The sequence below is a fragment of the Alosa sapidissima genome, chromosome 8 (genome assembly GCF_018492685.1).
Source record: "Alosa sapidissima isolate fAloSap1 chromosome 8, fAloSap1.pri, whole genome shotgun sequence".
Taxonomy (NCBI): Eukaryota; Metazoa; Chordata; class Actinopteri; order Clupeiformes; family Clupeidae; genus Alosa; species Alosa sapidissima.
The window spans coordinates 8,844,524-8,916,612 of record NC_055964.1 but is presented as its reverse complement, the minus strand read 5'-3'; the positions used below and the strand labels follow the sequence as shown (position 1 = coordinate 8,916,612).

The 72,089-nt window shown below is 42.3% G+C and overlaps 1 protein-coding gene across 1 annotated transcript; it reads left to right on the top strand.

Moving 5' to 3' along the window:
• The first annotated feature begins 26,285 nt into the window (after positions 1 to 26,285).
• On the top strand, positions 26,286 to 59,578 carry rtn4r (reticulon 4 receptor). Its single transcript, XM_042101277.1, has 2 exons — positions 26,286 to 26,807; positions 57,506 to 59,578. Exons 1-2 carry the CDS (start codon positions 26,789 to 26,791, stop codon positions 58,918 to 58,920), a joined length of 1,434 nt encoding a protein of 477 aa, XP_041957211.1. The 5' UTR covers positions 26,286 to 26,788; the 3' UTR covers positions 58,921 to 59,578.
• The last annotated feature ends 12,511 nt before the right edge of the window (positions 59,579 to 72,089 follow it).

Below are 72,089 nucleotides of genomic sequence, written 5' to 3'. Positions count from 1 at the left end.
GGTGAATGACAGTAAAATTCCTCCTCAGTACTGGAATCTGTTTATCACAATTATGGAAGGAATGAATAGGTATGCGAATCACAGGTAAGGCTGTTATACTTAACGCACCATATAACCGCACGCTTCACACACACACACACATACACACATACATACACATACACACACACACACACACACACACACACACACACACACACACACACACACACACACACAGCGAAAGAGAGGCACACACATACACTCACAGAATCATTACTGCTGGAACATGCTGAGGCCAAATTATCACTGGGTATCAGAAGATCCATCTGACAGACGATCAATAACGCGGCTGTATAAAAGACAGGGAGCCAGCCCTTTGTTATTTCTCTTTGTGTGGGTTGACCTTGTGCGCCATGCACACACACACACACACACACACACACACACACACACACACACACACACACACACACAGAGGATGTGAATCACCACCAACACCTTATTACTTTAATTGGCTTCTGGCAATGAAATGGGGAAACATCACTGGATCCCTATCCTCAGACGGTGGAAAGCCATGGCGATATGAGATCTCCGATCACACTGTTTGATTAGATGAGCTGGAATGGGATGTGTAAGTAAGCGGTGCAGGATGTCCGCACCCTGGCACACACATCTCATGGTAGGGGAGGTCTGACCTTGAGCGTCGGCGGAGTTTGGCCAAAAAAATCCCATAGAGAAATCGGGGGGGGGGGGGGCTAAATTAATCGAAATAATTGATCCTGCTGCGGACAGGGATTCAACTCCAACACCAGCAACCACCCACCCCACAACCCCCCCCCCCCCCCCCCCCCCCACACACACACACACATCCATACACAGCAGGAAAATGTCTAATTGCACGTCGTTCTGTTAAATGAGGTTGGCAAAAAGGATTGGATTAATTGGCTTTATAGACCTGGCGAAAAAAGCCTCACCCTAGGGCTTTTCACCCGTAGAAATCTGTGACTTCAATGGTCTTGAGAAATTAAAAGCTCGACTTTAGCACCAGGGGTTAAAACGCACTCTGTGCATCTGGGGTTCCTACAGACCGGCGTCCAGTCCATATCAGTCCAGATCATAAAAAAGAGGAGGAGGTGGAAAGGAGCTATAGCTGAATGTCAGATGCTCAGTGGGGACGTAGAGGAATGTATTTTTATTAGGGGTGTCACGATTCTCCAAATCCTCGATTCGATGTTAAAGTCACGATTCGATTCGAATTTTTATCTTTTTTAAATATTACTTAGTTAGTAGTAAGGTTAGTGTTCATGGAATATGTACTTATAAATGTGCATTTTAAGCCTTAAAGTAACTTTGGACTGTAATTAGACCATCTTTTCACTTGCTAAGTTGAGTAGGCTAAGTTAGTTTTAATTGACGTGAAGGAACGAATACGTCCACACCGGTGATTTCAAAGTAGCAAGAGGGGCTTTCGGTAGGTTGATGTGTAGGCCTATATTTTAACTGGCTGCAGCCTAAAATTAGAGGAGTGTTGACGCTGCAGTTCAGCACGTGCATGTGTGTTTGTGCGTCTTGGCATACATGCTGGACGTGACATTGGGGGTGTGGCTGCATCGTCGATTCTACTTTTAAGTTCAAAGTTCGAGATTGAGATGTAATTTCGATCGATTTCGAAATAAAATCGAAATCGTGACACCCTTAATTTTTATGTGACGTCTGGATCTATGTGTGGCTCCTGAGCCTGATGGGGTTAATGTGTTTTAACCATGCAGCTTTCAAATACATCAATGTTGGTATTCAACATGGAAGACATGGTGTCCTAGGGTATGCCATCTTGTAGGAATAAGGATGTGAGACCTCAGTGCCGAGATGTAATTGCATATTAGCAGACTTGATATGTGCGAGCCCTAAGCAAGGGTCATTTGAATGTTAACCAGAATCTGTGTCAGACACACTGTGTTACATTAGACTCCTCGCATTTCTGTGGGGCAAAAAGGAAGAAGAAATAGCCTACACCCACAAGTCCCCTCCAGTTCTCACTGTAATCATGTGTTTCAGAATTCTTTTGTTGCATAGTTTATGCTGTTCCCTCAGATGGCCGATTTTTAAATGTTTGGAGCTTGAGGGGACCCTTTAATATAATGAACCAACACTGGTTATAAATAGGAATGCATTAACATTAATTGAAATAGTAGGCAAGGATTGCTCTTGCTGATGGAACTGTTACAGGTATGGGTTCGTCTGCGATGGATAATTTCATTTCTTTGTCAGTGATCAAAGCAAACAGATTAGCCAGTATAATATTTTAATTAATGGGGTCTAATTTCAATATGTAGGGACATAATAGATAACTGTGATCTTGCTGATACATTGGGGCAATAATTATAGTTTTATAATTGCAGAGGGTTCAATGTGTAATGTTATTAATACTTGGATGGATCTCAGATATATCAGGTCTGCAGTGTGTGACTGCTGAATGATCTATTGAATTTATAACTCATTCAATTATGAATTCATCATTCATTCATTCATTCATTCATACGAATGTTGCTAACTTAAATCAAGCTTGATACAGATTTTCAAGACATAAATACAAAACTACTCTAATCAAGGTAGCATGTTGGTATGTGTTGCCCTCCACAACATTATTTGCCAGGGAAGAGAGAGTCAGAAATAGTGTATTGTCTAGACATGGTCTGGATATATTTTCTATCTGCAGTTTCTCTGTATCCATTCCTACAAGGTGCACGAAGCTTGTTGTGAAAGAAGCCTACATATTTGCGGTGGCAGTACCTAGCTATTCTGGGGTTCGGCAGAGCATCAGCAGGAAGAGGATTTTGTCTCTGTCCATTTTTTTGCAAGGCTAAAAGCCAAATTATCCGTAAAAGAAGAGGCAAAGAAGCTCCGTTGGTTGTTTCATTCTTGCAGTGTGCGTGATGACCTCCCCCTGCACTGGTCTCCAAGGACAGTCTTCAGAGCCTGCAGTATTAATCTAATGGTTAAACAAACTACATGCCCTCCAGTTTGCACAAAAGGGTGCACTGAGAAAGGGGAAAAACACATTTCTCATCTAGTAACAGTTCAGAACTTAGTGGTGCATTATCAGGGAGGCATACAACATCTCTGAATCAGAACCACATTTCATTGGCCAGTGTCCAGTCGGAAGAACAACTTAGTTCAGGGGGACTTCTACTCTGTAAGCATACTTGGAGAGTAGTATTCCCCAAACAAGCTAGCAGATGACAACATGATTTATAAAGTAATAATGTACTCGTGCAAATAAACACAAATAAAAACACAAACATAACAAGATTAATATGATGTAACCATAATAACAATTAATAAATAAGATCATTGGAATAATTTAGTTAAATATGAAAAGTACATGATGAACATACAGTATGGCTATATGAATGGCAAGAAGTGGAGCTGAAGTGGTGACAGGTGTTAGTTTGGCTAAATCAGCAGGTGATTTAGAATGACCAAGGACTGGCCTCAATAGACCCGCCTTAATTCAGAGAGTGCAAGTTGTTGTTGGTGCTAGTAAATTCGATGACCATTAGCTGATGAGTTATGAGTTCAACTCCTCAGTTCTCTACAGAAACACGTACATGTCTCCAGAAGAATGGCAGAGGGAGAGTGGTGGAGACAGGAGCTAGGGAAGTATGTACAGTACTAAAAGATGGAACAGAGAGCACCCCAATGATCTAAATTTCACTTGGAAACGTGTCAAATGGAAATGCTGATGCCTATATTGATCCACATTAACAGTAATGCCCTCAAAGTTACTATACTATAATGCAGTCTTTGGGGTGGCTGTGGCTACATAGAATGGAATATCTACATCTAAATAATAATAATAAAAACACAATATTAGCTACAATTGTACATACTTGCAGATGTGCAGTGTAAACATCTCTGTGGTGTTTTTTTTTTAAGTAGATAAAAAAAATAGTGTATTAGGGAAAAAATGTAGAAAGCACATTCTCTGTGTATGGCATGTGGCAGGAGAAATGAATCCTACCACCCTTCGGATTATGGGGGACAAGGCTGCATGGAGCTGCTTGTGGTGCGATGTGGCGCCACAAAAGCTAATCTGGGCATGCCAGCTATCCTTTAGGATGAGAGTCTTTCCCTCTCAGAGCCATTTGTGCAGAACCTGAGCCGCCTGCATACTGAGCCCAGCACAGGCAAAAGTGACAATGGATCGATGGCTGTGATTAATTAACTTCTAATGAGTTCATTTGAGCGTCAAGACCTGAAAAGTTGGACATGTCCTACGTTCTCATCTGACCTAACCTACTGACGGTCTTTTTGTTTCAGTGCTCTCTACCGCATTGATTACTCTTCAAGGGCTACCAAATAGAATCGCTCCTCTGATTTCTGTGGCCATTCATCCATACTCTGATGCCAAAAATGAGGGTTTTGGTTACTGTCTCTACTACCTGTCAGAGACTGAAAACCTATTATGTGAGAAATACCTCTTTAGCTGTGTAATATTCTTTAATAGTATTTGCTTCAAGAAAGTATTTTTTCTACTTAAGTCAATAAAACTCAATTTTAAGAGAGAAGATCTCAATTCAGCTTGTGATACCACTGTCACCTTTCACTTGCTGAAGAAAGACTGGACAGTGAATGAGGGCAGAATGAGATAAAGATGAATGGACCGGAGCATAGAGCAGTTGATTGGGAGCACTGACTCAATTCTGGTGTGCCATTTTTGCCCATCTACCCCCACTGTAAAGAGGAGCACAGTCATTTTTCTTGAGGTGAAATTAGTAAATGCAGCGCCATCCATCATGGATTGACCTGCTATTGATTGCTAGTGCACCCACTCTTTTAAACTGTTAGATGTTTTTTTTTAAGAACATCGAGCACAAGCAGTGTTCTCTAACACTGCATTTACCTTGTACTTTGAAAACCTTGTCTAAACACAGATCCTACATACAACTTTACCTCAGATTTGTTTTGAACTTTGCTATTTAAGTGCATTAAATTCAATCGATCTCAGAAGAATCAAAGCCCTGTCCTCAGGAGTATACAGATAAAATCGACATGTGGTATTTTCATTAGTCAGTTCACCCTACCACTTGATTTCACTGGAATCAGACCATCATATAGATACTCTAAGGTGTACTGTACTGTAGGTGTAAGAAAGAAGGAAAAAGGCTGCACTTTGTTTGTGCACTGTGTTTATTGCGTTTTGGAGTAGTGCCTTCTTCAGTGTAAGAGACAGAGCCAAGCCTGCTTCTTCCACACTCTGGTACTATATGTGTAGTTTATTCTGTAGCATTATGACACCAGTGCAGGTCTACTACCAATTCTAAATTGGAATTTTAGGGAGATTTTCTGCCAATCAGCAACAAAAGGGGATGACGCTATAGATTCGAAACCGAAAGGGGCTATGGTAAACGATAGGAGCAACATCTGCAAACATCAAAAAATTACAAAAAGAATGTGTACATTTATTTACAGCAAAGGTAGGCTCACATAGATTGTTTACTTACTACCAATGCTATTTTATGTCAGTTTGTAAAGTTTAGGCGATGTAGGAAGTAATGTCAGGATTCCCTGATCAATGTGATTGGTTAGGTTGGATCAATGATATCAAAGTTAGAGTTTTGTTTATGTCTGTCACCATGCTAGCATTGTAAATGATTCCCAATTGCTAGTGACCAGACCCTATTCACTTTGTGAATGAGTCCAGACCCAGAGTCTTGCTTGACAGGCTATAAGGGAAAATTGTGTCACATATTGTTGTTTCAGTGTTTCTGCACGGACACCCTGAAAATCCCATTGGGAATGCAGACTAGAGCAGGCAGGCGCTCATCTCTTCTAAGACACAAATAATGAGATCCATGTTCTGATTATGCTATGCTACAGTAATGCAGCAACTACACTACATGTCTCTGTGTCCTGCTCATTTAAATTCAGATGCATGACTGGTGGTGCTGGAATTGTTTTAAAAGACTTGTTTTATAAGGTCTTTTGTAGCACTTTGCCAGACTGCTGATTTAGACTAGTTCACAAGTGACACTTCATAATGTGTAACAACAGTTGACATGTGTAACATCGTGTCAACTTTTACAGATGAATTCTGTTTATTCAGCCGTCATAAAGCCACCATGGAGATGTTACAGTATGTAATTGCATTAACATTGTTGCCCAGGGTTAGTGAACACCCATCTACTCTGATTCCGTACAACTCAACAGAGACTTTCAAAACACCAACAAGATGAAAGAACAATGTTTTTTTGTTCAAATTACACAGTCTAACACTTCATCAGCCAAATTTACTATTGATTATGGCCATTGAAAAAGCACACCCCTCGAAACATGCTGTTTCATTGAACATGCTCCAACTCCACTGAAACCCTACTGTGGGTTGAAAGGATGGCAAAAAAAGAGACAGAAGCAATTACACTTAGATTAAGCAGATTAACACAGGCGTGGTCCTTTCTGACATGTTGCTTTGGACCAAAATCAATGCACCCTCATGTACACTCCGTACAGCATCTGTAGCCCTCTGAAATGGGCCAGAAGGATTACATGAATATCAATTACATAGTTTTACACTCGCTGAGCACTAGGCCTCAGAAGTGAAGCCATAGGCCAGCATTAGAGCGCGCTATTAACTCTCACGCAGATTATCCTGCCGCCTTCCCAATACGTTGGCCACCAAAGGGTTAACGTGTGCCAGTTAATGACAACTCACTGGTTCATTTAAAGATTGCCACTTTTCAGAGGATATGAAGTTTTACATGCAAAAAAAGTCCCCACTTAACGATCACACGTGCGAGAGAGGCAACTGGCCCTGCACTGCATTAAACTATGAAATCCCCTCAGTGAGGCCACAGATTAGCACCAAGACAAAGCCACTGGCCCCTGGCCTCGCCACAGCACATTTGACTGGAAAGGCCAGCCCCATCTTCCCATTTACAGAGCTCTAATCCCCTGGCCAGAAGTGGAACGCTTATTTTAATTCAATGGCATTAGAATCTGCACCAAACTATTTTGTTAATGTCGAAAAGGGGGGAGGTGATCGTTGTGTTCAGACGGCACGCAGCGAGGGTTACAACTCTTTAACCAGGACTACTGTGGTGACTGGGAGAGATTAATGCCCTTTATCTTCTAACTACTGAGTGTTTTTTTAAGAGCAGACGAGAGATTCTGTTTCATATGGGCCCAACGTGCCAAACGATGTTTTCTTCTAACAGCTGTGCTTAAAGAGAGTTTGTTTTTGAACTGCACTGTTCGAAGAGTGGACAACCATCTTGGGTTGTTCTATACATTTACAAGTGAAGGAAACTTTGTATCAGGAGGCACAATCACCTGTTTCCTCAGAGCTCACAGTTGTCAAATTCTTCTAGCTACCCTCAATACAGCCAAGGACAATCAGTCTCTCCCTCAGGCACAGAACGTCTTCACCAGAAAGAGCCATGAGTGTTCTAACAAACAATCAACCTTGTGCTAGAGAAGTGAGCTACCTCCTTGTCATGGCCTTACCTTGACGCAGACACTGAAGGTTTCTTCACTCCAAACAGGGACTGTATTCCTGTCAGTTCTCTGAAAACAGACTGTAGGTATGAACACTATCAGAGACCATGACCGATAGCACACTGGATGTTCAAAGCATCTGGACACAAGCCCATTTATAGTAAACATATGGAGACTTATTATAGATAGTCTGTCAGTACACTGAGGTGTTTCTGTGTTTGCTTGAACTCATCGGCTAGATGTAAATTATGCAACCTAAATAAAGTGACTCATAAAGCCTAAAGGAACAAATGTCCCAGTTTTCCCACTGATGTTTAAAAGCTATATTGCTTTATTAAAGATGTGAGGAAATGAGATGAGTCAGAGGAAGCGCCACACAGTTGGAATAAACAGCTGAGGAGCACTGGCCCTGGAACACAGTACCTGCTCTGGAGCTTGAGGAGGTGCAGAGTCAAACTAAGATATTATTTTTGTTATTTTTTAAGTGAATTGTTCTGAATGTAAGAGTTCTCTTATATTGACAAAAAGACTTCTACCACATATTTGGTCTATTATATTGATCATATATATGATATACATATGCCCCTCTCCTACATGGACTGGACTGCCTGTTATCTACTCATACATCTGTCAACAGTTAGTCATTGATGGATTGATTCTATTCTTTTAAATATAACCAAATGGAGTGCTACTCTACAGCTGTTACGGAGGAGGATAGAAAAGATAAATGAATCAAAATTCAAATTCAGAATTAATTGCATTTTTGGTTACACAAGGACTATTTGACTTGAGGGTAGTGAAGTAAATCATCCATTAAATTGTAGGGAAAATGGAGCATAGCACTGGATTTCAAAGCCTGTGCTCTATCTTGTCCTTAAAGCCTATGCTCTATCTTGTCCTTAAAGCCTATGCTCTATCTTGTCCTTAAGCTGTAAAAACTGTTTTTCTTTTAGGCACAGGGCAGATCCAGAATGTTGGTTCCTGTTCTACAAACATGCATCCTAGAGAAATGCAAAGAGTTGTTCTTGTTTGGTAAGGGTTTGGTAAAGCTTATTTCTAAATAATATTTGTGAATTCATGAACTCAGTCTCAGGTAATTATTAGGATAACTTTTGTGAGATAATAGGATTGTCTTAAAAAAAGATTTTAATTCAAAGTATCCCCCTAAACATGGCAAAATAGACAAACACAAATCTTCATGGTAATGAGGATAACAGTTTGTGAAATTTGTGTTTCTGTGGGACTGTACGCTATTCCCACAATGTGAAAAACCATCAAAATAACAGTTAGCAATGTATCCTGGCTACTTGCATTCTGTTCCACAAACAGCCACCAGACAAACATAATGTGACACAATTAGTTAATACGGTGCTTCAGTGTGTGTGTGTGTGTGTTTTATGCATTTTTGTAATAGGTGACATTTAAATAATCAAGAATGGAAAGTCATTTACATAAGAATGCTTTCGACAAGGTTGTATTTTGCACTGCTGGCAGGAATAGTTACCTATTGTGGAAAAGAAATCCATTTTCCTGAACCAGTTGCTGATTACCACCTTGCAAACACCCCATGTGGGAACTAGCAGGGAACTCATGTGGCTGTGAGTACTGTGAGTGAGCTTGTACAATAGCAACCTCAATGCAGAGAAGGAAAAAATCTGTTGCTTAATTTAATGCACAGTTGTAGAGAGTTCACACCTGTAATTTATTTCCACTTATACATACAGTACTGTAAAGAGCATGGTGCTGAGAATGAGGCTACGTTTATACGGTGACGATGAAAAGAGAAGACGCAGAAGTGGCGTCTCGCCTTCATTTTTTTATTCGCGTTTAGACGAGCATTCTCAGGGGGAAATCTTTGTTTATATGAAGACGCAAGAGTATGTGATATTCGATTGGATATGCATTCCAGACCGCTGGGTGGTGGTGTGATAGAACCCCGGTACGTCACGCGTAGACTCTAATTTGACAGTTTAGCCAGAGAGGTAATCAAGGATCTTTGGTTTAGCCGTTTAGACGGAGACGCAACCCGGGTCGTCTTCAAAACTCTACACTCTGGAAGGAGTCTTCAGATTTTTGCGTCTTCAAGCCCCGATGGCGGGGTCGCCGTGTAAACGAAAGGCACTTATGATAAAATATTTTGTCGTCTTCCTTTGCAATTGTTCTCGTATAAACAGCCCCTGAGACTGACAATCACGGGGAATAAACCACATTTGGTGTCACGAGTGGCCACCTGTCAGAGATGAGAATAGATATTTGGCAGCGCAGTTAGGAGCCTTGTACGAGCCTCCATGTTTTCGAGATGCTTAATAAAAACGAGTCACGCTTTTGACCTGTCACCACTTCTGCTCTAGTATTGACTTTGACTTTTAAGAAAGCCTTTTAAACCGGCAAGAAAGCCTTCCTTTAGAGAAGGTGTGCCAGAAATCGTTTAGCACAAAAAGCAGAAAACGATGAGAGCCTTGACCGCAAAAATCTTTAGGAAAGAAAAGGAAAAAAAACTTGATGCTCAACGGAAAATGACATCATTAAAACAAATATGAGAGCTCCCATCTAAGGGCAAAAGTTCACATGTCAACATGGCGGGCAGGTGGTATTTCAGCAGAGCACCGAGTGTGTTTTCGTGCCACATGCCTTGGCACTTTAAAAGACGTAAACATCTTAAAGCCACAAGTATCAGAACATTCCTGTCAGTCAGGAGCGGTTAAGACAGCATTTCCTCTGTGTATTCATGAATCTTCCTACTCCCAGGTGGCCTGGGCTAGGCCGCAACTCTACAAATATAGCCAGGCCAGGAGTGCTTCCAAAATGGCGATAGATAATCAAACCATTGACCAGTCAACATATTTCAGGGCTGTGCTACTTTTCATAATTGACAAAAAATATAGAAACCACTTTTAGAGAAATAGTATATAAGTATAGTATACTGTATATACTCTTTTGATCCCTTGAGGGAAATTTGGTCTCTGCATTTATCCCAATCCGTGAATTAGTGAAACACACACAGCACACAGTGTACACACAGTGAGGTGAAGCACACACTAATCCCAGCGCAGTGAGCTGCCTGCATTAACAGCGGCGCTCGGGGAGCAGTGAGGGGTTAGGTGCCTTGCTCAAGGGCACTTCAGCCGTGACTGTAGTATTACTGATCGGGGTTCGAACCTGCAACCCTCCAGTTACAGGTCCGAAGTGCTAACCAGTAGGACACGGCTGCCCATATATACGAGGCATGATGGAATGCAATCCTTGTGGAGCACCTTCCCTGACACCTTCCTTTGGAGATCAAAATGGTGGCACGAAAACTGCACTCTTGCTATGAGAAACTGACTACCAAACAGCTCATTTGTTTTGGTGGTGAATATTCATTTAACCCATGTGATTTCACATTGTGTGGAATGAGTATTGGCTGGAAATCAATTACTATTTTAGGCTATTTTAATTCTGGTCAGAGACCAGCTTAAGTTCTTCAGTGTTTAATAAGGTTCTCAGTCAAAGTAGTGAATTAGCCAAAAGCCAAATGCTTATGTGTTGGCATGAAAAAGCCGTAATGAAGAAAATCATATTTTTGGGAGAAAATCCTGGCACATCAGCTTCAGGAGGAACCCTCAAGGGGATATTTTATTTAACAACCAGCATTTGCAGATTCCAGTTTGTCAGAAAGAGAGCCGCACAGCTGGTGTGACGATATGCCACGCTGAACATCTGTGCGTTTCTGACTGAGCATCATCACTCTAGACCCAGGCAGAGGAATTATAGATTCAACATCAAAACTTGCCAATGAGAGTTACCAAAAAAAATAAATGCAGGTTGTATACACTGCAAAAAAATGCCTTTTCAAAAATAAGAAAAAAACAAACAATCAATTTTGGGAGAAAGTGTCTTATTTCAAGCAAAATGATCTGCCAGTTAAGCAAATTGATAATGATATTAATGTTCTGAATTCACTGCAATTTTGTAGTGTATGGAAGTACAACTGGACAGTCAAGGCCATATTTAGCTGAATTTATTATTCAAAAGGAAAGAGGTCCTCAGTTAGGCTGGTGTAGAATGCAAGGAGAACATGAATACTGGCCGAATATGAAACGCATCAAAACTGTTGTCATGTTATTCCACCCTTCTGGTGATTTTCAAGCACAAGCTCTGCATGAGAGCCAGCAGATATATTATTGACCAAGAGTGTCCCTGGTGCGTGTAAACACATTTTTGAACTGCATGAGGTGCACTGTCGTTGAGGTCAGGCCTCCGACATGTCTCCGCATGCGAACTGTCTGCTCATTGAGAGAGGCATCACGACGAAGAGTATTCGGTCCCACACACTAACCACAAAAAGGACAACATGGGACGCGCTTAAGTGATTCTCTCCTGCCGTGCATCTCTGATAGAAGTGAAGCAGGGTAAAGGCATCAGAGTGCATTGAATGTGCCAATGAGCAGTAGCGGCTCCTGGGTTGACAAATATGCGGGGCAGAGTCTGTTGATCAAGTTTAGAAAAAAAAATTGTCATAGTTCCAGGTCACCGGCAGCTGGACGCACAAGGGCGGTCCACGGAGATTTTGTTCATTTTTACGACTCTTTCTTTCTATGGCTAGGCTATGAGCGAAATCTGGGGAATGGAATTCCATAATATTACCACTTGCGGTCAAAATACCGTTTTGTTCATGCATTATTAACCTATGCTAGCCTACTTAATGTTATTTTATTCATAAGAAGTGAAGTTTAAAATGTTGAGATTCCAGACAAATAAAAGCTACAATGTAGGTACCGGTAATCAGCTCATTAGCTCAGATCAGTGGAGAACTACTCTGGGGGAAAAACTCAGGAGGGAAACAAATAACCGAGACTTCGTTGCGAAATCAAAATTCCACTAGAGCTCCAAGTGTAGGCTTCACGCCGCCTTACACCACTCAGCTCTCATAGTCAAGTTTAAGTTGTTTATTGTCATGTAGGCCTAGCCTACTCATAAAAGAAATTATAAGTAACGAAATTATTGTGTTCAAGAGCCAGCTCAACTTTAAAGAGTAAATTAAAAGTAGGCTAGGCTATTCATTAAAAAGGTAAATATTCTGTGTGTATGAATGAGTGCTTGCGTGTCCACCGTGGTTTGTATAGAAATTAATATTAAGTGACACATACACGTAAAAGGGCAGTTTTTTTCAAGAGCTCCTTTGGGAATGATTTGGAAAATTTGAGGAAGCTTGAACTATCAAATAGGATGGCGGCAGACAAATGGCCAGTGAATGAAAATCTGTCGGTGGCGGTAACTATGATTGTCACACACTTCATAGGCAATTTGCGCAAAGTTACCAGTGGTCCTGCGCTTATCCTGGACACCGGTATGTTTTGCACAAAGGCACGGCAGTGGAGGCAAACTTGTCTGTAACCCTGTGTGCCTCCACTGCATCGATTGCTCTTTTCTGCAGCTGTGCATAGAGCACAATCTACACGGGGCATGATCTTAGAACAGGTCTAAGGAATAAAAACTCGGGATCTGAGAGCATTCGAGAAAACCCTTTAGCCTCTCTAACTGAGATTGTATTAAAATCTCCAGAATCTCCAGTTTCAATTATTTCGAAACACTCCAAAATAAGCTTTTAAATCTTTTCGGAGATCTTGTGAAAAAAGCGGAGAAACTATAAAAATCCGAGAAGAAGACACGCACTGAGGATGCTGCTGACGCAGCCTTTTCCATCACCAGGTTCAATTGATGTGCATAGCAATTAGGGTAGGCTACACGTCTTGCACTTTCTTACGTACTCCACCAGATGCTCCTCCCATGACACTAGCCCCATCAAATGTCTGTGCAATCAGCCTTACTTTATCTGTGTCACTCTCAGGTGAACAAACTCTTACACGATTTCGCACTTACAGTGTAGCCCTCATCGAGTTGTGCTGCAATATTAGCTTTCCCCAGCATGGCTAATTTGCACAACTAAGATGCTAGCCTCATGTTTTTTGCCTTCTCTGAAAAATGTTTCATGTCACACACACCTACACTAGCCTACTCCAAACATCCCCTTGTCCCCCAGAAGATCGGAAAAGCAGGCATGGAAAACAGAACATTTTATTGCGTTCAGGACAACCAGAGCTTCTTATCAGACATATGGCCTACCACGAACGTGAAAATGTCCGATTAAATGACCGACTCTTGTCCTTTGTTTGTTGGTATACGATGTTAATGTCGGGCTGATCAGGTCCTAGGTCTTTGATAGCTAAGTTAACTACAAACTCAAGTCTTTCGAATAAGTTCTTTAAGAGAAACTCCACACTATTGCACACACGCTGTTCACTCGCCATTTTCAACTGTCTGCCTGACCTCACAAACTTCGTGTGGACTAATACAGTAGGCATAGGCTACTACCTACAGTAGGCAGTAAGTTCTGACGTCGTATAGGGAGGGCAGTGGCATGATCTGCCCACCCGACCTTCTACTAACCGCGCTCTAGCTGCAGTTCCATTATCGGTCGACAGATTTACATAGACAAACAACAGGCGCTGTTCAATTTCTTCAGGGATGAAATGTAACGTTACAGTAGACCTACAACAACTACGGATATGATCAACGAGATCTTTGCGAAATTTCTTTGCAAATCATACAAAAATGTAACATGATTGAGTACTCTGCCACTGATTACAATAATAAACAAACAACATTTTATTTAAAAAAAATATTTTGTGGATCTACTTTTCTAGTGGATGAATCTTTAGTAGGGCTCTGCCCCTCCTGCCCAAGTGAACGAGCCGCGTCTGCCAATGAGTCGCCGGAGGGGCCCACGCATGCCGTACGCAGAAGGGAATAGATAAATAAGCACTTTTTGCATAGCAGAGGAGAGGACACTACGGCCGTAACCCTCCATCCAACGCCTCTGGAGCTTATTTTGTGCGGAGCTGCTGAGCTGACAAAGAAAAAGTTTGATTTCCATATACATCAGCCTAAGTGCCTGTCAGCAATCTATATTCATGTAGCCCTGTCCATAAAGGTGTCCTTTAAGTAAACCCCCCAAAAATATTATATAATGGACAGGGAGGCTGCTGTTGAACGCATAAGCCATTAATTTCCCACGAGCATGCTCACACAACGCTTTAGGGACAAGGATGACCTTTTCGCTTGTTCAAGGTAAGCAGAGACCAGCAATACAGACAAATGAGGCACTAGAGGAAGAGAGAGAGGGATAGATAAAGAGAAAAAGAGAGAGAGAGGGAGAGAGACGGATAGGTAGAGAGAAAGAGAGAGCAATGGAGAGAGTATTAAGAAAGACAAGAGCAAGACAGCCAGAGCATGTAAAACACATCCCTGGTGTGTCATCACACAGGAAAAAGATTTAACGCCCCCCCCCCGCCCCCCACCTGCCTAATTGTTGTATTACGCAACACTTGTGGCCATGTGTTGCACCACATCCTGCATAGCCAGACCATCAGATGAGCACTCTGTCATATCTGTGATGCAGTGTTGCATGTCTATTAGTAATTGTTTTGAACAGCAGAGTGCTGATGCAAGATTGATGTGAAATTGTATACCTCTCCAAAACCCCAGTTGCCAAGCCAAGTCATACAAGCCACACACACCCAAATACACACACACACACACACACACACACACACAAATACACACACATGCACACACACAAATATGCACACATAGGCAAACACACACACACACATACACACAGGCAAACACACACACACACTCACTCTCCTCCTGTAAGCCCAGCACAGGTAGAGGTGTGTGCCTGCAGCACACAGGCATGTTAGGTTAACTGTATCAAATGACTCCTAAAAGGCCTCACAATTACTCTACGGGTGGCACACGGAGCCCAGCTTAATTGGGTCTGGATGTATTGACCACTCGCCTTCAGGTCTGCGGTCGATGTGCCCAGTGCACAGCCAAAGGCAGCCGCTTCTTCTCCTCCAAATCCCATCCCCAGTCCCACAGGTCACGCGCCAGCCTGCCTTTCATGTGAGAACGCTCTGACGAGTCGGCAGGCCCCACCACCAGACCACTACCACCACTACATCACCCTCAGGATTACTGCACAGGCTCATCGTGTTAACATGCAGTCAGAAGCTTTTGGATCTGCATATATCCTCTAGATTTTATTTATCCACACCATTTGTTTATTTATTTATAATTTTTTGGTTTTGTAAATTACCCTTAATGATTTTATTTTTTTAAAATAGCAATTTACTCCGATGGACATTAAAATGTTGCTTGTGTTATTATTAGTGTGTTTCACCTCACAGGTATTCTAAATGTTTGTTTAGGATTACTTGTTCTGTAGTCCCTTCTGTATTTCCTGCTCAACAGGTTACTTTTTTATTGGTGCAGTTCATGCAGATTTGTACAATGGCCATGCTGAGAAAATTCAATATATGCCACCTCTTAGTATATGTGTTGTTTATTCAAGATGTTCCCCCAACACCTCTCCAACCATTTTACTGATTTAATACCGTAGCCCCTGCTGAACCACTACCTACATTAATAGAAAATTATCAGATATACCAATAAAATCCTTAAAGACATTCAGGCACCTTGTTATGTTTGTGTCAACAATTTGTTCCTCACCTGATGGTTTCTATAGTCTTATTATAGTGATGTTGACATTATTGTAGCATATAATATGGCAATATTTTCAAACAGAATGAAATACGAATGTCAAATGAAAAGCTCGAGGATGAGCAGAAATACATGACTGCAGACACATGGCATAACGACACACATTACAAGATGCATCGCACCATAAATTACTAGTCGTGCTGCTGTGGAGCAAAACACATGCCTCCACCACTCAGGAATCCCTACGTTAAGCCGCTTCTTACACAACTGCATATATGTTTCCATCCAATTGCAGTGTATGTGCATCAACAGCTTTAGAACAGGATGTCATTTTTACCATCAGTCCTCATCAAGTGTCATCTCATGTTTATATTTAATGCATGCAGAAAGATGTACCATGCATGTGATCTGTCTAACCTTGTCACATCAGATAGACCACTGTGTCTACATCTGTCTAGTTTAGAGCCAACAGCTCCACTATGTGATATACTGTACAGTCAGAAGGCTCAGGGAACATTTTATGGATTGGAATTTATGATAATAGTATGCACAGAATAACTTGTACCAACATATGGTTAATCATTTCCTAGAGAGGATCATGGAAAGGTTCTGCCAACTTAAAGCTTTTTCAGATAAAAGACTGCCTGAAATAAATATCTTGGTATGTAGGAGGAGAGATTACGTGTGGGTGGCCGAGATGCATTTTTCATGAGGCCCACTGGTTCACACTGTGTACCACTGCATTCTACCCTCGGGCTCTTCTTTAAGCAAATTGCAGAAAATCCTCTCATTGTAATGGGAGAATCCTCTCATTGTTATTGATAATTCCATTATATATTGTTTACTGTATTAAAAATGTTCTGCTCAAAGGTTTATTGTGAAATATCAAGAAAGGGTTAATTTATGAACTGGCACTGCAAACTAATATACTCAGTGGAAGAAAACCAAATATAGAACCTTGAGTCTCTCAAAAAGAGGTTTTAGAGGAAGCATGGATTTCAAGACGTTCCGTACAGGGCTGCTAAAATGGTATTCACCATTGGTCTGATTTTAAATTGAAGTGAAATGTTTAAGTGCGGTGATGTGCTAAGCTTCTCCTGACACATGCCAATGTTTAATCACTAGGCTCAGCTATTAGTCAACGTGATTTAAATCGGCTCTCTAAAAGTGATCATGCCTCTAATCTAGATGGCAATCTGGCTGTTGAATTTCACCTACATATACTGTATGCCAAAGCTGCTACCTAGCTGAAGCAGACTATGCTCAGAACTGACATTTACAGATGGCAAATAACATCTCCGTCATTACACACTGCACTGAGACGGATGAGATAAATTTCTATGGGTAGTAGAATTTAGATCCTGGTGTATTTAATGTATTATAATCTTCCTATACAACAAATATAAACAAATATCCTTTTAATTCTAACAAATGTTTTGATGTCTGTTGGAAGTGAAACAGTGAAATGGTAATCTTGATATGGAGCTGATGATGATCATGATGAGCATGATGACTGAGCTCTCAATATAGGAACTGCGGGATCAAGGCTCAGCAATGGCGGCATGTTATTAACATCCTGGACATTTTCCCCAGCTCATCCAAATTGAATGAGTATGCCATCAAATTTGATCATTATTGCTGATAGGAAAAAAAGATGGGAGGAGAAAGGTATCGAGAATTAATTGCAGAGGTGAGAAGTGATTACTGTTTCTGATGAGGGTTGTAAGTCGCGCTAATGCACATTTTCCAAAGATCACATTTCATAGTGAAACGAAATCCATGTTCAGCCCGCGGCTGGCCAAATAGCAATAAAACATGAACTGCGATAATAATCCAATCTGAACCATTCATTTTTATGCATAGCCAAACACAGCTTATCATGCACAAGGCCTAGAAAGGCCTGTTTGTATTCACAGGTGTGAATTTCTAACTTGATTAGGAGGACAAAAGACAAACAGCGGCAAATGGCCATGCGAAAAAGATGGACACCTCCTCAGGGCTCACTTAAGCCATTTTCGGGGTCCATAAAACAGTTTACTTGCTTACTCTTTATATGTCAGTGATATGGACTACGGTGCGTGAATAGACCAGCATTGGATGCTGGAGCGGAGCTTGGCGACGTTTCACTCGTGTGGAACTGAAGGCTGGGGTTAAGCCAATGAAGGAGTGCTGTCTGGTGCAGTGATTAAGTTCCTCCATTGATTCCTGCCCTCCTTCTCCTCCTCCTCTTTCTCCTCTCTCTCTCCTCCTCCTCCTCCTCCTCCTCCTCTCTCTCTATCTTTCTAAATAAATAATGCCGCGCTGCTGAGCCTGTATTAATTGGACCCTTCTTATAAGTCCACTGGGCTCCAGCTGACCTTTCTGGAGGCGTCCTCTCTCCGATGCCTTGACGCCCCACAGACAGACTTACCCCGGGCAATTAACCGGGGAGCCAGTTGACAGGGAGCCCTCGGAGGGGCCTGGAGGGGCTTTCGCCAGGCCACAGATCAGATGGTGGTGGTGGATAAGAAGGCCTTGCCAGTCCACCTACCTCTTTGCGTAAGTAAAGGCTTGGCAGTCGTTTGCAGGGGCATTCTGTAATATAATGTGGGGGCCCTAGCACACGTGTGTTTGTTTGTGTGTGTGTGTCTGTGTGTCTCTCTGTGCGTGTGTGTGTGTGTGTGTGTGTGTGTGTGTGTGTTGTATTGTGTATTTTGTGTGCGTGTGTTGTATTCTATGTGTGTTGGCATGCGTGTTTGTGTGTGTGGAGGTGTAGCCACGTCCATGAAAATGATCTTCACCCAAACTCTAGTGCTACTAGATAGCCAGTCACCACCACATGCACCACATTGAACGTACGTGGCCATGGTCTCTCCACCGTGCTTTTGGGCTACTGCGCCGCTGCGCCACTGCCATGCCTCCCAAGTGCTGCTTCACCTGAGCGCTGACGAATAGCCATTCTTAGCATGCCACACACTTCCAGAGACACTTGGTTCAGGAATGAAATTTATGACGCTGGGCAGCATGAAGGGCACGGCTGTCAGGTATGCGGTGTGTTCATCATTCATTGCCTAGTTACAGACAAATGGAAGCTTCTTAATGGACTCCTTAAAGAGGGCGGCCTCAGCAAGGTCCTTGGTATTTGTCAGGTGCAGCAGCCGATGCCTGCACTGCATACAGAACAACTGTTTACTATAATTACTGGTGTGCTATTATGTAGCTGAAATTAATCCCTGCCGAGCCCTAAGTTTTTAAGATCTCTATCTAAGCCTCATGGTAACTGAAGGGGATATTGCACTCGGATTTGCATGATCGGAGAGGCAGCTTGAGAGCTGACTAGCTTGACGAAAGATGTGGACAGTGAGAGGAAAAAATAATATTTTTGTAACTTTAATGTACTGCTAAACTCCAATATTTCATATGTTATAATCAAAACTTTCTATTTAAGAGATACTGTACATATGATGCTAATTACATGTCAGACCAGAACTATAAATATAGAACTATGACCAGAACTCTTTTTGCATCAATTCTATTTGAAGACATGATAACCATTGTGTGCGTGTGTGTGTGTGTGTTGTTGTGTTCTATGTTGGCATGCATGTTTGTCTGTGTGGAAATTTAGCTACATTCATGAAAAGGATCTTCAGAATCATTGATGTAGTCACATCCATGAGAATGATATTCGCCCAAGCTCACCTACATAGCCAGTCATCACATGCTTTATATTGAAATGTTGAAATTACATTGTGTATTTGAATTTAGAGCTGATCTCTCAAGATGCAGAGCAATGTTTTTCTTCTTGTTTAGTATGAATTTGCCATCTTCTGCCAAGCACTTTTAATGAATGAGACCAAGCATGTTTGTTTTTATTTGAGGTGAAGACAGTAAACATAAGAGGTCCCTTTTGACATTAAGTGGGAGTGTTGACAAGCTAAGCTAAGAAGCCAAGCACACGTGGCACTTCCTCAGAATAAATTATAGTCAGCCATGTCAAATTCTTGGATACATTCCTTGTTTTGCCACAGACGCGTAATCAGAAAAATTCTTAAGCCGCTCCAGTTTGACCTCACATCAACTTCTTATGCAAAAGCAAGCAGTGCAGATGCACCCACTACTGGTTGCAAACATTGGCAGAAGGACTCAGATCAACATTTTCCTGATAATAGGCGTAATTCTTGAAAGCCACGGGGTGTTGTAATATCCAACTGTCTTTCATCCTGAGGTGAAAGAGTATTAGGAACGACTGCAGGAATGCAGTGGATACCGCCCTGCAATTTTGTGCCACAAATCAGATTAAGATTCTCAAATATATATTCATATAGTATTTGAATTAGTCTCTAAGAAGCTTTAGGACCTTTGCAGTGGGGATAGAAAGAATCTCAAGAAAAATGAGCAGTTATGCAACTATTAGCGATTACATCCCCATCATAATTCAAAGGAAGATTTTTTTCTTCTTCTTTTCATTGTCGAGGAAAATACTCTCGCTTAAGCCAGGCACATAAAGTTGGCTAAAGAAAAGACTGTATGATTTAGGACTTAATAATCTTTTCCTTGTGTTAAAGTGCTGAAGCCATGCTTGATTTAGAGAGGTTGACATGGTAACGATGCCCCGCTGTGACATGCCTGCCATTGGGGGAGCAGGGGTCTTGCGCTGGCAATGTTCAAAAGAACGCAAATGTTCCATGGCTGCATCAACACCTCAGTCATGCTGTGCCCATTCCGTGCAGAATGCTTTTCAAAAAGATCATAATTTGGATCACCTGTTGCCACAGGTTAGAAAACAAGCAGCGCGAAACGGAGATCATAGTTGAAGTGTTAAACAAGGCCCCCGCTTCCCCCTCAGGGAATATGCCAGTGAGAAATCAGCACAGACAAAAGCAGTGTGAAATTCTATTACAGATGGCAAGGAAAACAATATGTCATTCCACATTGTCTTTTGCATATTGCTGCAAAACAGCAGCTATGTTTACAGCCAGAACACTGGCTTGTCAGCTAAGGACATCAGAAGAGTCTGAATGGTTGAAAGGCTCTTCCGAGACCATGCCAAACAAATAATATGAAACATAGCTGTGATGGTCTTAATGTTATCATCTCAATGATGATGTGCTTATGAATTTATTTATTTATATTTTCAATTTCATAGGCCATTTTCCTCGGTTACTGAGTGAACTCCTGAAAACCATTTTTGCTCACAGACTTGGTGGGTGTTATATATGAAATATGGACATTAGTTGTGGCTATGAGATTATTCTGACCATACACATAAATGGAGAGACTTGTTCAAAAGCTTATAGCTGCAAAACAAGCCTGTGTAATGATAGAGGGCTGGGACCTCTTATTAATGGTGCTTATAAAATATGAGGGTAACGATCCGTAGGTAGATGCCACCCTTGTGTTTACAGATACTCAGACATACTCAGCACTTCAAAAATGTCAGGGTAGTGTTGATTAGTTTTTTGTATAGGCCTACGCATGTTAAATGGGAAGGGATGATTATATACACGTAACTATTTGACTATTAACATAAACATACTGTACATTATGTGCATTTGAGTGGTCAATATTTATTGAATATTCCATGCATCTTTATTTGTTTATTTAGCACCTTTATTTATTTAAGTGTGTTGTTTTTTATAGATGTCTCTGTAACATGAATTGACATGCTTTATTTATGTAAAGTACATTGAAACTCGCCTTGCTTGACTACTAAGTCATGAACTAACTGAACGCAAACAACAGGCCCTTGCCCTCAAGGCTTTAGTCAGAGGGGTTGTTACTATATTTACATTGAAACTATAAGACTCTGTATAAAATGTACTTTCAGTAAATGTCATACAGATTATATTTATGTTAAACATTGCACATAAAATAAATAAATAAATAATAATATGCATAGCAAGAGCTTCTGTTACATTTTTCATGTGATGTCCATGTAATCAGCCAGATGTGCTAATCCCAAGAATTTAAGTACTGCAAGGACAGACTCCACTATCACTGCCCACAATGCACTCTTCTTAATGCACGCTTAATGCACGCTTAATGGACAGTGATAGCCACGCTACTGTATCGCTCTCTCAGTGTGGACATTTCTCCTGAGGTCAGGTGAGATATCAAGTTTAAAATGCCTCCAAATATCTGTTGTGGAGATTATAATGAATAGGGATAAGGAAAGCCAAATGAACTAATTCTATTCTGATCCTGGGTGTAATCGGCTTTATCTCCTGAGGGAGCAGAAGCGCTTTAGATGAGAAACCCAAATAATCTTGAGTTGCAGGGAGTTGAGGAAATTGAAGGGCGGGAGACTGTCAGTCCTTCCCTCCTTCATTCCTTTATGACATTACGATGATGTCATAGGCAGGGTCATTTTTCTATAACATTTGGTGCTTTGATCTGATCAAAATGTACCTAGTGTCAAAAACCTAATACTGTATTTCACATTGAGGCAGTCAAATTTCAGATTCGGAAATATGTCAGGAAATTTCAGTGGACAGTGTGAAAACCGTCTTCTAATTGAAATTGTTGAACATTATAACTGAAATAAAGTATGCCAAACAAGTATGTCAAAGTCATTATCTTTATATCTTATCTCATATCTTTTTTTTTTCGTCATATCTTTTTTTTCCCATGTCTAGATAAAATATATTTTTATGAATAATTAATTTGAATAAACTATAATGTCTTTCCAGTCATAAAGCTTCAATACCAAATGTAGAGTAAGAGGTGTGCTAATTAGTGATTATGTAGCCCCATGACTAAAGACAAAAACACTCCTCATGAAAACCGCCCATGGCCCAAGGGAACTGGCACAGCATTTTACAGTCAACCTGCATCACGACCACTTAGAATCAGGTCAGACTGTTTATACAGTCGAAGCTGGGCCAAGTATTATCTCACGCATCTCAAGGTCAGCTGGGGATAAGGAGTGGCTTTAAGATGCTGAATAAATACCAGTAGCACGCACATCCACAGGAAATTGGCATTGTAAGGCCTTGGCCATTCACCGGAATGATGGATTGTGTCCTCTTGTTTATCCATATCCTCTCACATACATGCATGTATGCGCGCAAATATTTACTTACTGATTGATTTATTTGTTTAGTCATTCCTTCTCTGATGCAATAATAATGTAGCCAGCTTCTCCTCTTTCAACAGCCAACCTAAGTGCAATGCCCATAAAACCTATGTCTTCACTCACTCATGCATGTGCCAAGCATGCACAGTCGCATTTAGAAATCCAATTACAGGCAGCAAATGGACAAAAAAAACAGGGTGGTTGAAAAGTAAGAGAAACTCTAATTGCATAATGATGTAAACAGGTTTTACCATCATCTTTATTCTAATGAGTTAATGAGTTATGAACAGACTGAAAACAATTCTGTCAAGGATATTGTCTTCCTAGGCCACAGAGGAGAATTAGCTGTCACTGGATCTTAATGGCTAAAGAGTTGGTGGGGAGGAATGGATATCTGACTCCTCTCTTTAATGGAAGAGTGGCCATGCAATGCATTATGCCAGGCGAGTTCTGTTCTGATAAAAGTGATACAGAACAAGGATGAGTGCAGCACAGAGGTATACACGATCGTTAATGGCTTTCGCTTTGCATCATTCCAAGGAAAGGAGAGAGGAGGGGATCCTCTCAAATGTGTTGAGAGAAACACAAAACGTTAATTGAAGGGTTACATTCATTTTTACAGAGAACAGGGATACATTCCTCTTGTGATCCTATACTTTAACATACACAGCATGGTCAAAAAGTGGCCCTCAGCATTTACTTCCACAATCAATGATTTCTAATGACCTGTAATGACAACAGTTTTAATTCAGTCAGAATGATCAGAGTAAATCTTTAACATTTACATCATCAACATGAAAACCCTTGCAATCTAGTGTCCCCATCTTAACTGACACACTTCACTGAGAGCACACACAACACAACACTTTTGAAAGTACTACATCTGCTGCAACAGTAATCTTCAAAAACAACAGTAACAGTAACATTTAAAAGAATCAACAACAAAACACCAGAACGTTCAGCAAAGCACACTGGGTAATGAACACCCAACACCCGTTGCCATGGACTCGTTGCCAAGGACACAACACTAGATAGCTAAAAGGATCCTCAGCTGCTGCAGACCTATACTGTTGACAGGAAGAGGAAATCAGCACAGGGGTCAAGAGAGCTCCACTGACACTAGCAGTGGAACTGTCTGTAATGGCATCTTCAGTTTGGACAGCATCATCATGTGTGACTTTTACCAAAGTTGTTATATTGGAATCAAGCTCAATAAAGAAAGACCAATGATTTGCATCTCTTTTGCATGGGTTTGAGTTCAGCTCTTATACACATCAGTTTAATTATTCTATTTAATTTACTTTTTTTAACTTGTATCTGTTCTTCTTGTTTTATTTATGTAAATCACATTGAATTGCCTCTGCATGAGTTGTACTGCAAATAAACTTCCCTTGTCTTGCCTAATGGTCTACTAAGAGGGCATCCCACAAATGAATAACATTTTGAAGTATCCAATGAAGAGAGAGCTCTCAGAGAGCGAATTATACTTTGGCAAGAAAGGGCATGACCATATTCCACTCAAACGTTTTAAATCTGTTGACCGTGTTACCGTCAGTGATTCCAAAGATGTGGGCACATAGAACAAATAAACTTACCAAGACATGCATCTGCTTGGAATTGCCACGCCCCAGTGTCTTTGCCAGTAGTTTGGGACCTGCTTAATTTAAATACATGCCAGTACATGTCTGCTGTGTTTATGTCAGTTCATCTATGCACTCATTCCTAGAAAAGTAATGGCAAAATTCTCTTCCATCTGATGCAGTCATTTATCTTCAGCTTGTGAGGGCCTTTGCTTCCCACTGAGAGGATTATCCAGCCAGAGTCACTGGCTTTGAAACTTGACAGCTTGACGTCTTTCATTATATTCATTACACAGAGATTTATATCTACCAGCATGCTTTGCCATATGGAGATACCTGCGCCATTCATAAGGACATGCAGTAACACATCAAAAGGTGGAGTACATTCACATTCATACTCTGTGGAACTGGTTATTGTGAAGATACCTTTTGGCCTCATAAGCTATATAATGTGTGTTGATAACACATGATAGGTAGAAAGGGAAATTGGTCGAACAGTCATCAACATTCTATTGAGTGGTCAATGATGCACTGTCCATGGTGCTGATTTGGTTGTGTTATTTATTCGAGTATTTGGCCATTTATACAACCACTTCCCTAAATACTTTACTGTAGGGTATGTTATTTAAACTTGTTATTGCAACATATCGAGTGCCATACACCGTCTTTAAATCAATTCATCTTCGAAGAATGAACTTCGAGTCAGTGAATCATAATTGGTAATAGGCTGTATGCCTGTTCCCCTTTTTACTGACTCTGCGTAAGAACCATGTTTAAAAAAAGACTTGTTTGAGGATCGTTCGGGGGCTGCACGCAGAGTTAATTGCATTTATATTCAAAAGGCCCACACTAAAAGATTTTCATTTCCTTTTCACGAGCTACTCCTGGTGTCGCATTGATACCACTGGGGGGCGTTTTGTCACTAGAAATAGGTTTGTTGTGCTGATTCAATTGCCCAGAGACTGGATAATTTGGTCAAAAAATCCAAATGGGGATTTGCTCATGTTTTCAGTAACCTTTATTTCTACCTTTATTATCACATGTATAATAAAGCAACCTAATTGTAAACGGCTTCCATGTCAAAATAATGCATGGCAGACTGCCGATTTGCCAAGCTGAGGCTTCACAGTAGTTTTCAGATGGAAACGTCTCCTTTTTCTTAAGGTCCACTTGTATTATATGGTTGTCTTTAGATTTTTTTTTTAGGTGGGTTGGTCTTTTAAAAGGCCAGCGCATCCGTACAAGATCTGAAATAATTGTTCACAAGGGTTGGTAGTCTACACATGTGGCCTGATGGACTTCTGTTACAGACTACTAAAAGTCACTCGCTTATTTGCACTTATCGGGCGTCATATTTTTTTCCCCTATGTCTACCCATTTTTAAATACATTTTGTCTGGTAAGCGTGCGTTTGCAAACATTAACCAAATAGACTCCCCATTCGCCAAAGCACCAGAATTCCATCAAACATTAATCGGTGCTCACTCCCTGCTCCAGACCCATAAAACATTAATCTTTGCCTTCTCTCTCTCCTCGCTCTCTCTATGCACGAGAGCCCCTTGCTGCACATTCCCGCCCTTTCCCTCTGTTAGCCTATGCTAAAGCTTACTGTACAGTGCGCAGCAACCAGCCACTCACTCTCCTCAAGCACAGGGTACATGCACACCGGAATACAGCTGCGTTTTGTCCAAACCAGGGAAAGCTGGAAGTATGTCTCGGTTTTGGTGGATTTCTTTCCAAATGTCTGCTTTTCATCTGTAGGACGTTTCTTTTTCTGTTACTTTTTTGGGTTGATGTGATTTCAGCGCCCGCCTGTCTAGTGGACGTACCCGTTGTCTGACTCTTGCCTTCTCTTTGGATTTTCCTGCAGTTTTGTTTCTTTCTCCCAGACTTCCCTCAATGTCTGAAAGCGGCTTTAAGAGGAGACTTAGTTCTCCATCCCGCTCCCTGAAGACCACGTTTGGGTAAAGTTTTTTTTTTTTTTAAATATAAGGGTTGGTTTTGCTTTGTGTTCAACCGTCTTTGGGATTTTGCAATTAATTATTTGCAAGAACCTGGAGAAAAAAAACACTGTCTCCCTCAACGGGGACCTTTTGTTGGAATTATTAATTTACTGGATTAATTGATCCATCATGACCACAGTTCTTGAAGGTGAGTACATTGACAACACATAATTTATTTAATAATTTATTTATGTATCAGGATGAGTTTGTTTGTCTCTCCCGATATAATCGTAGCACAGCCTTTGTCTAGGCTACCTAACGCACCCCTTTAATTTATTAGAAATACCTAACCAGTCTCTAATAAATGTACAAGGAAAACTCATGCATATACGTTGGTGTCGTGTAAAGCTTTTATAGCCTATTGCATATGGTTTTGTAAGTTTACAGGCTATGTAGTTCTAGTCTGGTGTTGAGTATTGGTAGAGTTGTTATTTCTTCGTTTAGACGGGCTAATGCAATGTTTGTTCGTCGTGTTTCGTCCAGTTGGACATCAAAAAGTCAGATGACTTCTGTTGTGTCGGTATCTTCTTAACTAGGCAGTAATGACTCAGAATTATTAAATGTTTTCCTATTTTAGAGGGAATAAGCCGCCTATACGTTGTTATTTGATGTGCCATGTAGGCTTGTAAATAGATGACTGGGATGGGCTGGTGGAAGTGTTGATTAAGTGGTATTTATAGTTCTGATGGTATGGTTAGTGTGTTTCATATGACTAGAATTATGACAACTGAGCATGGACAACAGCCTCAAGAGCACTACAACTCTACCCTTGCACTCTCAAACCCCATAAGCGTTATAGAGTACCTAGGGCTTGTTTCATTAAGAAGGGTATCTTACATAATGTTCAAGTATAATCTGACTCCTCTATTTATGCATCAACAATTCACTGCACACAGAGTCATGTGTCTGCGCGTGTACATTACACACATCTAGTGAAAAATAGATATCTTTGTTGTAAATACATTGTCCTTTATGGGTTGCATTAGCAGTATACTGTATGTCTATATGATTTTTGTTAGACCAGACTGGACGTATATGTCATAAGGCCACAAACAACATAACATTTGTGTCTCCTGTCACTCTTCCCAGAGGATTTTTAGTTGGTATACCACTCAGATTAAAATGATCAGGCATCATAGACCACCATAAATTCACAATGAGCTGTGAGTTTGGGCTCCCTCCACGCTGCTCTGAAAGGGAATCGGAAATGAATGAGTGTTTATCTTTGCCTGCTTCCATCGGTGAGCTAACAAAAGAGTCAGAGAGAGACAGAGAGAGAGAGAGAGAGAGACAGAGAGAAGAGAGACAGAGAACAGAGAGTCATAAACAAATGCAGCACCACCTCAAATTAAGGACCTCCTCCCTCCTTCTGTAAGAGAAAGTCTAAATGCTATTTGTCACAATAAAATATCTAGCCTTTTCACTGGGAAAATGAAGGACGTTGGCAAAGGTGAAACGCCCCAACCGCCAACTCACTGAAAAGCAGCTGAGCTCATTTAAGCCCGTCATAAAGGTGAGAGCATGCAGATCCTCATACACACGCCGTCTGTGCTCGTAGAATCCATTGGGGCTTTTTTTTATATTCACCCAGGCGACACAGGTCAGTGCTTGGTTCGCATTCTGTTGTGAATAGCGCAATCTGTCCGGCTGAGGGGAGCAGATGGGAAAGATGTTTTTCACTTGCGCCAGGTGGGAGTCTGCAGTCTCACAAAAATGGTCACGGGTCCCAATCTAACACAGCCTTCTATAAATACACACACACACGCGCGCACACACGCACACACACCATCATACACACACACACACACACGCAGTATATTTCCACTACAGCCAAAAAGATGATTAGACAAAGAGTCAGCAAACGAGTATGAGAAAGGTGGGGAGGAGGAGTTCTCAGCCGGTTCCATGAAGTCTCCCAGAGGAATCAATAGAGGAAGGATGGGTTTGGGTGCGGTGGGGCAGGGTGGAGTGTGGGTGTAGTGCTGCATGTACTCTCTGTGGACACTCTAATTGAGGCTGCTCTTTGATAAGAGGTCAGGCCTCCGCTGGAGCCCTGATTGGCAGGAGGCCAGTGTTGCTGCGGCAGAGCCCTTTCCCCTCGAGGGGCTTGATAAACCTCCTGAAATGTGTTGCAGTGAACACCTTCTCCCATACAACATGTGTTTACCTGTCTAAGCTGACACCTTGCTCAATTCTTAACTGTGCATACATAAAGCAGATAGTCTGAACTGGATGTAGTCAGCTGGGTTAAAGGGGGAGTGTGATGTCTTCTCACTCTTGCTGTTATCATTTTTTCACCAAGGTACTGTTTGCACTACGTCCGGAAACACCTAAATATGCACACCTGAGGTGGGTTCAAATTCACATTCAAGATAGGCCAGCATTTGTAAACAGCCAAGTATGTAGTTTAGTGACAAACCTGGGTAAGTTAACTCAAAATAAGTGATAAACTTAACAACAAGAGCCCTATGCCATTGTTTTGTTAGGAGAATGAAGCCATGCAGCTCTTCTATTAGGAGGTTTACCGCTTACTCTGAGTTAACCAGGTTTGTCACTTAACCACATACTTGGAATACCCTTGGTTTCTGTTTGCCTTGAGTTTTTGGCGAACGTTTGCAAACACTCGCAAACAGTCTGAGGAGGTAGCTCTCCGTGAACAAACGGTGGAACTGGACGTGGGTTTGGCTAACGTAACAATGCAATTACCGTTACAATGGAATGTTAACACCAAATCGTTCAAATTTAACTGTTTATGGTCTGTGATGGCTGTCTGGATGTTAGAAGTAGTTCTGTCTTTATTGAGAGATTAGTGCCACTGCCAAATATACTGCACCATCTCATAGGGGTGTTCCTGAGACTGTTGACAGAAAATGAATGTTTGTCAAGATGTTGCAAGCATCTGTATGCAATTAACGTTGATTGATCCCAATTATAATATCAATTCTGGCCTTTAGGGAGCTTGTGTGCCTGCATGTTTTATGTTGCTGTAAGGGTGATTATTATTTGCATTTGGGATGGTACGTTATTCAAAATACTTTGTGACCATAAGAATATGACCAGGAAGTATGCATTGGTATGTCCATAAAGGCAATGTGTAAGTTGAGAACGTGGTGGGCACTTGTCATTATTGATTTCTGGGTAATCTTCTAAGCATGGTTAGTGAAGTCTATAATTTCCAATGCAATTTCACACACCGTAAACATAAAATAAGATGGGAGACAAAATTGAGTTGTTTTGCCCATTAGAATAGAATAAAATAGTGTGTAATGGAATAGCAATTGGCTACTTGAGGTTTCCTTGTCAGCATCAAAGACTCATTTCATTATGTGATGGAAGATAGGTTCTGAATGTCGTATTCTCATGCTGGCGCAAAACAAATTGATCTGACAGGTATTCATGACAAAACAGTCGGGTATGAATATCCCACACTGCAAGTACACCAAATTAATCTTCATCCTTTGTGGTTGAAATGAAAGAAACATGCCAAGTGCTTTCTCTGGATCATGGCTCTTCTATTCATGGCCTAGCCAAAGAGAGACAAGTCTGTAGCCATGAGGATATAAAATGTTAATGGTCTGAAATTGCATTGGCATCTATGAAAGAAATTAAAATCTAAGACAATAAAGGAAGAATATGGAATTCACACCAATATGACTTAATCCTCTACGAGAGAGCATTTGACATTTGGACATTTTTCAAGGTGAACATAATGCAAGTATTCCAACAGTGCAACGGTTCAACTTAATGGGAAAATAAATAAAGATGGCCCAACTTTTTTTTTTTCTTCAAGGTAGAGGCCGTATCCCCCGGAGCTTTGGCTGAAATTGTGTTATGTAACATCAGGAGATTTATTTATATACTGCCCAAAATCCCTTCCGCCATAAACCGTATCATAATCCTTTAAAAGAGCACAGTGCCGGCGCGAAGAGGATCATAACCGTGCGTGTGTTTACAGCTGTCCTGATTGGTGGTGCGATGCAGTGTCCCGCCATGGCACAAGGCTCAAGCACACTCTAGTGGTAGGCAGAGAGGGGGGGGCGCAGGAAGGCTCCCACACCCTAGACAAGACACGGTCAGTGGCCTGAGTGATCCCTGGGGAGTGACTATCCGCGACTAATGGGGCAGCTCAAGTGTCACCGCATTCACTCCCCACTTGAAAAAATAAATAAAAAACAGCACTTATAAATCTCCAACCTAACAGCCAGAGCCCACCTCTCTCATTCTTGTACACTTACATCCATTTTGTCCTCATGAAGGCTAATTGATGTTTAAAGCAAGGGAGGGAAAAAGCTTGTGTTCTCTGTCATCCACGCGCTAGCAAGATTTGGCATTGCCATCCATCCATTCAGCTCCAATGCATGTCTCCCATGAAAATTTTATCATTTAATCTGCAGCACACGTGGGAAGGGGGCAAAAGAACGGCTGCAATTGCTGCGCTGATTATAGCACAATGGAAAGGCTGACTGATGGCCTAGTAAATTGTTAATTAGACAGAGGAGAAGCCGCTCTTAAATTAGGTGGATGACTGGAGCCTTTGTCATGCTCATAAGTCAGGGGTTCTTCTCTCTCTTTATCGCCCGCACTGTTGATTTCACAGTCAAATTTTCTGGCAGAAACTTCTGTGCTGGATTTTGGTTTCCAGTCCATTGAGAAACAAACCACAATGAAGCTGTTAATGTTCAATAATCGTTGATTGAATCTCACAAATTCAACAAACATAGGTATCAGGCTGAGAGAAATACTGTACGTGTTCCTGTTCTTGTTTTGTTCTGTATGAGGTGAACCGAGGTTATTGGAGGTCAGTTATCAAATGATGAATGTTCTATCTGGAGAACATCTGAAGACCTGAGCAAATAGAAAATGGGTGATGTCACAAAGCATTGCAAATGTTTGCAAAATGCAGCTGCATTGGTGAGAAAGCGGTAGTTATTGTTTTCCTTGCTGTGATTTCCCATCCTTTTACTCTAATTGTGGGAGATCAAAAGCCATCTGGTGTAAAACTTGCTTAAAATGTGTAATAGATTATTCAAGCAAGACAAATACTGTAGTTGCTGAGTCAGTTTACTGTGCTGCTTAGCTTTGTCAGAGGACTGTTGTGTAATACACAAGGATATCTAAGACACACAGTACACAGAGTAATAAACCCATGGCTGTGCTGTAAATTCAAAAGATGGATCCTTACTACAGGCAGAGATGCAGTAGTTTCCTTTAGGCCAACAAGAGCTTAACCTGACATTTTTCTATAAAAATGTCAGGTTAAGCTCAGTATAAGCAGGCATGTCACACATGTTTGTCAACATTGAGTTTATTGTATCGTCTCTCTGTTGTGCTGATGCAATCAGTATGCTGCTCGGCAGGGTTGCTCAGCACCATTGTGATGAAGGCAAACATGTAGGCACTTCCACTGCTGTACAATTACAGCAATTACTGTTTCTGCTGATATGTTGACTGAATTCAAACAAGCAGGAGCCGATTCCCTGTACCTAGCGTGAGATTTGCGTAGCACAGAAATGACACTGCTAACTTCATGCAGATTTATTGCTATGAATTGCTAGTTTCTTGGTCTTTCAACAACATCAATTCTAATAAAGAGTGAAGCCAGAAAAATCAAACAGCGAGTCGATTGATTCACTCCACAGAGCAATGGATTTAGCACTTCTAGAGAAGCAACCAAGTAAGAATTTCATGTGAAGTAATTTCTCAGTCAATTGCTATATAGCCTTTTTCTCAAACAAACCCGCACTCTGTCTCTCAAGATGTAGAGCAGAGTGATTGGATCAAGCTTAGCAGAGTCACTTTAAACAATTAGGGTGTGAAGTCTGACACACTAAACCATTCCAAGTGGGTGTAATGGCTTGAATGTAGCCTCAGCTAAATTGGTAAAATATACATTTTACGCTTGGGATGCCCCCCCCCCCCCCACACACACACACACACACATACACACACACACACACACACACACACACACACACACACACACACACACACACACACACAGTCATACACACTTCAAAGAACAATGAACAACAAATGAAAACTATGTTACAAAACTTCTTTTGGCAAGTCGAAAAGTTGTCTCAGGATAATTGTCACATTCACAGGCACTGGACCTCAGCGCCCAATGAATTGTGAGGCGGATGCAGGGAATTCTTTTGGGCGGCTGCTTATCACAATGCACGTCTGACAAGAGTGTTCTCCATCCGCGACTGCCTGGAGTCCCTGAGGTACGTGCTGCGATCAGCAGCGAGCGGGCGGCCTGTGGCGTGGGGCCTGATTATCTTGTATAGATATCGGGACATGCCAAATTAAATGTGACTGCCGCCACCCTGCCAGAACGTCTATTATAATGATATCAGTAATCTCCCCGGCACAGAGGGGTGGGAGAGATGAGCAGGGGGTGGGGGGTGGTAGAATATGGATCCCTCTCTGTGGATCTGGCATTATTGCAACAATATGGATTTTCCCAACGTGGCTGAACCCACTTGTACCAGACGGGCACCGACCTAGCTACCAACCAAGGGGTGGTGCAAAAGAGGGTGCCATATTTGTAGCGTTCTCGTCAGAAGAAGTGACCCAGACAGAGGCGCATGACCCTCTTATGAAAACACTGAGATGAGGCATGGTGGCTCGCTTGCGTACTTCAGAATGATGCATGCTTTACTTTATGCTGCGCTCATCATAACCGGCTGGACTGTTTTGTGTGAACAGAACCAATTTAAAAGGTTTATTATGGCCACGTTCAGGCTGCAGGCAAAAGTGGCCCAAATCTGATTTTTTTTGGGGTCAAGTGACCAGGTCAGACTTCTTGTGAACACTCAAATTTTGCCCAGATCTGATTTTTTCAAATTTGATTTAGACCACTTCCATGTGGTCCTGAATCAGACGCAGGTCTGATTTTTTTCAATGCGGCCGCAGTGTGAAATTCCAAGGCAGATTTGATGTGACTTTTATGTCAATCTACGTCGATATTTGTCACAATTATGCGCTGGCGGGAGTTAGCTGATGCCATTGTTATTGTTCTTTTAGACATGCGGTCAGTTCGGAACCGCAAACAGTTCACACTGGAATCTAATATTGGCCACATTTTAAAAGGTAATGTAAACAACCAAACAAAAAATCTGAGCAAAAAATCTGAATTGAGCATTAAGACTTGCGGTGTGAACGTATCTATTGACCCACTGTCACTGGCCCCTTATAGGCCAATGCATGAGATTTGAGCTGGCCCCTTGTATATATTTACTGGTGCAGAAGAGTCACTTTTACACAAAACGGTTAATTTCTTACATTGTAATGAGCTCCTGCTTTACTTTGCTCAATGTGCCCTTTTCGTTGCCCTGGGCCAGCAGGCCACTGCTTATGTTGAGCCCTCTAGTGTCCATAGCCAGACTCATAGTTTGTGTTCCATCCCATCCTTCCAAATTTCAGGCTAGAAATGATAAACAAAATGAAAAGAAATGATCTCAATGGCCACAACTTGGTACTAAAAACAATCTCATGGCTAACAGAAAGATCAAGTACAATTTATTTTCTATGGCATCATATGTGGCAGACCCTCAGACATGTCTCTCTCCATCTCCATCTTATAAACTAAGACATAATAAGAGTATGGCCATGACTCTTTGATTCTGTTTGCTCTATGAGGAGTTTGCAGGACATGTGCTTTGCCACCCATACACCTCCTCTGAAGGTGTGAGCAAGCCGAGTTTCGTACCAAGCTGCTGTGCGATATCGCACCACGCTTTGAAGAAGGCGTTATGGGAATAAGCTGAGATAAACAGAGTGGAAAGTCACAGGAAGTCTTCCTCTCTGACCTCTGTGTTTATTCCTCTCCACACACACACACACACACACACACACACACACAGACACATGCTCACATGTAGTCATCTGTCACCCACCCATCTACTCTCTGACTCACAAATAGGTTTAGAGTGCATAAGATGCAGAAGACATTTTCAAAGGGCGCTGTAAATAACAAAGCCATGATGGCACGGCGTCTTAAGCAATTTCTGAGGAGAGAGAGGAGGAGGAGTTGCAAAGGGAACACCCACCACGGCATGGGGGAGAGATGCTCTTAGTCATCATCCGCTTTCCATTTAAGACTCCTTCAGTGCCCTGCTGCCGGCTCACGCATCTTTGAGCGAACTAGAAAGTAAAGCGGTGGTTTAGCTTCAGCTGGGTCAGTTACCAAGACAGCTAGAGAGATGGAAAGACAGAGGGGTAGACAGACCTCAACTCTTAGGATAAGCATGTATGATTGCCTAATGGAGTGATGAGAGATATTTAAAAAGGTGGAACAATGCAGCAACATCATGCAATCGCAGGTCTCAAGAGTATCACGCTGCTCGCAGCTACAATCAGGAAAGAGTCTGAATTCAAAGCTACCAATTCAAGAAAGGGAGACTTGAAATATGAAATATCAAAACCCCCCTAGTTCTCAGTGCTTATTATAGTGCCCTTTGTAGATGATGCATTGACAACATCCTGCTTTTGCCATTGGCATGGAGGCTCTGTCTCTCTTATCTGACACCTTTTGTTTCCACATGTTATTCATCTACATTTGCAGGGAGTGCTTGGCACATTTCACAAGCTCTGCTGATTACATTGTATCAGAACAGTGGTCAATTAACAGTGGATTGGCATGGTTTATGACTAATTAAAGCAATTACAGAAACCTTGAGCTAATGCGCTTTACGCAGATAACTGAGACTCCGTGGCTCATTTTACTCGCAGGTCAAGAGGAGAGTAATTAACTCACTATTTAATCCACGGCACGGTACATTTAACGGCTCTTCAGACGGATGGGAGAGGCAGATTGAGGTGCTGCGCCATGCACTGATAGTGTCAGGCTGTTGGAGTTTAGGGGCTGACTATTTCTGCTGTAGCACCAGAGACTGTTCCATTGGGAGAAGGGAGGTTCAGCAAAGCCTCTGTGCTGTACTCCGTCTCTATCAGAGATGTAGCAGGAAGTGAAGTAAAGAGGCAAAATGGAGGAAGTCTTTTTTTCATGTAGTTGCTTGATATTAAACAGTGTTGAGGCTGTTTCAAATCCTGCATTGCTGCATGTTAGTTTGAAGTGTTTCAGAGATGCAGAGAACACGAGATCACATACATATCACATGCCAGGTTGGAATGTCTGTCTGATTCCTTATCAGCCCGGATGGTGGAGATTACCATAATAATCGGGTTTGGTGATCTGAGAGGCAATCAGATACTGCAAAATGAATACACTACACTGGAGAGTGTGAAGAGTGGGGCCGAGAGGTGGGGGAGAATTGGTTGTCAGCATTGCTGATCAAAGGGCTTGACAGTTGAATATTCATCATACAAAAATACCGGGTAGTTAAAACACTGTTATTTTCAAGCTGCTAGGGGTTAGATGTATTGGCAAAAAAATCCTCCTCCCACTTACATAGAATATGAGAGTAATTCTTGCTCTTTCAGTAAGGCACACCTTGGCCTCTTTGGTTATTGAGTAGAGGTTGGAATCACAGGGTGGGAACTGACGAATCGATATTGTCATGAAACTTTGCCCACAATAATGATAGTATCACGATTCAGTGGTTCTGCTATACTCACTGCAAAACATGAATCTACGGTCAGGGTATCAGTGAGTTTTAGCTGAGAGCGTCTTAAAAATCTTTTTTTATCTCTTCAAATGGTCAAAAAATATGCCTCTAAAGGAATAACAAATAGATGTCTTTTTAAATGCATATTTCAGTGTTTCTAGACACATCCCAATGAGCATGCTTATGTTTATTCATTAAAGGGACACCAGGCAAGCCTGATGCTTTTTCTCTACGAAACTCCCCCTCGCTCGGTCTGAAGCTCTTTTCCTTTTCTTTGCGTCTTCCGTCAAGGGTTTTCGCTGCTTCTTCGCCGGCTCTGCCATTATACACACGTTTGTGACAATCTCTAGCATTTCGTTAGCCTGCCTCTGTGCTGTAAACTGATCCTGCTTCGGTTGGCGGGTAGGATACACCAAACTTGCAAGTGGGATATTCTTCCTACAGGCAGTAGGGGCGGGACGAGAGAGCCTTCATTCGCCCCGTAATGAGTCATTTAATCATATACCGACTTACGAAGATGATTAATTAACACGAAAACGTTGCCTGGTGTCCCTTTAAGTAATGACTCTGGTAAGGTAAATTGGCAAATGAGTCCATTTACAAAATGTACAATATAATATTTTTGTGAAAATATCAACATTTGGTGGCAGCACATCAATAGCTTGTTGCATAAAGAAATCATGGGATATATTTTGTCCCACCCCTATTTTTGAGAAGCCTCTCATTTGGGCAGATATAACCCTGTGTGCATCAAAGGAACAAGTAGAAGGAAAGAAAACACCCCAGTTTACTGGGCCATGTCATCAACTGAAGAACTCTGAAATAGTTTTCTGATCAAAAGAGACAAGAGGCAGTTGGGAGGGAAGAACACTGCAATTTAGCCTCAGAGTCCTGAGTCCATGTCCAATAACCTTATTTTGCAGTGCTATGTCCGAGTCCCTGCTCCATCATAAATACAAGGGATGTTGGAAAAAGAGTGAAATATAGGGCAAAAGAAAAGGAAATATGTGGGGTTTTTTTATTGGTAGTTATTGGGTTGGTGTGGCACCTCTCCCCCTTATTAAAAACTCCCTTTAGTGGGATTGGGTAGGTCGAGCTGTGTTGAGATTAGATTGATGTCTGGTAATGGGAATTCAGAAACTAATCTGCTGAGGAAAACAAGATGGAGATGTGGACTGTTCTCACTTCTGCCCAACGGTGAGCTGACGCTGCATTCTCACCTCATAGTGTATTCAACACAGGAGGCAAAAAAAGAAAGCCAGGGATTCTATGGCCAATTTGACTCCATCTTCAAAGAGATATTAACATAGCTCTGGATCTCTTTTATCTCCCTGTAATTTCAAGGATGCCAGGCAAAATTAAAATTCAGAGTGAATAAAACAGTCTAAAAATACCAGACTCGCAAAGAGTGAACATCACGGAATGAAGAAGTATAGATGGGGGGGGGGGGGGGGGGGTCAGGGGCAGTAAACGGGTTAAGGACAGAAAACTAGGGGAAGATTAGGTACGGTATACGTGTTAAAGGTGACATAGAATGGAAAATTGTTTTGACTTAGGTTTTGTTGAATAAGGAACGTTTGTTGCATGGCCACAAAGCAACCGTATACTGGAAACACGGTTGTTTCCTCCATCATGTGTGAATCTTTGAAATGTCCACTAAAAAGCGGCACATGAGGGCCTGTGACACAAATACAGTACCGTAATTTCCCAACTATTAGCCGCGGCTTATACATTGATTTTGCAAAATACAGTACACGGGGGCAGTTAATATGGTATTAGTATGGTTTTGTTTCTTTTAACTTGCATAAAACACTGTCATGTGGTTTATACACAATGCAGCTAATACACAGGAAATTACTGTATGTAATGCAAATCATTCCTCTGATTACCGCCCAGCTCCACACGTCACGTTGTTGGAGATTCAGGAAGAAGTTGCTGGAGCCTATTGTGAACGATCTTTGGCTGCAAGGCAGCCAATCAAAGTGAAGCTCAGTAAACTATTCATATGGGTGCCATGAGGAGGCGCTAGATATCTGCTAAAATGGGCCATTTTATTCCCCAGCGTAAATGGGCTTGTAAAATAGCATCTGAACACGTTCTTGACAGACCAAAGTTGGACACCTTCTATGTTAGCATCAGAGAAAAAGGTGAAATACTCTGTTCATCCATTCTATGTCATCTTTTAGACTATGTCTTCACCTTCATTTATGGACCGCTAGTCTGGGTGAGTTAGCCTTAGCTCTTTGTAGGCATAGTTATGGTGTGCACTCAGAACTGCTGTGAGGATAGCCAGACAGAACTGTGAGCATTAGGTCAGGTTTAATCGCAGCGAATGGGCCCTAAGACCTGGGGGAGCCTTGGCTTTTGTGTGAGGAGCAGGCAAAGGGGTCTGCAAATAGGATGGAGAGGCATGACGACGGGAGCGCTTTGTGGAGGGGCTAAGAAACCGCATATCAAATGTAAACACAAACAGCTTCTGTGAACTGGTGCCCGGCCTCCCACATCATCCTGGGAAATAGAGACGGTCTATTTTGGCAAAGCGCGCGCCCCCTCACAGTGAAACACAAGTTCGCTGCAGCTGCTCACAAATGCCTTCTTGTTGGCGGTGGCCATCCATATTTTATAGCTGTGCCATTTCTGTGGGGGGAAAAAAGAGAAGCGTCTCGGCCACCCGTTTTTTTTTTAGTAATTGTCGTCCTCCATCTCTGGCACAAAGTGTGCACATTCAAAACAGCAGATCTGCACTGTCTCATAAAATAACAACTGAATGTTCTCAATCATCCCCCAACAGACACACACACACACATACACACACAACACAAACAAAAGATGGGATGAAATAGACCCTGGGAAGCTACAGGAGAAAGACAGCAGGATGAGATGGCGTGTGTTACACAAGAGAAGGTCCTGAAAGAGACGCTGTGAAGAGGAAAGTCAAAAGCAAGAGTGCACTGAATATTGATGGCCTCCCCTGCACTCTGTCTGCTCTTTTATCTCATGTCTTCACGAGGAGATGGCCTCTCCTCTACAGGAGGAGCTCTCCTATGGATCCCCAGACATATACAGTATATCTCAACTAATTCCACAAAATGTCAATCTGCCAGTTTATTATGATATATGCTGTGGATGAGATTTCCCACTCGTGTAGTAATCCCACAATAGCATTGATCAGAATATTGATTGCAATAACATTCGCACATGCATTTCTTGCCATGATTTATATGTCGGACAGATGCACATAGGAATGTTTTTCACTTTATTCCAACGCTATGCTTTTGGTGTGCTACTGAACTGTACCCAGATGTAGGAGCTGAACAGAAAGGCGAGAGAACATCTTTGGCTGTATATAATTTATATATTAATTATACAAATATAGTTCTGAAATTAGCTTCAAATTAGTGATTGACATAGGACTTATAGTGCTTATGTACATGTACATTACACATGCACATTACAATTGACAGTAAACAGCTTGAATGCTAGAGTGCTAATTAGAGCATCAACACAAAATCAAAACATGTGATGACACCATCCAACCTACAGTCATGTCCTTTTAGAATTGTAGTTGTTGTTGAATGACTATTAAAGAGGTTATGTTGTCCTGTAGTATCATTTGATGAAAATTGTGATGCAATAATTAGTTCTGGCCACATCAGATTGGGAATTAACTCTAACTTCTCTGTTATCTCTCCTGCTAAGCCAGTGTTCTTTAATTCAATAGCAAACAGCATATGCTGACAGGCAAACAATATCTATCTTTTTGTTGACACTGTTGATTTGTGATATAGCAACTTACCACAGGCTTTACTGTTTTCGTTGTTAGTGAATTATATTATTTCACAATAAACACATTCAGTATTAGGTTTCGTTGGTTACATGCAAAATGCAGTAAAGCATAAAGTATTTTTTATACCTCTCAGATACATTGTTATCTCATTTAAGAGAAGAAGCCATGTCTGGGCTCACTGAAGTGACCGTTCCAGTGACTCTACTTTCTTGAGGGCCTTGACAAATTGAGCTGAGCACAATGAAATGTCCAGGCTCATTTGACCATGTCAGGATGTTAGAAGTGAAGGTAACAGCCTTTGGGTGAACTTTTAACTCAACAGTAGTGCCTCACTGTTAGATCAGATTCAGGACTAGAAGTGAAGCAATTGCTTTAGCCATATTGCAGTTTCACCACAGGAAGACCTTGCCTGAATAGGAAATGTTGTTTTCCACAACCAATATTAATTTAATTATGTAACACTGTGTGTAAAAATGTAGATGTTTGTTTTTTTGCATTAGGGTATATTGTCCTTTTTAAGGAATTGTGTGTACATTCACAGTATTACCTTAGCTCAGGGGTGGGCAAACTGCGGCCCGTGGGCCGCATCTGGCCCGCCAAGCACTTTCATCCGGCCCGCCGAGCATTTAATTTGGTTATCAGGCTGCTCGCTATTTTTTTCCCAGCGATAGAGACGACGATGGTTAGCTTTACTGCAAACTGCTTTTCACTCTCCTTAGAGAACGTTTATAATGTCAATGTCAAAACATCATGTTAAATAGAGATGATAGGCCTACTCTTAGTTATCTCCTTTGCAGCAGATCTAACGTGAACGTTATGCGATCCATTTAATTGGGAACGCGTCTGCGCTCACGAGAGGGAGAGAGCGGCAGGTTCCAGCTGGCTTGTCATTGTTGATAATTGATATCTGCTTCTTATAAGAAACTTTTAAAAGAAAATCATTAAGGCAACAGTAGTTCCCACTACTGACCATTTAAAAACTGTGTGAGGGCACAGCCATAGGTACAGCACTAGCCATAGCGGAGCAGGCAGAAGATCATTGAGAAATAAACGTGAATTATGTGAATTTAAAAACATTAAAGCAACAGTGCACAATTTATACATTTGTTCAACAGCATCAAATTAGCAGTATTTTTTAAGCAATTAATATTTTAAAATAAATACTTTTGATACTAAATTATAGGCTACAAAAATATATACTTTTTGTATGTTTGTTGTGTGGCCCGCCGGCCAATTTTCAAAACCCAATGTGGCCCTTGAGCCAAAAAGTTTGCCCACCCCTGCCTTAGCTTAACGGTGAACACACAGTCCATCCAAAAAAATTACTTTGTTCATGTCATTGTAACTTTCCAGCACTGTGGCCAAACATGTCTTCTTAGAAGAAGAATAAAAAAATCTTTACTAGGAAAAGACTTTGTAGTCAAGCCCAAGATGCCTTTTCCTTCTAAATGTTCTTTCAGAAAAAAGGGAAAGAAAATGAGGAAGGCCTTTCATTTGTTCAAAGAGGCCGTTGAGATGTGAGGGGAAAGCTCCCGAACCCCCTCAGCATGAGATCACTTTAATTCCTCCTCCACACACCTCTTGAGGAGCCCTGGCAACTGCCCATCACCTGCTGCCCTGCAGCCTCTCTGGCTGCTATCTATATTGTGGGTACCGCTGATGGAGGCTGTGTTGACTGATGCTGCCTTATCGGTCCGTCACTTTCTCCCCCTTCGATGAAAGCAGGGGTCGAGGGCCAACGTATATCTTATCTGTCCAGGTTGGGGCGAGTCCCCCATCCGCTGTTCAGCTGAAGTGGAGGGGACTGACTGGCAAAAGGGTCTAAAACCTTTTATCTTCAGAGAGCCAATTTGACCACATACCCTCCAAGAATAACAAAGCTTGAGGACATGTGATAAAGATCTTTATCTTTGGGGGGTGGAATAGAGGGTGACTTATCCCATTACAAAGTTGGGATGCTTTAACCTGACACTAATCGGCGGGGGGTAGTTGAAAGTGCAACTGTCTGTACAGAAGTGTTTGCAAGCAGATCTTCTTTAACTTGTCTTCTTTATCTATCTATCTATCTATCTATCTATCTATCTGTCTATAGTATATTATATAGTTCTCTTTCTCTCTCTCTCTCTCTCTCTCCCTCTCACCAGGTTAGCTGAATGTTGGTTTTTGTCTTACGAAGTCCGTATGTCGTCCCAAGTTAAATCCCTTGTCATACATGCTTATGTGAGCATACCTTGACAAAACAAACAAATCTCTTTAGTAGAAAAGCATGCTTGATGGAATATGGCATATAAGCATGGCTTAGCGGGATTTGTGGTCGTGCTCCGTTTGCTCAATAGCAGAGCAGAAGACGGTATAAGGTCAACACTCGCGATACCGAACAGGCTATCCCACTTTATCTAAAAAGGGCAGCCAATCATTGTGTTTGTCTCCACTGTCTGTTTGTGCACTAAGCTGAGCCTGTATGTTGACAGACATGACCTTCATGTCAGGCCCTAATTAACTGGTCATTTCTGGGACAGGGAATGATTTGTTCCTGTTAGATCAATGCTGCTGATGTGATTGTAGAACATAAAAGTCCAGTGGGACAAAAAAATGGCAAGGGTATTAAATTGCACTTTCGGACGAGGAAATATATTACGAGGGTGCTTCTTCCATTTTTACAGCAACCTGTATTGGAATTGCACTTAAGCCGACCAATTTGTTCCACTAGGGAAAGCAGAAATGCTTAGATAATGGGTTTAGGTATCATGGGGTTTGTCAGCATTGTTTGCCATACCTTATTAAATCATAATGAGCAGACAGGGTTTAGGGCAGTCATATATTTGGAAGGGAAGTGAAGGTTGAGTTACTACGCTGTGAGTTTAAAGAGATCAACTCTCTCCAGCGCATCGTATGTCAGCAATATTTGGAGCGTTTTCAGGTGTATGTGTGTGTGTGTGTGGGGGGGGCTTTGCCTCTGGTCTAACCTCTCAGTAGTCCGGGCTTTGGGGCAGTCCCACACTTTGAAGCCGGTTCTCTCTCGTGCTTTAGTTCTCAAGCTCTGTCAAGATTTATCCTCAGTCAGGTGGAGATTGGCTGGAAGGCAATGGCAGGAGGGCAGACTGCTTTCGTGTATCCTCAGTCAGGCGGAGATTGGCTGGAAGGCAATGGCAGGAGGGCAGACTGCTTTCAAAGGCTTGCTGCATATTAAATCTGTCCTTTTCTTCCTATCGTTGCTCTGGGTGGGTCTCAGGTTGGTCTGTGGTTTCCTGCTAGCTGGCCGAACAAAAGCAACTTCAGCAACTGGTTTGTTTTAATTAGGCCAATGTTTAAACTATGCACTTCTCTATTTGCAATGTTGTCAGTCAATACTACTATTGCCACCATTTGCAAATTAAACGGGATAGGCAGTTATCTCAGTCACTGTGATCAATGCTTACAGGTGATCGTCATAAGAAAGGAAAATCGTTGCCTTCGTGTGAAGCAAGCCACGGCTTGAAACTAATTTCCAAAAGCTATCTCTGGGGGATGACATCAAATAGAGGAGATTTGAGGAGAATTTTTCCATCATGGTGGGTTTTTTTTTTCATTCTTTTCACTCCTTGCAGCCACAGTGGCTAACCAAACTGTGAGCTCAACTTCTTCACACTAGGAAAATGGTGTCAGGCTTTGGGCTTGTGAAAGCTGCCGCAATGCAAGGGGAGCTGTTTAAATAATGTCAGGGACGTGCATGTCAGCCAAATTGCATCTGACCCCCGCAGCTAAAAACACTGGACAAATGTGACTGCTCATTTGAATATTGAGCCTTGCCATTGATTTGCGTTCACAGCCATCAATAGCCTTCATCCTGATGGCAAAAGCCGCTGGACAAATATAAATCTCATCAGTATAACAGGCCAACAGCAAAGGGGATTTGTGCTGTCAGAGGTTTAAGAAGGGGTCCTTAACCAACGGCACAGTGCACAGCCGTGCCAGGAAGCGAGCTAGAGGAGAAGGGCTTGTTTTTCTAATCTTGCTAGATTACTGACCCGTGGCCAGAGACTGACGTGTGGACTCACTTCAATAAATACGGAGCACGGCATATATCTCCTCCACATCACCCTCGGTGGCAGTTGATGGCCAGTGGGGATAAGAAAAATCTTTTTAGGGCCGCAGTGAAGATGATGATAAATGCTGTCTGGAGGACATGCCCTCACATAGCGGATGGCTCCGATGTCAACCCCTCCTCGGTCAAATTGAAACCACTCATCACTCAGCAGGATATCAGGAAGTGTCTGTGTTGCCTATGTATTTAAGATGACTTATGAGGCTGGCACTGCTCTTTCCCAGGGACCATCATTTGGTATATTTTGAGAGGCATGTTAGTTCTTTAGTGACTCTGTTAGAGACTGAATAGTTTCCTTAACAGGCATGCTTATGGATTCATTTGGAAACAAAAGCCTTATAGGCATAGCATAGTGTGAAGGCATATATTATGTATATTAGAATGTATACAGTTTATTTATTTTATTTGTTTATTTGTTGTGTTTACTGTACACAACAGTGCTTCTTTTCTGAAGAGAGAAAACAGAAAGCAGATGTTTGGATAAGATGGCAGGAGCCGTCTGCTCTATCAGTGTGTCTCTCTCTATGCAGCGCATGGAGGGAGTGAGCTGCAGCCATGGCTCATTCATTCAGTCCGGTGGGCGCCGCTGCTTTTCAGAGATGTGCTAGTGAATGCAAATGGTGTGGAGTGGCGGGCGGGCGGGCGCAGGCTGGGAGGGAGGATGCCTGCTGGTTTCTCTGGTCTCATTAATGAGCGTTGGCCGTTCTTCACGCCCCACACTGCTCCCCCCCCCCCCCAGAAGAGACTCCCTCCTACCCAACCCAACCCAACCCGCCTTCTCTCTGCCTGCTCTCATTCTGCCCCCTGTAAGGAACAGGAACCACAGATGCATGATTCAACACTGCAGATGCATCTGGTTATTTAAAGTGGCTGTGTGTGTTTTTATTTTAATTTTTATTATTATTTTTAGAAACCTCAGAACAGTGTTAAAAAACGTGTTGCTGCTCTGCGCGGAAAATACCACCAGCCCCAAACTGGCAAGTGTGTTACGTCGAAGCAACTATGTCTGTGGTTGTGTACTCTGCGGGTGACACAGCAGCACCAAGACAGCCTGTTACCGAGGGGCATGGAGAGAGAAAAGGCCATGAGTCTTGCACACATCCAGCTGACTACTTCAGCCTGGGCTAAGTGGTGTAGGCTGTCAGGGCGGCATGCTGAATTAGAAATAAAGCCAAGACTTTTGGGAGTTGCAAGGGGGGGGGGGGGGGAATCATGTAATTATGCCTAGTATGTACAAAGAATGCTATATTTAGGCCTTTTTACTGCAAGAGAAGGAGGTCATGTATATTTGATTACAAGTCATGGGGGTTCATCATGAACACTAGGGGGCAAGCTTGTGCTTTTTTCTATAGTATGCATCATAGCCCTGTAAAGAAGACCTCTAAACTTGCCCTTTTCTTCTAACTCACTCTCTCTCTCCTTTTCTCTTTTCTCATCTCCTCTGGAGGGTTGAAAGTTTCTCACATTAATCTTAATGTATAAGTAATGTTTGGTAGTAACATAGCATTCTGATTGAGGGAAGTCATTTGGACCGTAATCTTTCCATCTGGATTAAAAATGCATTGCTGATGATGCCTGGCACTTGCCATCACAATTCTTTGTGCTTTTGCAGTGACTGCTTCGATTTGCATCAGCCCTCTGCCGGTTATGTCAGTTCAGGCCTCGATCAAATCCTTACGGGGCGACAGTTTCTTTTTATCCCATGCTTAACTCCCTTGTACCTGCGCCACTGTGCTTCCCCCCAGATCCCTCGCTACAGCAGGAGTGGCTTGCTGTGCTCCTGCCTGTCGTTTCCAGCGAAGTACTTAAGGCAGATGGCTCCACGCTATGCTAAAAAAAAGGAATCAATGGTACCGTTGAACACCCGTTGGAATGAATGAAGCCCTTCTTAGTAGAATATTGCTCTGGGTGTGTAATGAGCTTATAATGGTGCCGTGCTTAGACACCTCCGATAGCCAACACCCTTTATTTTGTTCCATATTCCTCCTTTCTCTTGTGCATCATATTGTGCCATTTCCTTGGCAGGGTTCAAAGTCCATGATTTCTTCTACTTATTACTGAAGGAGGACCGGTTAGAAAAGCCAGAACATGTCTGTCTGTTGATCTCAGCAGTGGCAAGAGCTTACACAAGATGCCCTGACAACCCATGAGGTTGAGGACAAAGTGCTAAAGCGGACAAACCTCATTTCACATTCTCCGAGACTCAACCGCTAAACCAAGCAGAAACAATAGTGGAAATGACCCAACTAACACTACCTGGAAAGGGGAACTAAACCTAAAGTCTTTGGCCTTCTGTGTTCTAATAGCATTAAGTTGTGTGGGGAAGGTCACTTGGAATTAATTAAAAAAGGGCATCGTCTGAGCGTGTAACCGCGTCAATAAACACAGGCCGGAGGAGGTTCGACAAAGTGCACTGTGCGAGCGTTTCCTTTGACACAGTAGGCAATTAGCGTGACAGTCCTTGATGATGACACTCACAGCGTAATGGGAAAATGTAGAGGCTCAGCAGAATAACAAAAATGGCTTTTGTCATGTGCTGCTGGGGAAGGCAAAGATGGCCGTCGACTTTGTAAGCAAAATTCATAGCCCCAGTGCTTTGTTTGGGAGGCGAGTTCATTTCCAGTGAGTTCCTGGGACGTCTGCTGCAGTGTGATCTCATACACAAGATGTGATCATAAGTTACACATTGTGTATCATGTTCCTTGCTATTTTGCTGACATACAGTCATACAGAATGGTTGTCTAGAATACTGAATTCTGTTAATCTCTACTGAAATTGCCTGTAAATATAGGCCATTTTGTTTCCCATGGAAAATATATGTTGTGAATCAGGATCAAAAGTATAAGGCGATATTAATCGATTTGCAGTGTACTGCTAGGCCTTAATCCATGCATTAAAACATAGACATGGGTGATCATACTTCACCATCAGCTTATAACCCCACCACAACGAGAGGAGTCATAACATGTTGACAATCCTGAAGCTGAAACGACTAGTATTGGTTCCACTCTGGTAAAGACCAAAAAACGGTTTAATTGGTGTTAATGAGCAAAGCTAATGGCTCACTGAGGACGTGGTGGCGGTTCACATTCACAGTCAGTGGAAGTGACATTTAATTCATAGGAAACAGGATCTTAGACACGCCGCCTGTTTTCTTTTTTTTTCCCTTTAAAGACGGAAAGAAAAAAAAGGCAGATTGTTGCTCTCCTGGGCGGGGTGACTCATTAGCCGGGCAACAAAGCAAGAAAAGTCCCATGTCATTTGGGTCATTACAGCGCACATATTGCATGGACTCATGGGAAAGCAATGGGGAGAGCAAATTACAGCAGACCTGGGGGATGAGAGGAATGACTGCACATTCTTAAGACGGGTTATAAAAGAGTCTGAGACCGACTTGTGCTCCAGAAGAGGCCCATGATGTTTTGGACTGTAATCACATTTTAGTTGTGACAAATGGCTAAATTGCATATCAGGGGTTTTTGTGCACTTCATGTGCCCCTGTGAAAATGCTGGAGGGCAAAGAAACAGTGGCTCCGAGTCCCAGCTCTCTGGTGGGAGGGAGGCAGGCAACTGCTTTTATCTTTCCCTCCTATCAGCATCATGTTGCTGGAGCTCTCTCTCTTTCTCTTTCGCGCTCCTGTGAAGCTGGCTCCTTCACAGGGAGGCCACTGATAGGGAACCCATCCCAACCACGTCGCTTGGCTCCCGCCGTTGTCATGGACACGACTCCACGGATGTATCTTCCATTTATCAGATGGCCACCCCACGACGCAGGTTCCTCAGAACCCCCCCCCCCCCCCCACATGTCATCCTTTAACGCCCCCTATCTGCTGTGCCACTGCTCGTCACCCTCACGTCTTTTTTTCTCCGCCCGCTTGTCATGCAAGATACGAGGACTGGAGAAAAAAACAAAACAGATGGTCTTCGTTGCCTGTGAGCGCAGGCATACTGAATGCAGGCAGCTGATGACCTTTAGGAAGAATTGCAGGGGTGGCTGATCCAGGGAGGGGTTCAATGTAAAGCAGTTTCTTATCATTGAGGCAGACAGAGGCTTAGGAGGTACAGTAGACTGTATGGGGGGGGCACTGGGCCCCTGCTGGCTGGGGGCCGTGTTTGTCTCTCTCTTTTTTTTTCTTTTTTTTTACTGCCGCCCCTTTGCAGCAAATCCATTTTCTGCAGTCAGGAGCTCATCGGCGGATGCCGCAGAGCAGACGCAGGTGGTAAATAATGCACGGGCTTTTCTCTTTATTTCGCTGAAGATGTGCGCGGAGCCCAAGAGATTGTCTGAAGTGCACTTATTAAAGACACTCAGCTTCTGCTTTCTTACTCCCTCCTCCTTTCCTCTTTTTGGGTGGGTGGGGGGGGTGGGGGGGGGGGGGAAACGAAAAACATTGAAAAACAGTCCCACCTCAAAAACTCTCACTCCCCTGGGCAATGGTGGAGCCTTTTTACAAGGGAACAAAAAACACACCATTACACACTCAGCCCCATTCCCCGAATGCCCAAATCCCTGGCCACTCCCTCCCCCCCCCCCCAAAAAAAACCCTAAGATGGCCCCAGCCATGATGGTGATTTTAAAACCCATTGCAGGAGAGTGATGGTCTTGTTCCCACAACATAGTCCAGCCCTGTGCTCTGCCTTGTAATTGCTGGCTTACGCCGTTGACAGCAGCAAACATCAAAAGCCAAACAGATGGCACATCCCTCTCTGGACGGGATTCAGCAGCTAGCTGATTGCCTTCAAGTTTGGGGCTTTAAGCTTGTCTCTCTGTCTGCCATATACCGATGGTGAGAAGAGGATATTTCCACAGCTCTTCTCTCTCTACCCAGTCACCCACCCTCCCCCTGACCTCGCAACATCTCTCCCCTGCCTTACTCACCCGCTCAGTTTTGGGCTCTCAGAGCTGTTTTGCATAAAGAGGTCATCGCTTTATCTGATCCTTCCAATTCATTTTTTACACTCATCTTTGCAGCTGTGAGGCTGCCCAGACAGGGATTTTGATGGAGCTGATTGACTCTGCTCCATCAGTGACGTCGGAGGTTACCAATCCAGCCAGAGAGAGGCGCTTCTTGTGGGGACTAATAGGTGCAGGGAGATTACCATCCAAAGTAAAACAGTCCAAAGTAACACTGACAAATGACGCTGGAGTGTACATATAAAGTGGCACTCTGAGAGTATCTTAAAAGTGCTTCATCACAGTCTAATGTGTATAAGTATGGCATGTTTTTTTTTGTTTAACCCAAGGTAGAAGTCTTGCAAATGCTTGAGCCCATTTATCTTTTCCTGAGAAAAAGCCTAAGCAGGATTTACATGTTGTGAATGCAGAGATGAAAGGAGTGCAGTTTGCTGAGGCTTTTTTTTCTCTTTCCAGGTCAAAACGCCTCAAGGGTGTGTACACATGGAAACTAGATAGATCTCTGAGAGGCTGCACAGAATTAGTTCAGAGTGCGGAGAGGTGGGGTACCTCAGCTCTCCCTGAGCATCAAGAGCCTCTTCTCTCGCCTCCTGTACAGTCTTCCTATAGAGGATTGTGGTATTTCACTGTGATGCTGATGTGAAAGAAAACACTATCTTTTCTCTACATTTTTAATTCTTTTTCATTTTTTGTGAAGTTATTTGTTTTGATTCCAGCATCGTAAAAATAGGCTATTGTTCTTTCTCTGATGATTATGCTTCCTTGTAAACAGTGTGTAGGGGATACTTGTAGCAATGCATTTTGTTTTCTTTCAGTATAATTTGTCCGATTTCAGTTGTATTAATTGATGTAGTACCAATCAGCATTGTTTAAAAGGTGTTATCCTTGCTTATAGTCTATTATAGTCTATTGTTGAATTCATTGTATTCCTAAAGGTTTTCTGTCCAGTGTAGGCTATGTGCTTAAAAAGTCAGCTTATCACTCCTGTGGCTTTACATATGCTGTTTTTTATGCTTGTAATAGCAACATAATGCAGAAACGCGAGTGCTTTGTGTCTTTGTGTGATATCCAATGAAGTTAGCATACAAACCAGCTAATGGCTGGTGCCAGCTGTATTAAATGCAATGCAAGGCAGTGTAAGAGTGCCGCGTGGCTGGGTTCAAGACAACTCAAAGCCTACCAAATCCCACATGACTCCTTTGAATGGGAAGCAATGTGGCATGAACCAAGTTTCACTATTTCAGGCAATCAACACATTGTTTCAGGTGCATGGAATGGATGGGTTTAATTTGCTGTTTTTCTCTAATATCAACCTCTGAGTAGAATCAAAGACTCACACCTTTGAGGCTGTATACAAATGTCAATAACATTAAAGGAACCATACAGTATGTAAGATTGTGACCAAAACTGGTACTGCAATCACTTTCAAATTACTGTAGAGCGGTGTATCCCCTCCCCCTCCCCCCTGACTCGAAGTTGCCAACCCAGATGCCGAAACACTACTGACTTCCTGATTAGTAGATAGGTGGAGGGTGGCGCATCAGGCCAAAACACAACATGACATGACAAAACACAACATCAACATCAGTTGAGGGCTGCAACTTCACTTTTTAAATGACAATATCCTGGCTGGACTACTGTTGTCAGTGATATAAGTATTTGAAATGAACATGATTTCTTAATGTCTAATGACATATCTGGGCCATTTTATGATTAATTGAAATACATTTCTTACATATGGTTCCTTTAAGTGAAAAAGTCTCTTTCAGCAGGAGAAATCCAGTTTCTCCTCCAGCATACTTGTGTTGGCGCCATGATTATACATTTCCTGTATTCAGCCTTGAAGAGCAACATGGATAACTGTATACATACTTCATAAATAATAATGATGAACATTCTGCATTTTATACAGTATTTACTTACTCACCGTGAGGTAATTAAGAGAACATGAAGTCATTCTGCATGACGCTATAATCAGGTGCTTTGAGTGCAGAGACTCATTACTCTACCAACCTCGGGGATGTGTGTTGAATTTTGAAGCGTAGCAACTTTGTGTGTTTACAAACTTGCAGGGCGAAGGAAGTTATGCCCCTCGCTCCCGACATATAGATTAGCTTCCAAGGGCAGAGCCGACTGCTGTACCAAATGCATTAAGCTCCATTTGTCAGAGCATACCTTTTGGGTCCAACCCAATCTCCTTCAACTTGAAGTGATGGCGGACGACACGACACACATTTGCCGCCTGTCAGCATAGTCAGCGTGCTGCACCACTAGAGTGCAAGGTTGCAAAACCTGAGGCGACGCGAGGAGAGCTTACTTGACACATCAACGCAATAAGGAATGTGTCAGTGGTGGTTTACCCCTAAATCAATACAAATTCATATTTCTGCCTCATTGAAATGACTTATAATGTCTACTTGGTGGGCGTTCATAATGGAAATAGGAAGTATGCTGATATATACATCTAACAGCGTATAGCAGGTGACGGTGAAAATAGAAAATCATGAACCAGAAAGATCAATACAGTATTTTTGATGCCGTTGTTATTTACAAACAAGGCTTTTCGGTGGGTTAATTATTTCAATAAACTATCAAGATGGGGGAAGCTTGTTATGCGTTCTGCCAGAACAGTCTGGGGAGCATGTTACGTATCTCGATGTTAGTGAACCTTTCACATTAATGTTACCTTCGAAGCAGGGGGGAAAGAAAAAATCCTTTTAGTTAATGAATGGTTTACATCAGATGTTGGCCCTCTTCACCAGAGACCATCCCCCCTCACACACACACAGCCCCCGCACACAAACACACACACACAATCATCACTCTCAATTCTTCACAAACCACTTCACATGGGATATGATAGCATCGTTGAAAAAGCCTGTGTTGATGATGAAGCTGCACGCCGCTGATGCCACTGTGAATCATTAGGAGCTTATTTCCTTTCATTCTGGGGTAATGCCTTTTTTACCCTCAAAAGGTTGGCAACCCCACAAACTTCCAATTGAATTCTATCGCTAATAAAGGCTTTGAAAACATGCGCTACATTTCAGTCTGGGGCAATGGGAGAACGTTGTTTTTGTAGGCTGGAGATTACATTTTGATGGCTTCATTTGGAACACAATTAATTGCAAAGTCAAAAAAAGGTGGCGTGTTTGTGCTTTGGGCCCCTCCAACCAGCCAGTTGTGTGTGTGTGTGTGTGTTTCTCTGCATCTGGCACACATTAAGGGGAACGCTTTTGCACAAGCTAAAATTAATTAGGCAGCCACCTTCTCTCCTCCCTGTGCTCCCCTTTCAAAAAAAGGAAGGCAAAAAGTATATCTGTCCCACCATGTTGCAGTGGAGCTATGGGCACAGCGCACAAAACTAGGACACTTACATCTTCCCCTCCTCAGCAGGCCCAGGGATATATTTAGATTAGCCATTCATATTTACTCAGCAGATGTCTGTATCTCTAAAGTATTCTTTTTTTCTTTCACTTACTTACTTCACACATTCATCTTTGCCAAGTGAAAGATCACGTGGATGATGCTCTGTTGCTTTCACCAATCTATTCATTGTGTTTTTGAACTATGCTGTGGAGCACTCCAGAACAAATTACTGTAACAGAGGTCTCAGAGAATCTTGCCAACCAAGTTTTAAGAGGACAGGACATCAAAATATTTGGAAGTTTTTTTTTAAGAGTTTTGCATTCACTGTTGCTATGGCTACACCAGAGGTGTGGAGAGTAGGCAGGCTATGGTTCAGATGAAGGGAAACCTTTCTCCCAGCACCTCGTCAAGACAGGAATCACACGCTCATCAACACTGGGCTCTTCATGCCCTTTCACTTAATGTTACCCCAAAACCCCCAGTTCTGCCTTGAGATTCCTCTGGATCTGGCCCACCGCCAGCTCCCCTGTTCTCATCCTCCAAACTTTGATCCTTCTAATGAGACAACTTCTTCAAAAAGTGCGGTCATAATTGGTGGTCGATCTCAAAGTGCCAAATCTTGATCTTGTTCATTCTTTATCTCCCTCCTTTACCCCCCCCCCCCCCCCCCCCCCATTATTCCGGACACCCCCGTACCCCCCCTCCCTTTTCCTTTCCCCCATGTGGCCGATTCCCTGTGTTATGTATGAGCCATCTGCTGGGATGAGTGCGATGTCAGACAGCAGGCCGACAGGTCCTGATCCTCCTTGCCTGCTCTGCTCCACGCGCTAATTGTGTCCTCGTCTGCATTCCGGACCAGCAGCCTTGCAGCATCAGCAGCCATCTCACATGCCGCTCCGCCATTCCTAAAAATAAAAAAACAGGCCTTGGTATATAAAAAAGAAGGTTGGTGCTGGTGGTGGCGGGGGGGTATCTGTCCCTTTACCCCCTCGTGCCGAGGTTGCAACCGAATAATAGACACATGTATATCCAGTAGCGCAGCTGATTTCCGCACAGCAGCAGATACAGTATCCTCTAATGGGGCTGGAGAGATGTTCAGGTCCGCTCTTGTGGTGGCTGGAGGGAGAGGGAGACTGGGGCCCGGGGACTATATATCCATTAGGTGTTGTCTCATGCTAAGAGGGAAAGTGTGGCTCTTAGTGACCTGCACTAAAAGGCGATTTGAAAACCAGAGAAGAGTGCGGTATTTGTTAGTTATTGCATTTAGCTTGTGGCTTGTGTCTGTGTCGTTGTCAGCGCGAGTTGAATAATTGAAGTCTGTTCTCATTTCCTGTTTTTCCCATTCAGCACTTCAGTTTAGCAAACAGAATATTATATAACTTACTGAGATAGCATAACATGTTTTATAATATCTCATTCCATATTCATGTGGGCATGTTTCTGAACATCTGGTTTTGACAATGAAACCAGTAGCCTGACTAGCATCAGAAACACTGAAAACTGTCCCATGCATGATGTGAAGAGAGCAAATGAATGAAAAGCTGATAACTGATTGGAGTTTGTAGTGAAGGGAGAGAGCAGTCACCTCACTCGGCCTTGAACCTGGGTACTACACCTGCAGCTTGAGCACAATCACGGCAAAGAGCTCTTTATATTTATATAACATGCATTGTTGGTGGTACTTTTTGATGTTAGATATTTTGCTAACCACATCACTCAGAATGTTATTTGGATGTCACGTTATAAACCTGTTGAACACATTTTTGAGTTATTATTTCATATATTTGGCTTTATCTGGTTGACAGCATTACCCAACCCATGCAGGCCTAGCAGTGCAGTACTGACATTATCCCTTTCTGTGTTTTTGGATGAGTTAATGGTAAACTTCAGATCCCATCCTCCACTTGCCCTGCCATGTTATGTTGTTAATTATGCTCCTCATTGCCCTGCTTGCTTCACAGAACACCCCTGTCATGTTCTTCTTGTCTGGTTCCCCCTCGCATGTAAATCCAACCGTTTTCATGAGCATAATGTACATCAGCGTAGACATAGAGCCCCTATTTCCAGCCCCAAAAGGTCCGTGAACAAGCGCTCTTCTTGTCTTCATCAACAATGGAGCGCGGTGTTAGCGCGGTGGCTCCGGATGCCGCTCTGCTCTCACCCATGCCCGCTCTCTGCCAGGACGAATGCAAATCCGCTCTGAGTCAAGCTGTCACACGCTGCTGCACTGTGCTAATGGGAGCCCAACGCTCTGTTTCTCCTTCCACAATTATCTCAAGTGTGTGGCTGCTGCATTGTTTCCTCCCTCCTGCCTTTTATGTATTCTCTCAATGGCTTTGCTGTTTTGGAGTCGTTCGTTTATTTGTTCGATGCCGGCAAATAATTAAGGAGACAACAAAGAGAGGTATCCCCGATTTCGACTTTTTTTTTTTATCATTGGCTTGTTGGCTCTGCATGCCTCTCCCCTGTCTCTTTTTACATGGCTGAGTGCTTTTCAAATGAGGAGGGAGCTGCAATCAATGCATTTCATGCAAAACTGAGTACGCTGTTAAGACTCTCTGTAATGACATAAAGACAACAATTCACTTGGTGTGGGTGAAGATTGTTCTTTCAATAGTCTTGTCGCGCAGAGTGTCATACTTATCAGAAGCTACTGCGTAGAGCTCGGGGGGGTCTTGACAGTCATGGCACTGAAAACAAATAGGGTAGTCACATGATTCCCCCTCATCAGAGCACAGCGCTGGCCACACACACACACACACACACACACACACACACACACACACACACACACACACACACACACTTGAAGATGTGGGGGCAGTTTGTGGCGAAATCGTCTGTGTTGCCTCAGAGACGGCGAGTGAGAAGACAAGTGTGAAGTCATGCAGGGGCCATGCAGTTTGATCCCAGAGAAATTGTTACAGAGGAAGTCCCACCCTGGAAGAGTGAACTCTATCAAAAAAAGTTCAAAAAGAGCGTGCAGTGTGTGTGTGTGTGTGTGTGGGGGGGGGGGGGTCAATAACAGCTAAATGGTCTACAATGCTGGGTGAGCACGGGAGGGCAAGACACTGGGCACGAGTTTAGGAATGAGACGGTGCACGGAAATAATTGGCAGGCAATTTGGGGGATTACACTGGCACCCAATAGATGACAATAGGAGTGGGCGCAAAGGTTTGAAGTACAGCTAGACAGGAAGCGCTTAACAAACCACTCCTCGCACCCCTCGCACCAACACCGTGCCTGCGCTTATGGGAGCTGGCAAATACATTAAATGAAAAAAAATAAAAAATAGGGGAGAAGAAAGGTAGACACTGGATCCCAGGTTTCGTGAAGCATGCTGTATAAAAAAAGAAGGGACATGAACAGGAAAAAAAGAAAATAGTGAAAGGAAAAAGGGCTGTGATGCAGAAATGACTGGGATATATGACAGCTCTGCTGCGGAGGAGCCCAGCTGCGTGACAGTGGGTATGGAAGAGAATGTGCAACAGAGGGGTGCTGTCATACACCACCCCGGCTCCATTAAACAAGCCTCCAGAATGAGCGACGGAGACAGGAAACGCGGGGGCCTATGACGGCTGATGAAAGTCAAGGCGAAATAAAAAAACATTATCGGTGCTCTTTGAGTAACTTTTTGGTGGAGCATATTGAGAGGTACAGTAAACAAGGGAGCGTGGGATATTCAAGAGATATGGTGTGTTTAGATGTGTCATTTGAAATCTAAAAAGAGTCTTTTTTTTTTGTTGGCTCGCTTTGAATATTTGCTGTGGTTTTTTTCTTTTTTTCGTGATGCTCTAACATGTTTCCTGTCAGCAGGTCCTTCTGCAGAGCGAATAATACACCAAGGCCTTGACAGAGAGATAAATATCATGATTTGCTCATGTTAGGTCACCGAGACCATGGAAATTAGTTGCAATTATGGTCAAGAAACACGGTCTGATCCCTTTCTCCCTTTTCACCCGAACGCTTCAAAGAAGGGCTCTCTCTCTGTTTCCCTTTCTCTCTCTTTATTTCTCTTTCTCTCACTCTCTGTCTGTCTATCTCTCTCTTTCTCTCTCTCTCTTTCTCTCTCTCTCTCACACGTCTTGTCCAAAGCTAGGGCAGGGTCATCTTATCTCATGCAACACTCTAAAAAAGCACTTGCCCACACAGGCTGGGCTCCCAGGAGGTTCTCATCTCACATCTCCCTCTCCTCCTCTCTCCTCTCGAATGGAAAAAAAGACACACATTGCACCACACAGGCATGAAAGACCAACCACACTTATCTTGACGCAGCAGGCTAAATGTCAACCCTCAACCATGCTGGAACGAGATTAGTTCCGTTCACCCTATTAACAGCAGCTAGTTTTGCGCAAGGCACCCTCCCCATGTTTAGTTAATCACTTTCTGAGGACTCTGGGCGATTTCTCAACTCCTCGTGCTTTCACTGGTATAGCACTGGAAATAGGTCCCTTGGCACAGATACCGCTTTTAGTGCTATGATGTCGAGCAGATTGCAGACCGCCATTTTGGATGCATTATAAAGTGCAGTGGTGAACATCCAATGACTTAAAATGCTTTTAATGTTAGTGTCCAAGATGACTGGCATTTCTGTCCTTCCAATTGACAGAATCCATAGCTGGAAGGAAATGGAAAATGTTTTTGTTGTCTTTGGCAGTGCTAAATGTGACTTTGTGTGACTTTAATTGTGGCAAAATCACAAAGAACCATACAAAATGAAAGATTTCTGTTTCCTCACTTGTGCTGTATAAGAGCCCATGTAAGGATCAAACCCAAATTCGGGATTCTTTATAATCTTCATAAATGAAACTGAGGCCTTAGAGATTAATCCTTTTTCACATTTTGAAAAGTCAATTAGCAGGTTTCTGTTTTATCTGTGGGTGAAGACTGTCTCTGTGAAGTGTTATGTATCATAATCCACCATCAGCTCATAATTGCTCCACAATAATTCAAGTTGGTAATTTAGTTATATCTACAGTGATTATAAGCATTTAAATTTCATGGATACTTAATAGCTATTAAAATGGATAGATTGCATGAGAAAATTGACCGACTTTTATTTGACCCATCTCTGAACCGCTGTGTGTTTTTCTCTCTCTCCCCCCTAATCTGTCTCCAGGTGGTAGGCTCATGGTCCTGGCGGTGTGGCTGAATCTGGTGCCACTGCTGGAGGGCTGCCCGGCCAAGTGTGTGTGCTTCAGCGAGCCACGTCCCACCGTGGCATGCCAGCAGCAGAGCCTGCTGTCCATCCCCGCCGAGATCCCGGTGCGGAGCCAGCGCATCTTCCTGCAGAGCAACAAGCTGACGGTGGTGCGCTCGACCAGCTTCAGCCTGGTGCGCAACCTCACCGTCCTCTTCCTCTACCAGAACAACATCAGCCACGTCGAGGCCGGCGCCTTCTTCGGTCTGGAGCGGCTCGAGGAGCTGGACATCAGCGACAACAACAACCTGCGCCTCATCAGCCCCACCGCCTTCCAGGGCCTCACCAAGCTGCACACCTTGCACCTGCACAGGTGCGGCCTGTCGCAGCTGCCCGTGGGCGTGTTCAGGGGGTTGTTCTCCCTGCAGAAGCTTTACCTCCAGGACAACAATCTGCTTGCCCTGCACGACGACACTTTCCTCGACCTGGCCAACCTAACCATTCTTTTCCTGTACAACAACAAGATCAAAGTGGTGACGGACCACATGCTGCGCGGCCTCAACAGCCTGGACCAACTGCTCCTGCACCAGAACTTGATCACCTTTGTACAGCAGCGAGCCTTCAGTCACTTGAGCAAACTGACCACATTGTACCTCTTCTTTAATAACTTAACAGTCTTAACTGGGGAGACAATGGACCCCCTGGTTTCCCTCCAGTACCTCAGACTAAATGGCAACCAATGGATCTGCGACTGCCGTGCCAGAACCCTTTGGGAGTGGTTCAAGCGCTTCAAAGGCTCCAGCTCTGAGCTCGAGTGCCACGTGCCAGCCACACTGGCAGGCAAGGACCTGAAAAGGCTGAAAACAGGCGACTTGGAGGGATGTGTCGACTCCACGTCCCAGGTCCAAACCAGTATCTTCAGCACCAAAAGCCATTCTGGAAAGTTCTTCTCGTCAGACGACATGCTGGGGGAACCCATTCCCAGGTGTTGTCTGACCGGCTATGACAAGTCCTCCATCATCTCCAGCAAAACAATCCCTGACCCCTCGTCCTACAACAGCCGCCAAATCACCAACAATCCCCTGAAGGACAAGGAAAACATATCAAAGACTAAGTCTCGAGAGGAGCGAACAAAAAACGACACCCGCACCAAGCAGAGCCTGAATGATGGGCCTTTGGGGACATTATCCAACGGCCTGGACCAGTCTCTCGGAAACGTACAGCCTGAGCTGATAGAAACCCTGGAGCCATCCACAGCCCCCTCCAGAAAGAAAAAGAAATGTGTGAAGAAGCCTAAATCAGACACTCAGTGTCTTAAAGGTCACGGATCTACAGTGGAAACCCTGAGCCTTGTCCTTTTGCCCTTGTTCTGGCTCCTGGTGACCATGTCTTAATTAATGCTAAAGAAAAAAAAATGTCTTTTGTTCATCATGCTCATGACGGCGAACCTGCAGGAACCTCTACGCGCAGGCAGAGACTGTGAGACGGAATGCGGGCTTGAGCCACAGCTGCGAAAACTGACAAAGAACAAAAGAATTAAAAAAAACGATGACGTTGAGGATAAATCAAAGAAATGGATGCCTTTACAGAACCCATCAGATTTAATGTATATAAAAGAATTGGTGCCCACATGTTTGTCGTATGTACTTTACTGTACTGTGTCTAAGCAACACTTTGGAGAGTTCCCCCTTCCCCCTTCCCTCGCAAAGTTTGTACTGAAAGACGAAGAGGACAGTTGACAGCCCAGAGGAAAAGCAAGGGCGGAGATAAAAAAAAAGTATTGCAGTTGTGAATGCACACAGAAAATGTTGCTGTTGTAAGACCTGGGAAGTGACAGGATCTCTGTTCCCTACGTTTTATTCAAAGTGATGCATTTGTTCAAAATTGTTGCGTTTTTTTATGTTTCTAAATATTTCAGTAAAGAAAAGAAAAGTTTATTCTCCCCAAATATGAGTTCTGATTTCATCACACCATGGTTAAAGATGGCATTTGTTGAGGAATGCTGTCTAAATGTTCATCAAGATTGCGATGGAATTATAGATATGCATTTTATTTTAGTGTTGTACAAGTATAAATATATTATAAATAAAATATCTCATTTTCTAGAGATGTTTTATGGAGTATATTCATTTATATCTAATGAATAGGTATTTATAATTATAATTAAAGTATGCAATTGGAAAGCTTTGCTGAAAACATACACTTTAATAGTTCACTTTTCAGGTAATTGCCTTATATTGATCATCACAACATAAAAGATAACTTCTCAGTTTTTAACACAGCATGAGTATTTCAGTTGCTGACATATTTCATAGTAAACTCAAATCATGTGGAGAAAGTTATATAATAATAGGTAATATCCTGTCACTTGGAACATTTTATTTATTCTGAAAATACTTGTCGGACCTGCATGTTGAGCTATAAAACACTGCTTTGATACTCGGTTTATCTTATTCAGCAGCTGTCTTCATTCAAGTCATTATTAACACATGCTGTTCATTGTTTGGGAGTCAGGCTTAGAAAGCAGACACTTGTGTAACCTATTTTGAAATCCATTTAGGCTGAGCTGCTTCAAAAATTCACTTTGATGTCGTACAATGGGTTTCTGAAGAGCAGCTGGGGCCAGTGATGAGAACTGTGTCGATATGTAGACAAATACAACAGAAGCAGAGTGGAGGTTTCCACCCCCACTTCATCCATTACCAATGGCAAGACTTGTAGCTAACCAAAAAAGGAAAAAAAAAATGCCCATGTAATCCGATGTAGACGGCTAAAACACGCTGCCTTACACCACCGACTATCCTACTATATGGGGCGTGCAATCTCCTCTCAGCTCGCAAGCAGATGGTCATCCCGCTGTGATATGTTCATTGTTTGCGGATGATGACCCAGTGCTTGGACAAATCTGGCCTCGTATCAAATCCCAGTTCTCCACATTTAGCTACTTCTGCCGCCCCACTCCATGGGACTCTGGCTGTCGAGAGATTGTCACACTCCAGTATGAATGGCTTTGGCCAAGACCTTGTGGTTTAACCAGCCCGCATAGGCCGCCAGTGCTTCCAGACAGAATTTAAGCGGTGTGTGTGTTTGTGTGTGTGTGTGTTGTGTGTGTGTGTGTGTGTGTGTGTGTGTGTGGCGAATTGTGCGGCAACGCTGCCTTTCATGTTTACTCGAGAGGAAAGGTCACCATCTCTAAAGTCACAGGTGCTCTCCCACCTCCTCGCTCTGACATTCAGGAAGTCTTATTCCTCATGGATTTTTCCCCCTCAAAGGTGAGGAGAGTCAGGAAGCAACACTATTTCTTTCAGACACCGCCAACTCCATGTAACACGTTCTGGACTGACCTTTGTTTCATATGAAAGCAACACTTTGATAGATGTCTGCAGCATGATGAAGACGGAAGATGCTCCCCGTTGTGCAAAAATATGTAGGTAAAAGTGCATAATGGCATTCATAGTTTAGTCCATAAAGCAGGAGTGTTTGGGCCCCAGTAATCACTGCACTTTTCCCCTTAGCAGTTCCCTCACAGCAATGGTACAGTGCGGAGATATTTGCATTTTATGCCATAGGCACCTGACAGGGATCTGCAGAAGACTAAAATTGATTTTATTTACAGCACCCTTGCTGCATACTAAAAGATTTGTCCGGAAAGGATTGGCTTCATTTGGGAATATTTAGCCGCATCTAAAGATATAAACACTCTTCTGTCCAGTTTGTGTGTGTGTGTGTCAAGTGGTGCGATAATTGCAGATGTCCTCAGAAAGCTTGCTCAAATTCTTCTCTTTAATGGAGATAATTGTGCTATATGTTCCATTAACTCGACCTCCACTGGAGTAGTGCTGCACATGACAACGGCTGTTGGCATATCTGATGGCTAGAATTACCCTGGGCAGATTATCAGTGCAAATTAAGTCAAGATCTTGTCGGAAATCCTGGATTTATCTCACAGAATGCCAAGGGATTATACCCCGGATTGCCTCAAATCCCCAGAGTATCTCATTGCAACCAATTAACCATGGGAAATGTCACAATGACAGCGAGGAAATGTGGTGTGAATGATCATAGTTGAAATCAAAGAAGAAAAATAAATGGACACTCTCTATGACAGAAATAGACCGTCATTCTCCATACTGCAAGCCTTTTGACATGTTAAGGTTTTGCCAATTGTTTTAGATGAGTTTGATGTTATTCATGCAAAGGCCCAGAGGCTAAAACCTTCGAAACCCCCCTCCACATACATATCACACCAATGCCCAATGCCCACACACACCAATATATCCGGTTATGATTATGGTACACAAACATGCTCAGAGTCTCCTTGATTATCATTTCATGGCAACGGCAAGGTCAACCCACTGAAAGTCCTCGGTCACATACAATTGCTTGGGCCATGTCTGTGGACCTGCAGCCCTCTTGCCGCAAATGCAGAGCTATTCAATTTGTGTGGTTCTTGTTTAAAGCATTTTTATCTCTCAATCACAGTGGGGGAAAAATGGAGTAAAAATAACTTCAATCATAGACACCCCATCTGCGCAATCAGGCCCTGTTTCAGGGATTTATTAAGGCAGCACAAAACACCATTTAATCTTAGGTCTAATGGATGAATATACAAAGTAAATAATTTGTACAATTTAAGTAATTTAAGTATATTATTTCAATAAACTGAAATATTAAATATATCTGAATATATATCTGCAAGTTGACACAGTGGAATTGTGGGATTACCAAGAATGTGAATGGAGTGTGTGGGCATGTTGGTATATTTCTCATATTGTTACTTATCTCCAATAATATATAAATACATATGCAATATCAATGATCTATTACCCAATCTTTTGACCAGGTAAAAGCGTAAATCCATTATAGAGCTTTCATTAAAGTAGCCTGAGTCACTGCTGTTAATGGCAGGCAGTGGCAGTCCCTCCATTCTACAGACATCAGCCTCACTTGGCAAGCGGCATGTCATATTTGCCTCCCCATGCAGAAAGCAAAGGCCGATTATTTGAAGTGCTAACATACGACTGCTTTTCCACTCAAATAAGCCTCTCCAAGCAGCAGCGCTGCAATCCAAGGGTCATGCATGACTAGCCAAAGGGCTCTCAAGTTATCAAGTAGATTCAAAGACTAATTATCATCATGTGAAGTGACAATGGCAAACAGTCTGGAAACCACAGTAAACACATTGACCAGATATGCCATTAAATGGTTCAGCACAAGCGAATCACATAAGTGTTCTGCAGAGAGCAAAAGACACATGGAGCCAGTGCTGTGTGGCCCCAACGTGGCATGACAAACATGATTTTTTTTTTTCAGCCTCTTAACTCTCTAGTGTCCTTAGGGGCTGAGAGAGGCACCACGCAACTACAAATGATTACTGTTCCAACAATCACAACAGCCTGTCAATTAAATTCTTTCAAACAAATAATAAGCAGAGAAAAATAATGCAAGAGAGAACAGCTGAAACACAAACTGTTTAAACAAATGTTTTAAATGATGTCAAATACAAAAACAATATCCAAAGGGGCTCTTTGTAAGCCTGACTAGCGGGGCTATATGTAAGCCTGACTAGCTGTCAGAGATTGTCTTTGACATTGTTTGCTGCCACATGCCTTCATCCACATGACAGCCATGTCAAGCCTAGATTATACACGGGGCCTCCCGGCCATTGGCCCAGAGGGCCACAGATGACAGGGGGTCAGGGTCCCTGAAAACCAACATACATTTAGTTAGCTCCACTGACTACAAGGCTGACCCTAAAAGGCTTCTAGCAATTTACAAAAGGATAAATTGGTCCTCAACCAGAAACATTATAAACATACTAAATGTATGTTTTGCACCATGTGTAAGGTCTTTGAATATCTACACAGTGTGTGCTTCAGTGGCACTGCAAGAGAGTCTAAGCTCCCTGATAGAATTGTCAGTTGGAGGTGGGTGGGACGGGGGGCTCTTGGGCCCAGAAGCGCCTGATGTAATAATCCATCCATGCAGATATACCACAAACAACACAATTCTGCCAGCAGAGGGATTTCTTTCCATTTTTATTCATACAAAATAATTTGATAGCATGATGGTATGTGCATAAACTAGTACACAGAATATAGGCTTTGTATAATAATAATAATAATAATAATAATAATAATAATAATAATAATAATAATAATTCATTTTATTTGTATAGCACTTTTCAAAGACCCTCAGTCGCTTACAGAATGGGGAAACAAAGAAGGACAACAGTACCACATACACACACACACGCACACACACACACACAAACACACACACACACACACACACACACACAAACACAAGAGCAGCAATGAATTGATGAATAAAAAAGTTAATCATAATGGTACAAGCATCAAAGACAAAAGCAATAGTGGAATGAGGAATGAATAATAATAGTACAGACATCCAGGACAAGACATGAGCAATAACAGTCACAATGGGGGTCGAGTTGCGGGGTAGGGGCAGGGGGTGACGGGGTATGAGGAGGTGAGAGGGCAAGGGTGGGGATGGTTATGGTTGTGGGTAGGGGAGGTTGTAGGTTTGTGAGAAGAGGTATGTTTTTAAATGGGATTTGAATGTGGAAAGTGTAATTTACACTCACCACATATGCACCTACTTTACTTGTTTTTAGCATACAAATTTAAACAAAATAGCAATGTATTCTGAAAGCAGAGAAAAGAGAGTTTGTATTCAATCCAGAGGTGTTGTGCTCTCCTGTAACCTACAAAGAGTGCGCAGATGTGCCTGTAGTTGCCAGAGCATAATTATCAGGTGGCGATCGCTGAGTCAGCATCTATCACAGAGCACTGGGTGTCAAAGGGCTCGCAGCCTTGCCCATCACTGGGGCTGCCGGAGGTGACACAGAGGGAACAGATGGTTCATCAATGTCACCAAAGTGCTGGAACACGGACACTTGTGGAAAAATGCTAACTCTTTGAAATAACTAGGGGAACTGATGCATTTTGTTGCTGCTCGTGGGGATCAGAATGTAAACCCATTAACCTTGACTCATTTCAATCAGCTTGGGATAAAAAGTAGGCAAGTTTGCTGTGCCTTGTGTGGAGAGATTAGTCCTAGAAAGCCATATATCCGGTAAAGTGTGCTTTTGTCGCCACGATAACTTAAGGCAGTCTATGGCCCCACTGAGGATAAAATAAGCAGTGTTTATAATCAATTTTTTGGGGAAAATGGGTAGTAGTTTAAGACTTGACGCGGCACCTACATTTGAAGGCAATCCTGTTTGTGAGAGGAACAAGAGAGAGAGAGAGAGGGAGAGAGAGAGAGATTAATTTTAAGCCAGGACTAAGGACAGCCATGACATTTTAAACACCAGGAACATTTCATTTTAAGAGAACAATAAAGATTAGCCTTACAAAACAAATTATGACAGCCCTGTAGCCTGTGGTTAAAAAATAGGCCATTTGAACTATGAACACTCTGTTAAGTGTAGTCAAGAAGGTATGTTTGATACTGAAATCCAAAGTCTTGAGAGGGTGCAGTCTGGATGCACTTAGCCAGTTAGATAAAACAAAGAACTTAAGATATTTACATGAATGAATGTGTCCACTAGCCTGGGTTTTCCCATGCTGCCTTACACGCGATTTTATTCACGCTGCTAGCCAGCCTGGATTCTATGGACTTCGTTTTCACCTCAACGAAGGAACCAATCACATTATGCCATTATGAGCTACGTACAGACGCATTTGATAGACATTCCTAGCGCCCAATAAACGGCTCTGGGCATTCGTAAACCACGTTTCAAATACGAGAAAATGACCCCATCTCAATGAGATGACGTTAGCCAGGCTATGGCTCCACTGAAATCATCAAGGAATCAGTGCCTTAAAATTCCAATAGATGGGGCCCATTTTAGCATTTATTTAAATTGTTCAAAGTTGCCACAGCAATTGGCGGTCTACTCTGAATGGGCACACAATGGCGTCTCAAGACGATATATATGGCAGTATGTAGTACAGCATTTATTTATACAGTGGCTTTACTTATCATTCAGGTTTGCCAACTAGAAATGGAACGCAAGAGCCTAGAATTGTTGAAGGTGGAAAACAGCCCAAACAGATGCCTGCAAACCATGATTAAAGAGATTTTGAAATAGATTAGGCTGATGACCAATAGGATTGAGAGATCACATAGGGAAATATCTATGTATAAAACAGTGTCTTATTTTGATTTGACATGCTAACTATGAACTCATGTCCTAAAATGTCCTTTTGTACAAAATGTCCAATGCACATGGACACACCAATGGCATTTACCTACCAAATACACAACAGATCAATGTAGCTTGGCAGAGATCTCCACACCAGCCGTAAGTCCAGATAAGCCTCATAATAACACCATGAGCAATCCCAAAATCCTCTGGAAGACCAGCTGATGGGGGCATTGCTGTCATTTTTCATAAAATCTGATCAGAAACTGCAGCAGTGGAGTTTGCCAACGCAGATTTTATTTTACTATTCTTATTTATTTACTATTTCACAGTAAGGAAGAGGGTCTACTTCATCAAATATGCCTTGTGGGTTAAAAACATTTTGATTGAAGTATTGGAGTTATTCATACCATGCATGTCATAAGTTCATGACAATCATTATAGCTTTAGGAAACACCTAAGATGTTTAAAAAAAAATCAATCTAAATGGTAACAGATTAGGAGAAAAATGAGTTAAGTTCAGCAGAGATGATCCACATGCTGGTCTTAAACATTCAGTTCAAAGTAATGGAACATTTTAAAGGGAGAGGGGATAGCAACACCATTAGACTCTTCTCTCTCTATCTTCAATATAAACACAAACACAAACACAAACACAAAAATGTTCCATATAAATGCAAATTTTTGACAAATCATCTTGTGCCACGTTTAGATCAAAACATCCCTCATAACTTAAACGATGCTTATGTGTGAACTAACTGCATGTGTGGCCGGAGAGTTGAGCGTTCACACGATGCTGCCAACAAGTTACGCACAGAGCAGTCAGAGCAAATAAAATGCAGTGTGGCATCAATTATGCATAACCACACAAATACTTCAGATGCCAGCAGGAATGCCTTTGATGTACCGTAATGTGTTCATCACATATCACACGGAAAGATTCCCTTAGGGCGTGTGAAAAGAATAACCAAATTCCAGCTCCCACTCCCATGGACATGTCTCTGGCAGCTAACACTAGAAAGGTATGCACACACTGCACTCCTTCCTTCCATGTTCCAGCTATTTGACACAGGGAGTTTCACTTAAAACCTTCCTTTACCTAACGTCATTCACATGTCAAAACCTTCCTTTACCTAACGCCTATTTACATGTCAATAGCAACCTGTCTGTCCCTCCATGGCTGGTTAAAAAAAAAAAAATCTTCAAGGAAAGACATTGAAGTGACAAGTCAAGCGTTTTACTATCTGCCAATAGTCAACAGGTTTGGGATCTCTGCTGTGAAGTCCTTCCAAATGTTCACTCTTGAAAGGGTTGCTGATTTCCCATAACCTCATGTGTGTTGAGTCAGATAACCCACAGCACTATCTGGGCTCTTCAGGCCTTGTTTGTGATGCACCGTGACAAATCGACCTTGTAAGAAACAAAAAAAAGCTGTGAGTCACATTAAAAACATCTGAACAGAAATCTTTAACATTTGAAAGCAATCAGTGTTATGGTAGGGTGTTGCTAATTGACCTTCAATGGACCGACTAAAGAGAATGCAAGAATAGAACATGCACACCAACCCACGGCCACACATGAAAGCGCACAACCGCAGTTGCACATAGAGTTTGGTTCCAAAACGCTATATCTCCATTTTTAAAAACATTAAAAAGCCATGTTATTTAATTGTGTATTTCAGGTAATAGCAATCCAATTGCTGTTTTGTTGTTTTGATTGAGTAAAGATAAATCAAATAACAATACTCAATTACCCAATCTACTGAAATTAAGTGAAAGACAGAATGTAAAAAACTGATTGAAATGGTGGATATAGCGTTTTGGAATGAAACTCTTATTATGCAAACCCAGACACACATGGAAAGAGACAGGTATGTCAAAGATTTGGATTGAAAGGTGGTTTGTTGTAGTACATGACTATATATACTTCAATTCCAATAAAAATGGTTCAAGTAGTACACAAAATGAATGCATAATGGAATACTCAGACAAGATTCAACAATTTTGTATCTAACTGGTTCTTCTGCTTACTTGTGTATCTTATGCTGATGAAATTAGTTACCAAAGATAATGGTTAACCATGATAATATCACACATGCATAGCAGTTTTACCCAAAGGAGGATAATCATAAGTCAAAACAGCTATATTAAAATTATTTGTAACAATTCCTTAAATACTTTAAGGATTCATGGATTCAATAACTTTATTTTTTTTATAACTTAGTAATTTAACATTTTCTTGGGTTGGAGACTCATAGGGATGTGAGTTATAGGGAAAATAATAATAACATAAAAACATCCATAAATAAATGTGCTAAGCTGCAATTATCAGATAATGAGCGTCAGTTTTCCTTGTTTACCATAGCAGTGGGAGCCGTTTGTATTTCTTAAGTTCTCTCTCTGACCAGAGGTGCTCTAAACCGTCTGCCTGATGAGAGCAGCCAATAAGGAGAGGTGTAGTAGTTATGAAGGGTCCTTAATGACAGAGTCTGCTTTTCTTTCTTCTGAAGAACTGTAAAGGTCTGAGTGGTACTAGTCATTTTGATTACATGCTTGATGATCCTTGCTTCTCTTTGTCCGGAGGTTGTATCAGGACGCCATTCTTACTGTTACTGCTACTGAAACAAAATTATTGATTGCCATGTATTAATGCAAACAGAACAGACATGACAAGATACTGCAGTGTTTAAAGGGAGTTCCGCCGCACACTGAATGTTTTAGTATCAGGTAATGTTGTGAAAGAGGATGTCAAGCAGTGTTTTTTGTTTGACATCATACATGTGAGTTTTTATGCCAAGTAAGATGACATACCAAGCCTACAAGGGGCAAAAGCCTACCTATAAAAGTTATGCTTGTTTCAAAATGACAAAAAAAAAAAACTTTTCTCACTATAAATGCATTTATATTGGAACTGTAATGTGCCATATGTTCACCGAATGAGATGCAGCAGCCACAAACATCACTATCCTAACTCAATAGAGGGTGAAGCAATACAGCAGCTCTGAGGAGCCAACATATGAGCCTCTGGCAACAGCACAAGAGGCTGCTGAGTTTCAGGGAAAGAATAAAAACACCCAGAATGAACTACCTCTACATTGATGAAACAAAGAGTAAACACAGTCAAGAGTAAAGCCATACCGAAGACCAAAGTGATGTAGACATGGCAAAAATGAACAGGAACCCCCAACAGAAAAAGATTAAAGAGAGAGAGATAGAGAAACAGAAAGATTGAGAATTAGCAGACCACCGAACGTTGGGAAGGCCCATTCAAGTGAATGGAGCATTCTGCAGCATTATGAAGAGCCGTGTAATAATATAAAAGAGCATGCTGTCAACTCTGAGTGACAAACTAATAACAGTTATAATGACCTTAATAATGATGTTAATATGACTCAATGTAACACCAAAGTCCTTTTAGGCAAGTCCCTCCACTCGGCGGCCCTTTGACAACGCTTTTTGGGCACTCGTCGGGCATCCATTTCGGCAGAAATGCGCGTGCACAAGGCTTCACGACAGCAATCTAGCTCCAGCGGCAAGATCACAACACATGATTGGCACGATGTCTTCACAACACACCATATAATTGGCTCAATGTATTTACATCACACCACATGATTGGCTCAATGTACTCGACGTTTTGCCGAGGAAGGGGTGGGATATGCGTACACAACGGCCATATTGGCGTGACAAACTAGCCCCATGCATTTCTATGGAGTATTTTTTGACTGCTGTGTCTCCACATTAGAAAGTCTCTGGTAACACTCAGTTACTGTGAAATGGGGTGTATGGAAATCTTCCAAAGACTTTTTCCTCACAGGTTATACAGTGTCTTTTTGAGCCTGAAAATGAATAAATTTGGCCTTATGAGCATAATTGTAACTGCAATTAAAATAAACACAACACTGCTCATGAGCGGTGTTGCAATGCACATGGGACTTCAAGGCAGCCCAACCTCCTGGGCCCTATTCACTAGAGAGACCCCTGCTAAATATAGCAGCATCGCTTCCCACACAGCTGAGAGGATAAACAACAACGGCAACAGCATCAATCTCACACCAAGCTTGAACACCAACTTGCTAATACTACTCTGCTGGCTGCTGTGTGGATCACTCATACAAAGCACGGAGGGTCTCCTCTCGCCATGTCAGTTTTTTTCTACAGCATTGAGATTCCCTGAGTGCTGCCCTGGTTCCCCTGACAGCCATCACCTGTCATGTGGGCAACGCCAGGCAGCTCACACCTGACATCTGAGTGTGTGAACCCACAACTTCACTGCCATGTTTTTAAAAACATATATCACAAGACTGCATGTACCACGCACAGTGGGTACATAATATGACCACCGGCCAGTCCTGCATGTTCTCTCCCTCGAAAATAAATCACATCAAATTGAGAAAATAAATGTTTCTCAATTTGAGAATAATCCCGAACTCCAACTCCTTGTATGTGTACTGTATGTGAGTGAATGTGCTCCTTTGTGTGTGTGTGTGTGTGTGTGTGTGTGTGTGTGTGTGTGTGTGTGTGTGTGTGAGGCAAGTTGATGGTAACTTACATTTTCACAACAATAAGGCTTTCTCTGGTTATTTTCACAGATTGTAGCATTCCTAGTAGGCCTAGTAGTAACGCTCAAACCATAATAATTTAAACAAAGTTCTATCTTGTTCTAAAGTTACACAAACGGTCTACGCTCGCGTTACTCTTTGAAAGTTGAACCGAGTTAAACTCTCAAATTGTTTGATGCTATCGTAACGCTGCCGCTCCAACTGATCTGCTGCTGAACTATAGCGAACAATAGGAAATCTGCTGCTTGCCACTGGTCAGTGTGATCCCTGCCTTATGGTACCTCTTGGCCTGCTTGCATGGAGATCAGAGTTACTTTCCCATGCTGGTGTAGAGTCCCTTACTCTTACCTGAGGCACATCATGGGGTGATGTGGCCTGATTTGGAAAGCAAACAGAAGCACTGGCCCATTCTTACCTGTGCCAAGACCTGCAAGTTGGTCTATAACAGTCTGCTCATCACCCTTTGGGTATACAGACAATTCAGCCGGACAGCGTGACTGAGTAAAAAGTCAAAACAAGGACAAGGAAGTTAACATCTCATTCTATTTTCACTGGAAAAGTATCGCAAGGGAGCAGTTGATCACAGATGTGAGCCTAAACTCATGCATGGTGAGAATAGAATGCACTACCAAGGGGATGATGTTGTATCTGTCTTTTACAGAGTACATTTTACAAATGATTATGTCACATCTAAACTTCTTGACAGTACATGGGGCCTCAAAATGTACTTTTTTTGTCGACGGAATAAAAACAGAGTCAAGGCTCTCGAGATTGTCTATGCAATTTTTCTGGAATCTTCGCTTCAACTTGTTAGCTCGTCCTCTTATCTTCACAACTGTCTGTCTTACATCAATAAAGCGAGACATTTTAATTTTTAATTTTCCCCCTTTTCTGAGATCAGTGGTGGATGAAGCTGAAATCTTTGTGATCTCGTCGAATTGCATCACTCTTCAGCCTCAGCAGAGTTGCTGTTCTGTTTCTATCAAGAGGGAGACACCTTTTGGAGTGTCACAAACAATATTCTTTTTGAAAGGTGATCTATGGGAGAGCAAACCTCTGAAATGTTATATCAAGGTAAACCGTACTCAACATAACAGAAAGGCCATCTTTACCATGGACCTCAGCAATGGCTCTTGTTTTTGAGGGTTCTGAAAAGTTTTCATTCCACTGCTATGTATTTGAACTGGTGAAAACACCCAAAGTGTGTTGTGTTTGTCATATATTCACACAAATACAACCCAATGCCAAAGAGTGCAATCCTAGCCAAAGAGTGCAATCCTAGTCAAAGAGTGCAATCCTAGCCAAAGAGTGCAATCCTAGTCAAAGAGTGCAATCCTAGCCTTTAGTTCTATCATGCTTTTATTCTTCTTCATATTCCCTTTTATTCATTTATTCCGTGACAATGCTACAGGAAAAGCCAGATAGCTATTATCTGCCTGAATTTCCTGGGGATCAAATTAATGACCTTGGCATTGCAATACACCTTGTCTTACTGGTGAAGACACATAGTCATAAGCACATGGCATTATGGGCAAGACCAGTATGGAACAGCTTTCAGCATTCTAATGCATTGCCTTCATGCAGACAAATGAAAAAGTTAATTATTATGACATATTATTTATCATTTTAATTAGACAGAATAACAGCCCACCAGATGCTCTATACATCCACAGCAGCCTTGAACCATTAATCATTTTAAACATGTGGCATTGACTCGTTTACTTCTGATGCACATTTGATTTAATGAAACTGTGAAAAGGACAGAGAGGCACTAAAGTCCAAAATAAATAGACTTAGGCAAGACACTGATCGAGTCCGGGAACTTATAA